This window comes from Tamandua tetradactyla, chromosome 1 (assembly GCF_023851605.1).
Source record: "Tamandua tetradactyla isolate mTamTet1 chromosome 1, mTamTet1.pri, whole genome shotgun sequence".
Classification (NCBI taxonomy): Eukaryota; Metazoa; Chordata; class Mammalia; order Pilosa; family Myrmecophagidae; genus Tamandua; species Tamandua tetradactyla.
In genome coordinates this window covers 208,403,939-208,472,749 of record NC_135327.1, presented here as the reverse complement: position 1 = coordinate 208,472,749, position 68,811 = coordinate 208,403,939, and the positions used below count along the sequence as shown (strand labels likewise).

The 68,811-nt window shown below is 36.7% G+C and overlaps 1 long non-coding RNA gene and 2 pseudogenes across 2 annotated transcripts in view; all 3 read right to left on the bottom strand.

Moving 5' to 3' along the window:
• Nucleotides 1-16,222: 16,222 nt before the first annotated feature.
• On the bottom strand, nt 16,223-16,954 carry LOC143682576 (dynein light chain Tctex-type 1 pseudogene; annotated as a pseudogene).
• Nucleotides 16,955-58,585: 41,631 nt separating this feature from the next.
• On the bottom strand, nt 58,586-59,725 carry LOC143682565 (septin-11 pseudogene; annotated as a pseudogene).
• Nucleotides 59,726-63,121: 3,396 nt separating this feature from the next.
• The window catches only part of LOC143687939 (uncharacterized), a 14,415-nt gene continuing 8,725 nt past the window's right edge, over nt 63,122-68,811 (bottom strand). The window contains exons 2-4 of one of the 2 annotated variants that reach the window (XR_013177760.1): nt 66,818-66,883; nt 64,568-64,709; nt 63,122-63,250 (exon numbers count right to left, since the gene is read on the bottom strand). This is a non-coding gene — a long non-coding RNA (uncharacterized LOC143687939). The remainder of the gene's footprint in view (nt 63,251-64,567; nt 64,710-66,817; nt 66,884-68,811) is intronic. The other variant, XR_013177761.1, reaches the window with a different exon arrangement.

Sequence of the window (68,811 nt, the reverse complement as noted above, 5' to 3'; positions counted from 1 at the left end):
GTGTGAGACTAAAACAAAAAATGTTTATTTGGTACAAAATTTATGTTTTGACAAGTGCATTTCCTAATAAAACTTATGTAGATAGTTGATTGAACAACATAAGTACATGGAACGTTTGGTAGGACATGAGATTTTGTTGGATTGTCCAGATTGATGTCCTGATGAATCCCAGAGTGATTTGATCAGTGAGTGGAAATGTATTTACAAAATCCCCTTCAGGGAATGGTGAGAATGGGGGAAAATTCAATCTCCCCAAGTTGAATTCTTGATATTCTCACAAGTAGTGTGGATAACCAATGTTATAGGCTGAACCCCCAGTCTTGGGGTTTGTTTATATGAAACTTAACCCCACAAACGATAGGTCAAGCCTACTTAGAATTAGGCCTAAGAGTCACCCCCAAGAGAACCTCTTTTGCTGCTTAGATGTGGCCTCTCTCTCCAGACAACACAACAAGCAAACTCATCACCCTCCCCCTGTCTACATGGGACATGACTCCCAGAGTTCTGGACCTTCCTGTCAACATGGACAGAAATCCCAGAATGAGCTGAGACTGTGCATCAAAGGATTGAGAAAATCTCCAGAGTGAGCTGAGACCCAGCATTGAGGGATTGAGAAAAAATTCTCTACCAAAAGGGGGAAGAGTGAAATGAGACAAAGTGTCAATGGCTAAGAGATTCCAAACAGAGTTGAGAGGTTGTCCTGAAGGTTATTCTTACACATTATTTAGCTATCACCTTGTTATCCAAGATGTAATAGAGAGGCTGGAGGGAACTGCCTGAAAATGTAGAGCTGTGTTGCAGTAGCCACGTTTCTTGAGGATGATTGTATAATGATATAGCTTTCCCAATGAGACTGTGTGATTGCGAAAACCTTGTGTCCTATGCCCCTTTAATCTACCTTGTGAACAGATGAGTAGAACATATGGAATAAAAATGAATAATAGGGGGAACAAATGTTAAAATAAATTTAGTTTGAAATGCTAGTGATCAATGAAAGGGAAGGGTAAGGAGTATGGTATGTATAATGCTTTTTTTCTGTTTTCTTTTTATTTTTCTGTTGTCTTTTTATTTGATTTTCTGAATTGATGCAAATGTTCTAAGAAATGATCCTGAGGATGAATATGCAACTATGTGATGATATTGTGAATTACTGAATGTATGTAGAATGGAATGAGTAAATGTTAAGAATGTTTGCATTTCTTTTTTGTAATATTTTTTTAAAAATTAATAAAAATCTAAATAAAAAAGGAAAAAAGTGTTTAATTTAGAGGAGTTCCCATTTATTTATTTATTTCTTCAGTGCTCTTGCTTTGGGTGTAAGGTCTATAAAACCGCCTCCAATTATAAGATTTATAAGGTATGTCCCTACATTTTTCTCTAACTGTTTTATGGTCTATACCTAATGTGTAGATCTTTGATCCATTTTGAGTCAACTTTTGTCTAGGGTGTGAGATATGATTCCTCTTTCATTCTTTTGCATATGGATATCCAATTCCATAAGCCCCATTTATTGAAGAGACTGTTCTGTCCCAGGTGAGTTGGCTTGACTGCCTTATCAAAGATCAAATGTCCATAGATGTGAGCATCTATATCTGAACACTCTACTTGATTCCATTGGTCAATATATCTATCTTTATGCCAGTATCAGGCTGTTTTGATGACTGTAGCTTCATAGTATGCCTTAAACTCAGGCAGCAGAGACCTCAGGCTTTGTTTTTTTTCCTCAAGATACTTTTATCAATTTGGGGCACCCTGCCCTTCCAGATAAATTTACTTATTGGTTTTTCTATTTCTGAAAAGTAAGTTGTTAGGATTTTGATTGGTATTGCATTGAATCTGTAAATCAATTTAGGTAAGAATTGACATCTTAACTATATTTATTCTTCAAATCTATGAACACAGTATGCCCTTCCATCTATTTAGGTCTTTTGTGATTTCTTTTATCAGTTTCTTGTAGTTTTCTTTACATAGGTCTTTTGTCTCTTCAGTTAAATTTATTCCTAAGTATTTTATTCTTTTAGTTGCAATTGTACATGGAATTCTTTTCTTGATTGCCCCCTCAGATTGTTCATTACTAGTGTACAGAAACACCAAGAATTTTGAGTGTTGATCTTGTAACCTGCCACTTTGCTGTACTCATTTATTAGCTCTAGTAGTTTTGCTGTGTATTTTTCAGGGTTTTTGACACATAGTATCATATGCTCTGCAAACAGTGAGAGTTTTACTTCTTCCTTTCCAATTTTGATACCTTGTATTTCTTTTTCTTGTCTAATTGCTCTGGCTAGAACTTCCAACACAATGTTGTATAACGTTGGTGATAGTGGACATCCTTGTCTTGTTGCTGATCTTAGGGGGAAAGTTTTCAGTTTTTCCTCATTGAGGATGATAGTAGCTGTGGGTTTTTCATATATTCCCTTTATCATTTAAAGGAAGTTCCTGTATATTACTATCCTTTGAAGTGTTTTCAACAGGAAAGGATGTTGAATTTTGTCAAATGCCTTCTCTGCATCAATTGAGATGATCGTGTGATTTTTTTGGTTTGATTTTTTGATATGGTGTATTACATTCATTGATTTTCTTATGCTGAACCATCCTTGCATACCTGGGATGAATCCTACTTGGTCAGGATGTATAATTTTTTTAATGTGTTGTTGGATTCGATTTGCTAGAATTTTTTTGAGGATTTTTGCATCTGTATTCATTAGAGATATTGGTCTGCAGTCTTCTTTTTTTTGTAATATCTTGTCTGGTTTTGGTATGAGGGTGATGTTGGCTTCGTAGAATGAGTTGGGTAGCTTTCCCTCCTCTTCAATTTTTTGGAAGAGTTTGAGCAGGGTTGGTACTAATTCTTTCTGGAATGTTTGGTATAATTCACTTGAGAAGCCATCTGATCCCGGACTTTTCTTTTTGGGAAGCTTTTAAATGACTGATTCAATTCCTTTACTTGTGATTGGTTTATTGAGGTCATCTATTTCTTCTTGAGTCAAAGTTGGTTGTTCATAACTTTCTAGGAAGTTGTCCATTTCATCTACATTGTTGCATTTATTAGCATGAAGTTGTTCATAGTATCCTGTTATTACTGCCTTTATTTCTGTGGGGTCAGTGGTTATGGCTCCTCTTCCATTTCTGATCTTATTTATTTGCATCCTCTCTCTCCTTCTTTTTGTCAGTCTTGCTAAGGGCCCATCAGTCTTATTGATTTTCTCATAGAACCAACTTCTGGTCTTATTGATTTTCTCTATTGTTTTCCTGTTCTCAATTTCATTAATTTCTGCTCTAATCTTTGTTATTTCTTTCCTTTTGCTTGCTTTGGGGTTAGTTTGCTGTTCTTTCTCCAGTTCTTTCAAGTGGACAGTTAATTCCTTGATTTTTGCCCTTTCTTCTTTTTTGATATAGACATTTAGGGCAATAAATTTCACTCTTAGCACTGCCTTTGCTGCATCCCATAAGTTTTGATATGTTTTGTTTTCATTTTCATTTGCTTTGAGATATTTACTGATTTCTCTTGTAATTTTTTCCTTGACCCACTGGTTGTTTAAGAGTGTGTTGTTGAGCCTCCACATATTTGGGAATTTTCTGGTGCTCTGCCTATTATTGATTTCCAACTTCATTCCTTTATGATCTGAGAAAGTGTTTTGTATGATTTCAATCTTTTTAAATTTATTGAGACTTGCTTTGTGACCCAGCATATGGTCTATCTTTGAGAATGTTCCGTGAGCTCTTCACAAAAAGGTATATGCTGTTGCTGTGGGGTGTAATGCCATATAAATGTCTATTAAGTCTAACTCATTTATTGTAATATTCAAATTCTCTGTTTCTTTATTGATCCTCTGTCTAGATGTTCTGTCCATTGATGAGAGTGGGGAATTGAAGTTTCCAACTACTATGGTAGATGTGGCTATTTCCCTTTTCAGTATTTGCAGTGTTTGCCTCATGTATTTTGGGGTATTCTGGTTCAGTGCATAAATATTTATGATTTTTATGTCTTCATGTTTAATAGTTCCTTTTATTAGTGCATAGTATCCTTCTTTGTCTCTTTTAAACATTTTACATTTGAAGTTTAATTTGTTGGATATTAGTATAGCTGTTCCTGCTCTTTTCTGATTGTTATTTGCATGAAATATCTTTTCCCAACCTTTCACTTTCAACCTATGTTTATCTTGGGGTCTAAATTGTGTTTCCTGTAGACAGCATATAGAAAGATCCTGTTTTTTAATCCATTCTGCCAGCCTATGTCTTTTGATTGGGGAGCTCAAACCATTAACATTTAGTGTTATTACTGTTTGGGTAGTGCTTTCTTCTACCATTTTGCCTTTTGTATTTTATATGTCATATCTAATTTTCCTTCTTTCTACACTCTTCTCCAGACCTCTCACTCCGTCTTTTCATATCTGTCTCTAGTGCTCCCTTTAGTATTTCTTGCAGAGCCAGTCTCTTGGTCACAAATTCTCTCAGTGATTTTTTGTCTGAAAATGTTTTAATTTCCCCTCATTTTTAAAGGACAATTTTGGTGGGTATAGAATTCTTGGTTGACAGTTTTTCTCTTTTGGTAATTTAAAAACATCATCCCACTGTCTTCTTGCCTCCATGGTTTCTGCTGAGAAATCTACACATAGTCTTATTGGGTTTTCCTTGTATATGATGGATTGCTTTTCTCTTGCTGCTTTCAAGATCCTCTCTTTGTCTTTGACCTCTGACATTCTGACTAGTAAGTAAGTATCTTGGAGAATGTCTATTTGGATCTATTGTCTTTGGGGTGTGCTGCACTTCTTGGATCTGTAATTTTAGGAGTTTCATAACAGTTGGGAAATTCTCAGTGATAATTTCTTCCATTAGTTTCTCTCCTCCTTTTCCCATCTCTTCTCCTTCCAGGACACCCACAGCACATATATTTGTACACTTCATATTATCATTCAATTCCCTGAGTTCCTGCTCTTATTTTTCCATACAGTTTCTGTTTCTTGTTGGATTTCAGATGTTCCATCTTCCAGTTCACTAATCCTAACCTCTGTCTCTCGAAATCTACCATTGTTGGTTTCCTTTTTTTTTTTCATCTCTTCTACTGTACCTTTCATTCCCATAAGTTCTGTGAATTGTTTTTTCAGACTTTCCATTTCTTCTTTTTGTTCATCCTTTGCCTTTGCCTTCTCATATCCTGCCTCAATTCATTGATTTGGTTTTTGATGAGGTTTTCCATGTCTGTTCATATATTCTGAATGAATTGTTTCAGCTCCTGTATCTCATTTGAACTACGGGTTAGTTCCTTTGACTGGGCCATATCATCAATTTTCCTGCTGTGATTTGTTATTTTTTGCTGGTGTCTAGACATTTAATTACCTTAATTAGTTTATTCTGGAGATTACTTTCACTTATCTTACCTAGGGTTTTCTTGCTAGATGAGTTTGTTGTCTATCTGTTCTTTGACCTTCAGTTCAGCTTTTTCTGGACCTCTAGCTTAGGTTTTGTTTAACAGAGGATAATTTTTCGGTTCTTGTTTTCTTGTTTCTTGCCCTGCTTGTTTGGTACCTTTTCCCTCCCCACCGTTAGCAAGGTCTATGTAGGTATTATAGACTCCAGCCAAGTTTTCCTGGACTAAACTGGCCTCCTATCAGGGGGAAGGAGCCACCTGCATTGGTTTTCCCTGAGGGTGAGACCCAGCAGGTTAAAAGCCTTTCCTGTGAAGTCTCTGGGCTCTGTTTTTCTTATCCCGCCCAGTATGTGGTGCTTGTCTGCCTGTGGGTCCCACCACCAAAATGTGTCGTGGTACCTTTAACTTTGGCAGACGCTTTCTGCTGAGGGCATGGTGCAGGCAGAGAAGAGGTTGTAGGCTGGTTTTAATGGCCTCAAATTGCCAAGCCCTGATGTCTGAAATCCTTGAGGGAGGCAGTCCACCTGAGTTGGGCTTCACCCCTTCCCAGGGAAGGCACAGGTGTGAGATATCCCTGAAAGCAGTCCATTTCTGCCTATGCCTGGGGCAGTTGCAGCATGAGAAGTCTGGCCACTGAATCCAGAGGAAGTGAAGCCTCCATAGAAACAGCCTCAAAAACCTCTGTTCCTCCCCTTTCCTCTTTATCCATTAGCCCAATGAGCCACCTCCACCTTGGCCAGGTTCACCTGAGCTGGAGGCCTATTTTTATTAGTCAGAATTTGTTAATTAATTCCACAATAGGCATTTAATTGGGCTTCTGGGAAATTTCCTTTCCTTTTCCCTCTGGGAAGCAACCTGTGGGGGAGGGGCGATGATCGATGTGGCTTGGGGAACTCACAGTTCTGGGGAGACTCACAGCCAGTCCAGCTGTTCCAGACAGGGGTACACTGTGTGTCTGGTCACTGACATGGCTCTGGGAGCTGTTATGTACTGTTCTGGTTATTTAGTAGTTGTTCTGGAGGATGAACTAAAATGCGCATATGCTAAGCTGCCATCTTGGCCACACTCCTACTTATATTTTTAATATGTGTTATTCATCTGTCCATAAGGTAGATAAGAGAACCATCATTCAGAAGGTATTCACAATCACACAGTCACACTGCAAAAGCTATAGCATTATACCATCATCTTCAAGAAACATGGTTACTGGAACACAGCTCTACATTTTCAGGCAGTTCCCTCTTGCCTCTCTGTTACACCTTAACTAAAAATGTGATATCTATTTAATATATAAGAATAACCTCCAAGATAACCTCTCAACTCTGTTTGGAACCTGTCAACTATTGACACTTTATTTTGTCTCATTTCTCTCTTCCCCTTTTCTCAATCACTCTGTGCTGAGTCCCAGCTCATTCTAGCATTTTTGTCACATGTTGCCAAGAAGGTCCACACCCCTGGGAGTCATATCCCATGTAGAGAGGGAGAGGACAGTAAGTTTGCATGTCATGTTGGCTAAAAGAGAGAAGCCACATCTGAGCAACAAAAGAGGTTCTCTTGGAGGTGACTTTTAGGCCTAATTTTAAGTAGTCTTAGCCTATCATTTGCAGGGTTAAGTTTCATATGAACAAACCCCAAGATTGGGGGCTCAGCCTATTGCTTTGGATGTCACCACTGCTTATGAGAAAATCAAGAATTCTCCACTTGGGGAAGTTGAAATTTTCCTGTCTCACCATTCCCCCAAGCAGACTTTGCAGATACTTTTTATTCATGGCTCAAATCTCTCTGGGATTTATCAGGGCATCAATTTGGACAAATCTACAAAATGTCATGCCCTACTCAAGGGTCCATGTACTTATGGTGTTCAGTTATGCCATCCATATAAATTATCTTAGGAAATTAGGCATGGATTTTATTGGGACTTATGAAAAGGAGATTCTTTCTGATGGTGGTCTCTTGGAAAATGGAAGTCAGTGTTCCATAATGGATGGGGAGTGCAAAGGACAGTTTATAAGGATTTAAGGCAAGGATGTGACAACAGTGGTCAGCAGGATTTTGTGACACAGGAGACTGGAGGTTTGTTTTCAACAGTGATCAAGGGGTGGGGGAAGTTTTAATGCTTTGTGCATGATTCTATCTGCACAGTCTTCCTCCCTCCCCCTGAGGAGGTCTGATGACTGTTAATTTCTGTCCTGTACTGCATAAGATACATGCAGTAACTTATTCTCAATATGGAGGGGGACTACGGGCCCCAGTTCTCCACAACAGAAACAATTCAAAATGTCCATCAAATGAAGAAAGGGTAAACAAAATGTGGTATATCTACATAATGAAATATTAGCCATAAAATGGGATGAAATACTGAGTTGTGCTAAAATATGGATGAACCATGAAAATATACCAAGTGAAAGTAGCTAGTCACAAAGGGCCACATAATGTATGTTTCTATCTTTATGAAATCTGTAAAATAGATAAATCCATGGATATAGAAACTAGACTATTAGTTGCCAGGGCTAAGAGCAAAGAGGAATGGGTAGTGTCTGCTGTTAGGTATGAGGTTTTTTGATGGGGATGAAAATATTCTGAAATTCATAGTGATAGTATGCCAGTTTGAAAGGATGTGAGTACCCTAGAAAAGCCATGTTTTAATCCCAATCCCATTGTGTAAAGGCAGCCATTTCTTCCAATTCTTATTCAATACCATATGTTGGAAACTCTAGATTATCCCCATGGGGATATGCCTCACTCAAGTGTGGGTGTTAAACTGGATTGGGTGGAGACATGTCTCCAGGTGAGTCTTGATTACTTTACTGGACTCCTATAAAAGAGGGAACCTTTTGGATAAAGCTGTAGATTCAGAGAGAGCAGAGAAGAAGGACAGAGCTATGAGAAAGCCACAACAGAAAATACCATGGAACCATGAAGCAGAGTCCACCAGCCAGTGACTTTTGGAGATGAAGAAGGAAAATGCCTCCTTGGGAGCTGGAGAGGAAGCTAGCAGATGATGCCGTGTTCACCATGTACCTTTCCAGCTGAGAGAGAAATGCTGACCATATTTGCCTTGTGCTTTTTCACTCAAAAGAAAACCCTGAACTTCGTTGGCCTTCTAGAATCAAGGTATCTTTCCCTGGATGCCTTAGATTGAACATTTCTGTAGATTTGTTTTAACTAGGAAATTTCCATAGCCTAAAAATGGTTAACTTGTAACTTATTAAACCCCCTTTTTTAAAAGCTGTTCCAATTCTGGCATATTGCTTTCTGGTAGCTAAAAAGCTAGAACAGATAGTGACACCATTTTGGAAATCTGATAATAACAATTCATACCTTTAGATGTGAATTTTATGGAATGTGAATTATATCTCAATAAAGCTATTGTATTAGCTAGGGTTCTCTAGAGAAACAGAATCAGCAGGAGATATCCATAGATAAAAAATGTATAATAGTGTCTCACATAACCATGGGGATGTAAAGTCCAAAATCTATAAGGCAGGCTATGAAGCTGGCAACTCCAGTGAAGGGTCTGGATGACATCTACAGGATAGTCTCACCGGCCAAAGGATGACGAATGACTGTCTCTTATGAATCCTACGTAAAAGACTTCTGGTGATTAGATTAAGCATCACTCACTGCAGAAGACACTCCCCTTGGCTGATTACAAACAGAATTAGCCAAGGATGCAGCCAGCATAATCATGATCCCATTTCATGAAATGTCCTCATACGAACAAGACAGACCAGCGCTTGCCCGACCGGACGACCGGTCACCATCACCTGACCAAGTTGGCACGTGAACCTATGACAGCTATCATAAAATAATAATGAATATGGAGATGATTGATATGTTCATTATCTTGATTGTGGTGATGCTTTCACAAGTGTGTACATATATCAAAACTCATCAAATTGTGGACTTCATATATGTGCAGTTTAAAGTATGTCATTTGTGCTTCAACAATTATATTTCAATATACTTTAATTAATCTTCAATAAAGCTCAAAAAAACTAGCCCAGATGCACAAGAATTTTAAACTTTTTTCTTATTTAGGAGAATAAACAATACACTTAGAACCACCAAAAATAGATATCTTAGTGAGATTAACCATGGGCATATTTAAATAAGTATCCATATAATCATTGTAAAACCTGTTTTTGTACATTAAGTTTGATAAACCAATTTAAAACTAAGGAAACAAGGAAAAAATATACAAATTCAGATAGCAAAGTTCATTAAATTCTAAGTATTAAACATTAACTTAGATACCAGTTGATTGGCTGCCAAAACTGTGAATGTTCTCAAAATATCAAGTAGAAAGTTCTTACCCATATCTGCATTGCTATAGTAATGACCTATTTTACTACATATTTCCCTGATTTCAGGAAAATATGAAGATACAAATACTTTTACAATTAACCTATAGAAATCTTGACCACCTGAAATGGTATATTAGTCAGTTTATCCATAGGCATATAAAAAAAATCTAAGTAAACATCATAAAGCCTGTTTATATAATATGTTTCATAAATCAATTTAAAATGAAAGCAAGAGTAGCAGGTTACAAGATCAACATTCAAAAATCTGTAGCATTTCTATACACTAGTAATGAACAAGCTGAGGGGGAAATCAAGAAATGAATCCCATTTACAATTGCAACTAAAAGAATAAAATACCTAGGAATAAATTTAACCAAAGAGACAAAAAAACTGTATAAAGAAAACTACAAAAAACTGTTAAAAGAAATCACAGAAGACCTAAATAGATGGAAGGGCATACCGTGTTCATGAATTGGAAGACTAAATATAGTTAAGATGTCAATCCTACCTAAATTGATTTACAGATTCGATGCAATATCAATCAAAATCCCAACAACTTATTTTTCAGAAATAGAAAAACCAATAAGCAAATTTATCTGGAAGGGCAGGGTGCCCTGAATTGCTAAAAACATCTTGAGTAAAAAAAATGAAGCTGGGAGTCTCGCACTGCCTGACTTTAAGGCATATTATGAAGCCACAGTGGTCAAAACAGCATGGTATTGGCATAAAGATAGATACATCGACCAATGGAATCGAATAGAGTGCTCAGATATAGACCCTCTCATCTATGGACATTTGATCTTTGATAAGGCAGTCAAGTCAACTCACCTGGGACAGAACAGTCTCTTCAATAAATGGTGCCTAGAGAACTGGATATCCATATGCAAAAGAATGAAAGAAGACCCATATCTCACACCCTATACAAAAATTAACTCAAAATGGATCAAAGATCTAAACATTAGGTCTAAGACAATAAAACACTTAGAGGAAAATGTAGGGAGATATCTTATGAAATGTACAATTGGAGGTGGTTTTATGGACCTTAAACCTAAAGCCAGAGCACTGAAGAAGGAAATAAATAAATGGGAGCTCCTCAAAATTAAACACTTTTGTGCATCAAAGAACTTCATCAAGAAAGTAGAAAGACAGCCTACACAATGGGAGACAATATTTGGAAATGACATATCAGATAAAGGTCTAGTATCCAGAATTTATAAAGAGATTGTTCAACTCAACAACAAAAAGACAGCCAACCCAATTACAAAATGGGAAAAAGACTTGAACAGACACCTATCAGAAGAGGAAATACAAATGGCCAAAAGACACATGAAGAGATGCTCAATGTCCCTGGCCATTAGAGAAATGCAAATCAAAACCACAATGAGATACCATCTTATACCCACCAGAATGGCCATTATCAACAAAACAGAAAATGACAAGTGCTGGAGAGGATGCGGAGAAAGAGGCACACTTATCCACTGTTGATGGGAATGTCAAATGGTGCAACCACTGTGGAAGGCAGTTTGGCAGTTCCTCAAAAAGCTGAATATAGAATTGCCATATGACCCAGCAATACCATTGCTGGGTATCTACTCAAAGGACTTAAGGGCAAAGACACAAACGGACATTTGCTCACCAATGTTTATAGCAGTGTTATTTACAATTGCAAAGAGATGGAAACAGCCAAAACAAACTGTGGTATATACATATGATGGAATATTATGCAGCTTTAAGACAGGATAAAATTATGAAGCATGTAATAACATGGATGGACCTAGAGAACATTATGCTGAGTGAGTCTAGTCAAAAACTAAAGGACAAATACTGTATGGTCCCACTGATGTGAACCGACATTCGAGAATAAACTTGGAATATGACATTGGTAACAGAGTTCAGCAAGAGTTAGAAACAGGGTAAGATAATGGGTAATTGGAGCTGAAGGGATACAGACTGTGCAACAGGACTAGATACAAAAACTCAAAAATGGACAGCACAATAATACCTAATTGTAAACTAATCATGTTAAAACACTGAATGAAGCTGCATCTGAGCTATAGGGTTTTTTTTTTTGTCTGTCTGTTTGTTTGTCTTTTTTTTTTACTATTATTATTACTTTTATTTTTTTCTCTATATTAACATTCTATATCTTTTTCTGTTGTGTTGCTAGTTCTTCTAAACCGATGCAAATGTACTAAGAAATGATGATCATGCATCTATGTGATGGTGTTAAGAATTACTGATTGCATATGTAGAATGGTATGATTTCTAAATGTTGGGTTAATTTCTTTTTTCTGTTAATTAATAAAAAAAAGAAAATTAAAGTAAGGAAACAAAAATTCTAAAGATATCAGAATTTCTTCAATTCTAAAGTTTCAAACTATCTTAAATACCATTTAATTAACTATCAGAACTGTGACCAGCATTTCTTTTAAAAGAGCAAAAATAGTGTTCTTTGTTTTCTTTGAGCTATTTATTTTGTAAGGTTGTGGAAGGGATTGGTAAGATTACAGTGGGTTTGTGGTGGTTCTGGGATGTTGATTACCCTGGTTGGGGACATTTCATGTGTAATGTTGATTAAAGCTCTTTGGGCCTTATTTGTAAGGAGGGGGTCAAGTTTAGAATGCAGGAGAATTACTGCAACTCTAGGTGTCAGGATTAAGAGATGAGCTTCTGGATCAAGGGAGGGAATACTGAGTTTAGTGGACAATGGCTAATAGGATTCTTTTTAGTAAGTAATGCTCTTCTAGCTACACTTTGGAAAGACAAGTATGACCTTAAGATCCTCAGATAGTGAGACTACTACTGGGAAGAACATTAACATCTTTCCTTTGCCGAGCTGTTTCTGACACCCCTCACCGTCATCTTCCTGCCCATTTCATACGCACATACTTTTACCCGTGGACCACTCACACAGTCCAAATATGTCACTGTGTCTACTTCTACTGACACTGAGGATGATGATTCATCAGAGAAGGGCTTAAAAATGAACTGAGCTCTAAAATGGTTTTTAGTAAGCATTTATGAAATATCTTTAACCCCCCTCATTTTTCAGCCTGGATTATTAGAAGGATAGGCAAAGCTACAGGCAGGAGAATTACATTTTTTTTCTCTTGTCAGAATTGAAACAGGAATTAGACAAGAAAAAAATGTTTGAAGTTGAGAAAACTCAATGAGTAAGGGATCATGATTGCATTCCTCACTAATTATGTAAATTACCAGGATATTATAAGCAATTTTGCTGTAGGTTTGACTAAGCCCTAATGCACTTATAGAGGCTAACTTCTCCAAATTCCATGGAAAGGAGCAAGGTCACACAGACTTACAAAACTTTTTCAAAATACTGGCTTTGTAAAACTTAAGCTATCTGACTCAGTCAGCTTATTAAAGTAGAAGGTAAAAGTCAGCCAAGAGGTTGAAAATGAGGAAGAGCTATTAACATACTCTCAGAACAGCCTTACTCAGAGGGAGAAATCACAGGATTTTCCTCTCACCTCAGATCTCCTGGGAAGAGTTGGGAGCTTGAAGAGAGTGCTGGACTGCAGCCATTTCAAACCTTCCCCATAAGAGTCCATGTGGAGGCCAAGTGACCTCTAAGTGGGAGTGGGTTACCATATTCCAAATGACTGAGGGAGAGGTATATGATCAGATGGAGGAAAACCCCTCACTGTTGTCACAGAAAGTAGAACCAAATTTTTCTACCAGCAATCTTTTTCCTTTTTTTCTTTTAAATATTTTTATTGACAAATCTTCACACACATAGAGTTCATACATGGTTTACAATCAATGGATCACATCACCACACAACTGTATACCCATCACTACAATCATTTTTAGAACATATACATCACTCCAGAAAAAGCAATAAAAAGAAAAAAGGAAAATCTCATATATTCCAAAAAAACCCTTTACCCCTCACTCCTATTGACCACTTATATTTCAGTCTACCCAATTTATTTTACCCCTTTCCCCTTTATTATCTATTTATTTTTATCCATTTTTTTTACCCATCTGTCCATACCCTGGAGAAAAGGAACATTAGACACAAGGTTTTGACAATCACACAGTCACATTGTAAAAGCTTTATCATTACACAGTCATCTTTAAGATCCAGGCTACTGGCACACATCTCAACAATTTCAGTTACTTCCTTCCAGCCACTCCAATGCACATAAACTATAAAAGGATATCTATATAATGCATAAAAATAACCTCCAGTGTATCCTCTCAATTGTTCAAAATCTCTCAGCCACTGAAATTTTATTCTATCTCATTTCTCTCTTCCCCCTTTTGGTCAAGAAGGCTTTCTCAATCCCATGATGCCAGGTCCTGGTGAATCCTGGGTATTCTGTTCCACATTGCAAGGGAATTTTATGCTCTGGAAGTAAATGTTCCACCTAGTGGGGAGGGCAGTGAGTTCACCTGCTGAGTTGGCTTAGAGAGAGAGGCCACATCTGAGCAACAAAAGAGGTTCTCTCAGGGTGACTCTTACATACAATTTTAAGTAGGCTTAACTTCTCCTTTGCAGGAATAAGTTTCATAGGGATGAGCCCAATATCAAAGGCTCAGCTTATTGAGTTGGTTGTCCCCATTGCTTGAGATACCATCAGGAATTCCCCAGGTGGGGCAGCTGAATATTTCCTCTGTTCTCCTTGGACCCCTAGGGAGACTTTGCAAATACTTTTTTATTTCGTGCTCAAATTACTCTGGGGCATATCAGGGCATCATACTATCCTGTGCAAACCCACAAGATCTCCTTCCCTATTCAAGAGTCCATTTAATTATGGTGTTTGAATAAACTGACCATATGAATTAAATTAGATAATGCACTAACCAAAATACAACTTTTGCACCAAATAAACATCCCTTCCTTTTCTCACACTGATATTGATGTTTTAAAATACAGACTATACCACTGTTTACTCTGCATTCTAATTTACCTTAGTTCTATCCAGATCAACTTCATTCATATACCTAGTCAAAGTCTGAACACTTTTTCAACTGTTTTAACAGTTGCTGTATGGGTTAATGCTGACTTTCATAGCTTCAGAGCTCTAACTCAGTCTAGGTGTCACATAATTACCCAAAAAGAAATAGCTGTATTGTCTTAAATAGTGTTTTCATTTCCTGGCTGTTAAAACAAATACCATACAAAGAGTTGGCTTAAATAGCCTTAAAGGCTCATGGTTTTGAGGCTAGGAGAAGTCCAAAATTGAGGTGTCAGCAAGGTGATGCTTTCTTCCAGAAGACTATGGAATATTGGGGTTAGCTGCCAGCCATCCTTGGTCCTTGGCTTTTCTGATAGATGACAATGTAGATGGAAACACTTTCTAAGTACTTTTCCAAGTTCTGGTGACTTCCAGCTTCTGGCAGTTCCTTGTGGCTGCATTCTGTCTGACTTTCATTCTGTTTATCAAGGATTCCAATAATATAGATTAAATCTCAATCTGATTACTTGGGCCACAATTTAACTGAAGTAACATTTTGAAAATATCTTATTTACAATGAGCCCATATCCACTAGAATGCAGACCAAGACCAAGAACATGTCCAAACTGGGGCACACAATTCAATCCACATCACATAGTAAAATCAATGCCTGATGTAGCAGTGCCAGGCAAGCAAGATCTTTCCAGAATCTCCTCTCTCCTCTCTCCCCAAGTATAACTGTGGGACAGAAAATCAGCTAGCAAGCTTCAGAGTGAGAGAAGGACAAATAAAATAAAGTGAGGTTCTCTCTCTTCACTACCACTATATGCTGCCAGTGTAGTCCCAGGCTATAGGAAGGGAAGAACCTTAATGGAAGATTTGTGGTCTTGATCATTACTCTGGCTGGGACATAATTATTATTAACAAATTAAATTAATCTTGTGAATAGAGAGACCAGAAGTTTTTTATTATCTGGAGAAAAAAGTGAGGGGATTTGAACAAGACTTTATTGAAAAGCAGGGAAAAATCATTAAAGTTTATTTCACTTTGATCTCATTTCTTCAATAAACCATTTATGTAAGTTAAATCAGAGGATTTTTGGATGAGGTTGGTAGTAATCAGGTCTCTTCCTCTAACCAGTATTCTACTTAGGTCTCAGAGGACCCATGGATGGAAGGGACACAGGGGCCTCAAAATGTGTAATTCCACGTACTGAGACTTATTTACCTACTGCCATTTGCTGTTTACCAAATTTTCTCCAACAAGGAGCAATACTGAAGCCATGATTTGGCAATGTACTCTAGAAATCAGCAAGCTATCTGGTCTTGGGTTGACCACATTGAACCTCTGTCATCATGGAAGAACCAGCAATTTTTCTTGGAAGAATCAGCAATTTGTCCTCTGTGGGATGAACATTTATTCTTTTTTTTTTTTAATCTGAATAATTTATTCTAACAAAAGTACAAAGTATGGAAAATTAGTGTATTCGAATCATTTCAGAGCAGAGAAAATTTCACACAGGAGATATCAGTTTTTAGCACCCTTGAAAAGAAATATTCAGAGTTAAGACAAGTGGCAATACAAGCTTTTGACTACTTACGGTGAGTTACACATCTGACGCACGGATTACCATTCATGTAACAGTGCAATCATTTTGATTTTTTCTCTACAGTTTGAGAGTGCCACACACACAAAAAAAAAACTTAAAGAAAACAAGAAAGGTGTTCACAGAATTCAGACTTGGTGTCTAGAAGAGGGAATAGAAACACTGAAACAACAGGAGAAAATGCATAGGTTTGACAAGAAAGTCAAATGGAGAGTCCAAAGGCACTGACTATGCAGTACATGGTCTTGTTCTTCCATCTCACAGTGCAGCTCCCATCAGTAGAGCTGTCCCAGAAGCAAGAACTTGCTGTGTGTAACCCAGCTCCATTCTTCTGCGTGATGACACACGTCACAATGTATTTAAATGGTTTCCCCAGCTTAGTGAGTTGGCTTAAAGTTTGTTCTACAACATTTGTGGTCCACTGATTCACTTTGCTGTGTTGATAAGCATTGCCACCAACTGCACTTTCTATAGCCTCTTTTACAATGTTGCTCACTTCATCAACAACAAAAGCAGTCTCCTCAGTAGCCTGGGCCGTGAAGCCCGCTCTGCCTTGCTGGAGTTGCACCTGAACATTTATTCTTCCTTCCTGGGCCGTGAAGCCCGCTCCGCCTTGCTTCCTTCCTGGGCCATGAAGCCTGCTCCACCTTGCTGGAGTAGCACCTGAACATTTATTCTTGATTTGGATTTGCATTAACTTCCTGGGCCGTGAAGCCCGCTCCGCCTTGCTGGAGTAGCACCTGAACATTTATTCTTGATTTGGATTTGCATTACTTCCTATCATGATCCTCCAGGTACACCATATGTGAACATACTGAATGTTTACACAGAGAGATAGTATGAAGTACAACCTTGGATCTGATCAAGGAACTTACCTGGCTTAGAAGTAGGCAGCGCATTGATGCCCAGGACTTCATTGGTTTTATTATCTACCTCTTTTTCCTGAAGCAGCAGGCCTTAAACAATGGCTGATTGAAGTCATGATTGATTGGTCTCTTCAAATATCGCCTCTCTTCTGTTCTATCTGCCATTTGCTTCAAACAATATCAACCCTTACCATTCTATCATCTGTGTCTCAACCTCTCTTCATGGTTTTCAGTTCTTTGTCTCTCCCCACTGTATCTCATGTCATTTCTTCATAGCAGCCTTCTAGTCATTCATTTTCTATCTGTAGATGTGTTTAAACTGTTATTTAATCCATATTATGTGATTCTAATTTGAGTTATCTTTTTCATAACAAGAAGTTCTCTTTGGTTCTTCCCCCCCACTCCATCCCCCCAAATATCTGCTGAGTTTATATATATATATATATATATATATATATATATATATATATATATATATATATATATATATACATATGCTCATATTTTATTCTTCCCAAATTTTCTTTTCTTAAAACTTGAAACATGTTTACTTTAATTTTTCTGACAAAAATAACTCCTATATTTTGTAGCCCTGAATCTGAAAATTGGGCCGATATCATGAAAGATACAAATTCTCAGATTCAGAAAACAAAACAATTTTCAAACAAGTTTGAAGAAAAAACTGCATCTCTAGGAAAAAAATCATAGAGAATCTGTTCAGCCAGCATTTTCCAAAAATTAGTCCATAGAGGAGCCATAATTAAACAACAATCTCTTCACATCAGCAGCAGAAGCTCTGGACTAATATTGTCAAAATCCTAAGAAAGCAACTCTTGACCCAGAATTATATATTCTAAAAAACTACATATCATCAACAAGAGAAAAACAAAGATACTATTGAACTAATAAAAATTGAGAGAGTTTATTACTAAAGGAATAATTTGCTTACTATAGAAAATTTTGTAAGATTGACTTTAGGAACAAACCCAAAAAGCATGCACGAGAGAATGGTAAATGAAGAATATGAGAGACATATGGGTTTATGAATAGTCAATTGATTATATCATAAAATAATTAGGATACTTGTAGAATATTGAATTATGTTCCCAAGTAAAGACATGTTCTTAATCTTAATCCACACTGATATGGTTTTGAAGCTATTTGTAAATAGTTTCTTTAAATGTGGAAAGGTGATTCAGGGTGTGGACTCATCTGTGAATAAGATCTTTGAAGGTCTTATTTAGGCATAGCCTTAAAAAAGGAAGGTCACACCAGAAGAAGTAGGAAGCCACTGGAAACCTGAAAAGTAGATATATAAGAGAGAGATCACCAGTAACTGGAAGCAGAGATGAAGCCCAAAGAACCCTTAGGATTGCAACAAGCCAGCCCAGAATGCTATGGACTTTGGGGAGGAAGCATTGATTTGCTGACACCTTGATTTTGAATTCAAATATGAGTTAATAGATTTCTACTGTTAAGCTAACCCATTATGTGATATAGCAACCAGCACAACTAAGACAATACCTGATTTATTAAATAAAATACAGAGGGAATTAGAATAGTAGACATCAATAAGCCATAAGTCATTAGGAGAAGTTTGGTTAATGGAATAGATTTCTAGTATTCTGTACCATTAGGTTGTAGGATATGGATGTTAATTAACTTTAGATATTGTTAAGCTAAATATAAATGTTTAAATTTCTAGTGTAGTCACTATAAAAAAAGAAATGGAATGATGAGGTGGAGTGCAAGGGAATGACAACTGAAACAAAAAATGGCAAGAAAAGAAAAATATATATAAACAGAAAACAATAGTTTGACTGGATCACAAATATCAATAATAGCAATCAGTATAATAGAGTAAACTCACCAGTTTAAAACCAAAGATTGTGAGACTAGATTTAAAACATAAATAAAGAAAAATAATATACAGCACAGTGTGAGGTATAAGAAACACTCTTACAGCATAAGAACATGCAAAAGTTGAATGATTCCCTGGCATGAATATAAGGTAAAATTGAGAAATACTTTGAGTTGGAAAACCAAGTAAGACTCAGCTTAAGGGTCAACCTCAGAACAAAGATTAAGTCAGGGGTACCAGCATACCATTGGTTAAAAGCTCTGATTAGACTCTGGAAAAGAAATGAGTCCTAGGAAAGAGCCCAAGGATAAGGTCTAGGAAAGCTTGTAAGTTCAGAATACCTGTCATTAAGTTAGAGACACAAACAAATCTCAGAAAGAATTGCAGGAGACTTTTAACACAGAATGAGCAGAATCAAATTTACCTATTAAAAGAGCTGGTGGTGTATGGGCAGATGAGTAAAAAATTAAATAATTAATTAATTAATAGGGGGTATGGGACGTTTTAGGTGTTTTTACTTTTATTTTTATTCTTATTATTTTTGGAGTAATGTAAATGTTCAAAAATCAATTGTGATGATGAATGCACAACTATATGATACTGTGAACCACCACTGCTTGTATACTTTGGAAGATTATATGGTATGTGAATATTGATTGATATCAATATTCTCATTGATATCTGATGTAGACCACAAAAGCCTGGATTTTGAACCATGTCATTCATGAACCATGTTGTTCATGTGTCATGGTTAGGGACAGGTGTCAACTTGGCCAAGTTGTGGTACCTGTTCATCTGATTGGGCAAGCGCTGGCCTGTCTGTTGCAATGAGGACATTTTATAGGATTAGGTCATGATCACGTCAGCTACATCCACAGCTGATTCCATTTGTAATCAGCCAAAGGGGAGTGTCTTCTGCAATTAGTGATGCTAAATGCAATCATGGGAAGCCTTTTAAGGAGGACTCAGAGGAGACAGTTTCCATTCCTGCTTTGGCTGGTGAGCATCTCCTCTGGAGTTCATCCAGACCATCCATCGGAGTCATCGGCTTCGCAGCCTGCCCTGTGGATTTTGGTCTCTGCGTTCCTATGGTCACATGAGACACTTTCATAAATTTTATAGTTGCAAGTGTTCCCTGTTGATTCTGCTTCTCTAGAGAACCCTAACTAATACATCATGTTTTTCCCAAAACATGTCAGGCATGTTGGCTGACATGCTTTGGGAAAAGAAAAACGTATTTGTATGAAAAAGGGAAGTCAATATTTGTGACCAAGAGGGTGAGCTATACCCAAACTCTACTGTAAATATATAATTTGGTCAAAATTTTTCTTGGAGAGAAAAATCCTCTAGTTTGATTAAAATTCTCTGTCCCATTGACTTTGGGCTTGGCCAGTCTAACTTTCATTAGCAAATAGAATTTGGCTGGTAAGCAAGACAGCAACTTTTGACTGGGAGTTTTATGAGGTGTTTCATGTGGTCCATTTTCCTTTTTTTTTTCCAGATCATTTACTTCTTTTTTTTCAACTTCTATTGACAAACCAAAACAACATACAAACATGAACATTCTTAACATACAAACATTGCATATATGGTGTACAATCAGTGGCTCACAATATCATGACATACTAGTATATTCATCAGCATGATCATTTTTTAGAACATTTGCATCACTCCAGAAGAAGAAATAACCTTACAGTTGTGAAGGTTTTCTCAATCCCTTGATGCTGAGTCCCAGCTCTTTCTAGGATTTCTGTCCCACATTGCCAGGGAGGTTTACAAGCCTGGGAGTCATGTCCCACAGAGAAGGAGGGCAGTGAGTTTGCTTCCATGTTGGCTGAAAGGAAGATAGTTCATATCTGAGCAACAAAAGAAGTTGTCTGGCAGTGACTCTTGGCCTAATTTTAAGTAGCCTTAGCCTATCCTTTGCAGGGATAAATTTCATATGAACAAACCCTAAGATTGAGGGCTTGGCCTATTGAATTGGTTGTCCCCATCATCCATTCTCCTTTATTCACTCTTACCACAGAGAAAGCATGCTGCAGATGACTTCCATTACTTCAGTCTGGATCCCAGAATGAGAGACTCATGAAAAGTCTGAAACCAAACCACAAACCTGTAGTAGAGTCACCACAGACTTGTGAGTTATAAACAAATGTATATTGTAAGCTAATGAAATTGGGGGGGGTTGTTTATTAAGCAATGAGATTTGAGGGTCTGTTTATTAAGCAGTATCATTATAGCAATAGCAGATTAAAACAAAAACATAAAACAAGAAACAATAATTTTCAAATATAAGCACAATATAGACCATGCTCTAAAATTGGAATGCTATCAAGTTAGAAATCAATAAGAAAAAGATAATACAAAATTCTCACATGTTGGGAAAAAAAAACTTATCAAAACTGTTCATGGGTAAAGGAAGATATAACAAAAATTCATAAAAATGAAAACTACAAAGTAATGAAAATGGTACCTATTGAATCTGTGAAATGTGACTTTACTGGTACTTTAGCGGAAATTCATTGCTTAAAATGCTTATATTAGATAAGAAAAATCAAATGAAAGGTAATTAATCATCCACTATCTTAAAAAATTAAAAAAAAAAACCTTGCAAGGCCAAGGAAAGTAGATGGAAAGGAATAATAAACTAAGAAATTGATTAAATGGGACTCAAAGTTAAAATCAAGAAGGACTGGGGGCCCTAAAAACATAGGCTCTACAGAACAAAAACCTGTAAAATCTAGTGAATTCCAACACATTTTTATCAACATCAATTATGTGACTTTTTAAAGTACACACTAATGAATATTTGTGCATATTTGCATATTTGGAATCTAAACAATGCCTGACAGCAACTGCTAGAGGTTTATCTTTTATATTTGGCCTTCTGCTGAGAATATTTTCTGTCAGCTTTCTTATTTTCTCTTTAATTATGCTCAGTATTATTTTGACAAAGGTTTAGCAATATACAAAAAAACAGAAAAAATACTAACGAATTAAGCACTTTTTTTCATCCTCCTCAGAACACTGTGCCAAATGCCACACTTTCCCCCACTGCAGTCTCAGAAAACACTGCGCACAGGGACCGCCTGCTCTGCATTCAGCACACAAACCACTTTGACTACGATCACATGCATTTATCTTTATTTTGTAAACCTCCTCATTGTTGCCAATGGCATTTGAACATTATTATTACTAATCCAGCTACTCCTAATAATAGTATTTAAGTAACTTGTCATCTTGGGAACTTTATAGGCCATAGCTAATTAATTGTCAAGCATTTAACGTTATAGGATTCTAATCTCCAACCCCTGAAGTGGGGTATTTATTTGTTATAATGGTAAAACTTTTGTTTGAATTGCTTATTTATGCTTATTTATATATTCTCTACCACCTCAAAAAAAAAATCAAGAAGGACTGCAAAATAAAAATATGATTATTTTAAATGTCAGATATATTAACAAACTTCTTGAAAAACTGATGAAGAAAAGATATGATGTCAGAAATGATCAATTATAGGGAATAAAAACAATGGAGCAAACCTCATAGGCAACAGTAATTAAATATGTAATAGATTATCATAAACATTCTATTAAGCTGAAGTTATTTGAGGCATACCGGCAACTAAAAATACTGAATAGTATAGTAAAGAAAAAAGAGAGAAAAACTTTTTAAAGCTGGGTCCACAAACTTTCTCTGTAAAGGTCCAGATAGTAAATACATGTAAAATGCAGTCCATACAGTTTCCACATCAACTACTCAGCTCTGCCATTGCTCCACAAAAAACAGGTATAGGCAAACATTTGTTTACATATAACTGAAGGTTGCTTTTGTATTACAATGGAGGTGCTGAACAATGCCCAAGACCATCTGGCCTGCAAAGAAAAAAAATTGCTAGAGCCTGGTCTAAAGCACACCATGGAATCCTCCATGTTTTCTTTCTTTCTGTCTGACTGGAATGAAGCCATCTCTGGTGGCAGATCCACACAACAGAAGGAACCTCATCTCTGAATGATGGGATGAACAGAGCTCATGCCTCTACCCCACCCACCCTCCCAACCAAGCAATGGCATTGGACTGTGGTGTGGGGAAGCAATAAACTTTTGTTATGCCACTGAAATTATGGGGTTATTTGCTACAGCAGTTAGCTTCACCTGCCCAAATGAAACAGGACTAAATGAGATAGAAAAGATAAACCCTTAGAAGAGACATGTAACTGGTTGTCTGATTGTGAAGAGGAATTCCTGTGCTGGTTTTGTAACTAGGAAATCAGGATTTAAAGGGATGATTTTGATTACTGAATCATTTTATAAATGTTCCTTTTGCTTTTAGGATTTTGGAATGGATAAGAGAGGGTACCTGGAAGCCCTGAACTGTAAATAAGCTCTTAAAACATATGAAAGTATTGTAAAAGCCCTTATCTCTTTTCTGGTGCTTCTGTGACTGTCAGCTGTTATACCCTTTATCTGGTCATTTCCTTAGTAAGTGCTAATGGTAAGGAAAACAGTCATTAACTAGCCTCAGCCTCTTGTATTTGTAAACCATCTGCTAAGCTTTGCCATTGAAAGATAGATAGCTCTGCCTCCTTTCCTTTCAAATTATGTTAACTGATAACAATGCTTAACAATGTTTTCTTTTCAGTTTTGAACTCCTGCCTTGAATTTACTATCTGAAATGACCTCATCTTCCCTTGCTAGAATCCTTAAAAACTTTGAATCTCTTCTGTTCCAGGGGACAGATTTTTGGCTGTTAGGCTGTCTGCTTTCCCATTACATGTGTAGTAATAAACTCTTTCTGTCTTTGAAAACTTGGTGTCTCAGGAATTGGTTACTGAGCATGTTGGGCAGAATGATCTATGGCCTTTGTCTGGTAACAGTTTGGAACTGTTAGGTATCTCATAAAAGCTATGCTTCTCTTTTTTAAATTTCTATTTTTTTATTTATTTTTATTCAACATAGCAACAAGCAAGCACAAACATTTTTACCATACAATCATTCCATTCTTAATATATAATAAATAACTCACAATATCATCACATAGTTGTAGATTCATCATTATGATCATTTCTTATAACATTTACATCAATTCAGAAAAAGAAATAAGAAAACAAAAAAATTCATACATACCATACCCTGTACCCCTTCCTTTCACTGATCACTAGCATTTCAATCTACTAAATTTAAAAGCTGTGTTCTTTTAATCAGTCTTGTGGGGGAAGACCTATTGTGGGCTTGGAACTTTTGATTATTTTGTTTCCATGAAGATATGACCCCACCGATTCGAGATGAGTCTTAATACACTTACTGGAGTCCTTTAAGAGGAAGACATTTTGGCAAAAACACATACTAGGAAAAGAAAATATCCTGGGAGATGCTAAGCATAGAGATGAAATCTGGGTTTTGACACAGAGAAGCTAAGAGAGAATTCACAGACCCTAAGAGAGAGAAATGCCCCAAAGATGCTAAGAGAAGATCCACAGGAACATAGAGAGAACCACTGGAATCTGAAGCTGAAAGCAACAAACTGGGAGCATGGACCAGCAGATGTCAGCCACGTGCCTTCCCAGCTGACAGAAGTGATCCAGATACCAGCAGGCTTTTTTCAAGCCTAAGAATCATCTTGTTGGTACCTTAACTTTGACATTTTCAAGGCCTTAGAACTATAAATTTGTAAACAAATAGAACCCCCTTGTAAAAACCTATCTATTTCTGGTATACTGCATTCTGGCAACTTTAGCAAACTGAAACAATGCCATTCCTAATTCAGATTCCAGTAAAATTAGGATTAAAAAAATGAAATCAAGGAAGAAACAGTAATGCCTCTGAAAAGGTGAATGAGTAAAACAGAAGGTTGTCCCCTTCTTAAAACCTATTGCAGATAATTTTCTGAATAGCGTTAGGGTTTCACTTATGAAAGGAAAGTGAAGTAGTGTAGAGGAGGAGAAGGCTCAAAAAGAAGGAACGGATAGACATCAATGGATCAAGGAAGCTTTATTTGAGAGCTCAAGAGGGATGGCTTGAGGAGCAGTCAAGTCTGGAGGACCGACTGAACCAAGAGCCATGCTAAGGGGAGAGAGAATAACATATTCATAGAGCAGAGCTTGTTGAAATTGAGAAAGCTGAAAAGCAAAAGAACAATGTCTTTGTGGTTACACATCTGTGGTTAAATGTTTGGTATGCTTCAGAAATTGTTTGAAACAGGCAGGTGGGGCTCTCCTATTTGCCAGCGTGGGTGAAGGTCAATCAGCCATGAAAAGTTAGGTCAGTTTCAAATGGTCAGGTTAGTTTCCTGTTTTCTGTTAGTTCCATCATTACAGACTCTAGAGGTGCATAAGAAGGGAGCAGGATAACATCATTATTATATCTGGCTGCTTCCTACTGATGGGGGAGTATCATGGGGAGAGGTCCTTGGTGAGCCTAGAGGAGGAACATTGTTTTAGCATTATCTGAGTTGCAGCTTGGGAGATGGTGCTCATTTGTCCAGCAAAAAACTTTTGTAAGAGATTAATAAAGCAGGGAAGGAAAGAGAAAATTAATATAAGATGTATGAGAGGAGTTGTAAGGGGTATGAACCAAGAGGAGAGATTACTTAGGGCCATAAGGAGCTAAGTGAGGCTTGATCCCTGATTTTAGTAGCTAGGTCTCTAAGGCATCGGGCTCCATCTCTGACTAAGTGGGATTGGTTAGTATAAAAGCAGCACTGTTCTTGAAGTAATGTATACTTGCCTCCACATGCACCTGTTAGGAGGTCAAGCCCATGCCTCTTTTGTAAGACTCCTGCAGCTAAAGAGTCTATTTAGTCCTGTAGAGATATAAGCTGTTTTGAGATTTCCTGGAGGCTTGGAATCAGTTGTTGTGACAGGATGGTAAAGCTGTGTAATGACACACCTAGTCCTGCTGTTTCTGTACTTACCCCAGAGAGGACCCCAAGTGTGGCTGTAGGGGGATTAACTGGATGGCTCTTTTGATTTTTTCAGAGGTGTTTTGGACCAGGTTTGTGAGGATAGGGGTGTCAGGTGGAATTAGGTTTATTTGTGGTGATAGAAAGGCTAGTATGCATGCTCCAGTCCAATTCGTGGGGAGACACAGGAAGGCATTTGAATCACATACCCAGAAGAGTTCAGATGTGTAGACCAGGCAGGGTAACAGACTAATGCTGGAAACTGGGAAGAATTAACCTGCTCTTCAGTGTTTCATGTTTTCTCTGTTGTGCCAGAAGGAGATGGAATGTCAAAGGGCCATGGCTGTTAGGGGGCTGAAATTTTGTTAGGGCTGTAACATTTGCAGGGTGTGGTGGGGGTGCGGGGTTCTTGTTGCAACATTAAGCATTACATTTGACAAAGTACCAAAGGTTTTCACAAGTCAGGGGTCTCTGGCAAGTCTGGGGGGAATCTGGAGGGCATGTGCGAATTTGAGTTTCACCAAGGGTGGTCTTGAAGCCTAATATATCAGGGTGATGCTCCCCGCCTTGACAGTAATAGCTTCCAGGTTTGGTAGTTTCATTGAGTATGCTGGGGGAGGGGGGAAGGCATGATCTGGAGGTGTGGTTTTCCAGGAATTCCTTTGATCTGTACCAGGAGTTGGATGTGGAATGTGGGGGTGGAGAAGTATAGGGTGATATGACACTTGGAGGAAGCTAAATTTCCTGCTGGGGTTGATTCTGGGAAAAAGGGATGGAATATGCACAGTGTAGCCTGATAGGCAAGAATTACATGGGTTTGGACAGGGCCTAAGACAGGGCATTGTAAAATTTTCAGTTCAGTAAGTTTTTCTAGGAACTTGTTGATTGTGGCTCATTTGTGCCAAGCCTCAACATCACTTCACCAGTCTCCTTGCATGAGGTAGTATTCAGGTTGGTGGGTGACTGAAAAGTGAAGTCCTGTGAGTGTTGAGAGTCAGGTGGATAGAGGGGAAAGGAAGGCTTGGTTCACAGTTTGGGCAAGATGTAGACAGATCCAGACGAAGCTGAAGAGCAGCTTGATTCTTTGAGGAGGGTGTTAGTAATGTTAATGGGTTTTTGCAAGTATTTGGGCAAGATGGGGGAAAGAAGGGGGAGGGTTAGTTGAGGCTGGGATTGAAGAATGTGGAAGAGTAAAAAGTATCAAGGAGAGGAGTAGAGCTTGGCTGTTCATGTGTAAGAATGAGAAGAAGGATGAATGGAAAGAAAGAGATCTGGGTTGGGGTAAACTCCAGGTAGGTGCCTTGAACCCACAAACCTTCTAGGAGGTGAAGAAGATCGGAAGGAGTTCTGATGGAGTATGGGTACCAGCTTAAATCACTTGAGAGGGTGGAAAGGAAATAGTTGAAGGCAGTGGGGTTTAGGGACATAGGGAGGTGATGGGTGTTATTTGCTTTTCAGTGATTTGAGGCAGCTGGGTAATTCTCAGGGAGGTTGGTCTTGTGAGTGTAGAGTGGTAGGAAGGTTTTAGACTTTTTTTCGATTGGAGATATGGATCCAAGAGAGCTTTCCTTCCAGTTTTGTGGTTGTAGGAGTGGTTAGGATTACTTTGTATGGACCAGTCCATTTTGGGGTTAAGGAGAAGGAAGAGTCTGGCTGGGCTAGATATATAAGATCCCCTAGTGTTAGTGGGCTGGGTGTATGAGTGGTGGATTGTGGGCTAAAGTGCACCATTATATTTCCAAAGAGCTGTCCTGAGGTGAGAGAGGAGAGGGGGAAATAAAGGAGTGGGGAGGGAAGGTGGAGATATGGGAATTCCAGGAGGTAATAGCAGCCTTCTGAACAAAAGTTTGAATGGAGATGGGAGTAGGGTTTTTTTCGGGAGACAGCAAATTTTAGAAGCACAATGGGAAGTAGATTACCCCAAGTTTCCTGGGTTTCAGAAGGTAATTTGGTGAGGGTGTTTTTTAAGGTGCGGTTGGTTCTTTCTACCTTCCCAGAGAATTGGGGATGATATGAGATAGGTAATTTCCAAGGGATATTAAGATAGGAGGCTAGACTTGGGGTGTCTGCAGAGATGAATTCAGGGCTGTCATCAGATTGGAAGGATATGGGAAACCAAATCATGGAATTATTTCTCAGCTTAGAATGGAAGATATGGTGGAGACCTTTTGTTAGCTGTTGGAAAGGCTTCAAGCCATCCTGTGAAGGTGTCTACTAGAACTAAGAGATATTTGAGCCTTCAAATGTGGGGTTTAAGGTAATATATATAGCTGTCAAGTTGACAAGGGGTGGACTGTCATGGTTGGGTTCATGCGTCAACATGGCCGGGTGGTGGTGCCTGTTTGTCTGGTTGGGCAAGGGCTGGCCTGTCTGTGGCAATGAATTAAATCGTGATCACATCAGCTGCATCCATAGGTGATTGCATTTGTAATCAGCCAAGGGGAGTGTCTTCTGCAATGAGTGATGCTCAATCTAATCACTGGCAGCATTTTAAGGAGGATTCAGAAGAGACAGGCTCTCTTCCTACTTTGGCTGGTGAGCTTCTCTTGTGGAGTTATCCAGACTCTCCATTGGAATCATTGGCTTCACAGCCTCTGCTGCAGATTTTGGACTCTGCATTCCCATGGTCACATGAGACACTTCCATAAATTTTATATTTGCAAGAGTTCCCTGTTGATTCTGTTTCTCTAGAGAACCCTAACTAATGTAGGTGGGATGTGGATGGAAGCTCAAAGCTCATGGAGGATATCTCTTCCCATAAGGGGGACTGGGTAGGTGGGGATGATAATGAATGAGTGAGTGAATGTGAGATCTCTGAAGGAGCAGAAGAGGGAAGGGGTTTTGTGGGGATAGGTAATAGTTCCTGATACTCTTACTATGGCCTGGGTTCCTTTTATTGTGGGCCCCTTCCATGTATTCAGGAGAGAGAGAGTTGCCCCAGTGTTGAGCATGAAGGACACGATATGGCTGGCCACCGTCCCTACTGCCCTGGGCTCCTTGGGCTTTTCATCCTCTTCTAAGAGAGGGTGGCTTCAGGTCACTTTCTGGTGGCCATTTAGCTTATAGTGAGGTCAGAGGGTCACTTGGGTCCTGTGGAGCCAGGCATGAAAATAATAGAAAAGGAAGGGAGGATTTAAAGGGGAAGGATTTGAATGGAGGGGTAAAGAGCCAGGGACTGAGGGTCCCTGACATGGTCTCCTCTTGGGTTTCAGCATCAAAATGAAAGGAAAGTGAAGGAGTGCAGAGGAGGAGAATGCTCAAAATGAAGGAACGGATAGACCTCAACAGAAGAGGCAAGCTTTATTAGACAGCTTGAAAGGGATGGCCTGAGCTTGAAAGGGATGGCCAAGCCTGGAGGTCTGATTGAACCAAGAGCCATGCTAAGGGGAGGGAGAGTGGCATATTTATAGAGCAGCATTTGTTGAAATCAAGAAAAATAAAAAACAAAAGAAAAATGTCTTTGTGGTTACACGTCTGTGGTTAAATGTTTGGTATGCTTCAGAAATTGTTTGGAATAGGCAGGTGGGGCTCTCCAGTTTGCCAGGGTGGGTGAATTTCAATCAGCCATGAAAGGGTAGGTCAGTTGAGACAGGTGAGTTCAGTTGCCTGTTAGTTTCCTCAACTTATGTGATATAACTCAATTTGCTGAGCTTGATAAATATACATAATGTAAAAATATGACAATGTGCTTATTAGGTACAACTTATGTAACCCAACCCAAATATACATATATTTAACATTGTAAAGCACTGTGTTGCACAGTCTACTATAAGTGTTAGTATAGAAAGGAGATGTATACTAAAATTACATTAATGGCATATCAAGCACTGGAATTTGTTTTGCACTTTTTAAATACTTATTCACTTATTTCAGTCCTTTTCCAAAATTTCTAAATACCTAAAGATTTAAACGGGCATTCCAAGTTTTTCTTTCTAATAATAATTCTCTAGCAGTTTCTATGTGTATATCCAGTAGCAGCTTCCCTTTAGAGCCTCTCAAGTTTTGATAAGAGCACCTGGAGCTCTTAAACAGATTTGCAATCATTAGTTAAACTTTTTCACTCATTATTTGTAAGTATTCAATTGCTTTCAACATTCCTTCAGAGCAAGAGATTGAGCTTATGATGCCATCCAGTGAGAATTTTTCCTTTCAAGTGATGTTATCCAAATTAAGAACAATATCCCTATATCAAATTTGCCTCTTCTCCTTTGACTGATATGGCACTTCCCCAGAAGAAAGGAAGAACAGTAATTAAGAAACAGGGAAAAGCCATTTTAATGAGCCACTTCCCTACAGGGCAGGAAAAAGTGAAAATGTGAGCAAGGACATCTGCAGTAGAATGTGATAGCTATCATTTCTGTCTTTCTGGCCCTCTTTTCAATTCTTTTTCTTCTAGGAACCTTAACTCCTTTTCATTGGGGCTATTGAGCATGCCTGGCACTCAGACCCATAACAGCACCTTTCCCACCTGGAACATCCACAGTGACAATTCCTCTGGACAATTTCTGGTCCAAGAGATGGTCACATGGCCTAAGCCAGGGCAACAGAAGAGTTCAAGCATGGAAAGTTTTACTTTTATTGAGAGTGTGGTCTTTATTCCTTTTTATGAGAATTACAAGTCTATAGGACTGGGACTGTCCACAGCCATTTCTCTTGATGTATGGAGAGAACCTGCACAAGGAGACAAAGAACTTCAACACATGAAGAGGAGTAAAAAAAGCATGCATGTGAGACAAGATTCTTACAACACTTTTGTGATGCTGTGAGAAGAAACCTCAGTGTTCTTCCCAGCTCCCATTTTATGCTTAAATTAGTTGAATTGATTTGTTATTTAAATACAAAAAATCACCCTAACAATTTAATTCTAGGAAGTGTGGTGGTAAAAATGAGAGACCCCCACAAATGTGGAACCAGCTTGGCCAAGAAGTGTAGGGTGACAGGATTTGTATTTGTAATGTGGCAACAAAAATAATTGTTAGTGTTTGACCATGATTCTGCATCAACTAGTATAGATGTGATAGAAATACATCAGGATGTTAAAATAAGTTAGTTACTTCTTCTGGATTTTAGTGAAAATCTGCCAAAAAAATGTAAGCTTGAGTTCAAACTGCTTTACATGAAAGCATAAACAGAACAGTATATAGTTTTATAAATTAAAGCTTGTTCTGCCTAAGACCATAAGTTCAAATGACCGAGATGCACATAATCACATAACTTGCAAAAATGCAAAACCAGCCTATCTCTACCCAGTTAGTGATAGAAATACAATCCAAATGAGCTAAATCTTGGTCCAATTTAGAAAAATTCAAACTTGGAAAGACAACTGTCTGATATTCACAACTGTGAAAATTTCTAGCAGTCAAGTTTGAGAATGTAGCAGACAGTATTAGCCATTGCTCTTGTCAGCCCAGCAAACTATTTTTTGTTCTTTTTTTTATCATCACATCGTTGTGTATTCATCACCATGATCATTTTTAGAACATTTGCCTCACCCCAGGAAAGGAAATTTAAAAAAAAATGAACAAAAAAAACAACTCAAACAACCTATACCATTTACTCTTCCCTCTTATTGACCAACAGTATTTCAATCTATCCAATTTATTTTACCCCTTATCCACCCTATTATTTATTTATTATCCATGTTTTCTTACTTATCTGACCATATCCTGGCTAAAAGGAGCATCAACCAACAAGATTTTCACAATCATATTGTCAGTCACACTGTGAAATCATCCTCAAGAATAAAGGCTTCTGGAACACAGCTCAACAGGTTCAGTTACTTCCCTTCAGGCACTCCAATATACCATAAACTAAAAAGGGATATCTATATAATACATAAGAATAACCTCCACGATAACCTCTCGACTATGTTTGAAATCTCTCAGCCATTTTGTCTCATTTCTCTCTTCCCCCTCTTGATCAAGAAGGCTTTCTCAATCCCATGATGCAACATCACAGCTCATCCCAGGAGTTCTGTCCCATGCTGCCAGGGAGATTTGCACTCCTGGGAGGCATGTTCCACATGGGGTGGAAGGGAAGTGGCTTCACCAGCTGAATTTGCTTAGAGAGAGAGAGGACACATGAGAGTATCAACAGGTTCTCTGGGGGTGACTCTTAGGAATAACTTTAAGTAGGTTTAATTGAGCCTTTGCAGAAATAAGTTTCATTGGGGCAAACCCTAAGACTGAGCGCTCAGCCTATTGATTTGGTTATCTCCACAGCTTGTGAGAATATCAGAAATTCTCCAAATGGGAAGCTGAATATTTCCTTCTATTCCCCAGTCCTCCAAGAGGACTTTGAAAATACTTTTCATTCACTGCCCAAATTACTCTGTGATATATTGGGGTACCACACTAATCTGGACAAAGCAACAAGATCTCATGCCCTATACAAGACTGTACTTATGGTGTTCAATTAAACTGACCATACAAGTGAAATTAGGTAATGAGCTTCCCAAAATATAAATTTTTCACAAAATAAACACCTCTCCCTTTGGTCTCACACAGAAGTTGAAGTTTTAAAATATGGACCATATGATCCTTTACCCAGTTTTTTAAATTTACTTTGGCCCTATCCAGATCAGCTTCATTCATATGTCTAGTTGAAATCTGATCCTTTTTTCAAATTTTATTTTTATTTTTAACTTTTTAAATTGAATACTAGAACATAAATACAAAGAAAAGAAATATGGGCAACTGGTTTGTTTCCATCTTTTTGTGATTGTGAATAATGCTGCTATGAACACTGGTGTGCAAATGTCTGTTTGTGTCATTGCTTTCAGCTCTTCTGGGTATTTACCAAGTAGCAGTACTGCTTGGTCATAGGGTAACTCAATATTTAGTTTCCTAAGGAACTGTCAAACAGTCTTCCATAGTGGCTATACCATTATACACTCCCACCAGCATCGCATAAGTGTCCAAGTTTCTCCACATCCTCTCCAACATTTATAGTTTCCTGTTTGTTTAGTAGCAGCCATTCTTATAGGTGTCAGGTGGTATTTCATTGTAGTCTTGATCTGAAACATCCTTGCATTTTTGGTATAAACCCCACTTGGTCGTGGTGTATAATTCTTTTAATGTGTTGTTGGATTTAATTTGCTAATATTTTATTGGGAATTTTTGCATCTATGTTCATTAGGGAGATTGGCCTGTAGTTTTCCTTTATTATAGCATCTTTACCCATTCCTGGTATTAAAATGATGTTAGCTTCATAGAATGAGTTAGGTAGAGTTCCTTTTCCCTCAATTTTTTGGAAAAGTTTGAGAAGGATCAGTGTTAGTTCTTTCTGGAATATTTGACAAGATTCCTCTGGGAAGCCATTTGGCCCTGGGCTTTTCTTTGTAGGAAGCTTTTTGGTGACTGATTGAATCTCTTTACTTGTGATTGGTTTACTGAGATCTTCTATTTCTTCCTAAGTCAATGTAGGTTGTTTGTGTGTTTCCAGGAATTTATCCAATTCATCTAAGTGGTCTAGTGTGTTGTTGTATAGTTGTTCATAGTATCCTCTTATGATTTCTTTTATTTCTTCAAGGTCTGTGGTAACATACCCCTTCTCATTTCTGATTTTGTTTATTTGCATCCTCTCTCTTTTTTTCTTTGTCAGTCTTGCTTGTGGGTCATCAATTTTAATGATTTTCTAAAGAACCAATTTTTGGCTTTATTGATTCTTTCTATTGTTCTTTTGTTCTCCCATTTTTTTATTTCTGCTTCAATCTTTATTGTTTCTCTTCTATTTGTTTTGGGGCTAGTTTGCTATTCTTTCTCAAGTTCCTCCAGGTGTGCTATTAAGTACTCAATTTTTGTTCTTTCTTGTCTTTTAATATAGGTATTTAGGGCAATAAATCTCCCTCTCAGCACAACCTTCTCCACATTCCATAAGTTCTGATAAGTTGTATTCTCATTTTCATTCATCTCCAGATGGCTACTGATTTCTTCAAAGATATTTTTCTTTTATCCACTGGTTGTTTAAGAGTGTGTTATTTAATTTCAATATATTTGTAAATCTTCCCATTCTTAAGTAGTTATTGAGATCCAGCTTCATCCCACTGTGATCAGAAAAAGTGTTTTGAATAATTTCAATGTTTTTAAATTTATAAAGATGTGTTTTGTGCCCCAGAATATGATCTATCCTGGAGGATGTTCCAGGAGCAATAGAGAAGAATGTATATGCTTGTGCTTTGGGGTGCAATGACCTATATATGTCTGTTAGGTCTAATTCATTTATCAAGTTGTTTAACTTCTCTATTTCCTTGTTGATGTTCTGTCTTGTTGTTCTATCTATAGAAGAGAGTGGTGTATTGAAGTCCCCTACTATTATTGTTGAAACATCTATCACTCCCTTCATTTTTTTATTATTATTTTTTAATGCCAAAAAACACCCCTCCCTTCAGTTTTGACAATGTCTGTCTCACGTACTTTGCAAACATAAACATTTGTGATTGTTATATCTACTTTGTGAATTGATCCTTTAATTAGTATGTAGTGTCCTTCTTTATGTCTTATGATGTCTTTACATTTAAAGTCTATTTTGTCCAATATTAGTATTCCTGCTTTCTTTTGGTTACAACTTGCGTGGAAAATCTTTTTCCATCCTTTCGCTTTCAATCTATTTGTATCCTGTGTCTAAGATGGGTCTATTATAAACAGCATATACCTGGATTAAATTTCTTAATCCATTCTGCCAATTTGTATCATGTAATTAGTAAGTTTAGTCCATTAACATTAACATTCAAAGTTCAAAGCTATAATTGAAAAGCTGTTTCTATTTTTTTACATGGGCAGGGACCAGGAATCAGACCTAGGTCCTCTGGCATGACAGGCAAGCATTCTTGCCTGCTGAGCCACTGTGGCCCACCCGAAAAGGTGTTTCTTGAATCTACCATCTTATCTTTTTTATTTTATTTGTCAGATCTATATATTCTTTTCCCTCTTTCTCTTTGTATTCTTTAAATTACCTTTAGTGGTACTCTTCAATTCTGTGCCCTCCTCTAGAGCTTCCTCTCCTGTCTTTTTTTTTTTCAGCCAGCAGAACTCCTTTTAGTATTTCTTGTAGGGCCAGTCTCTTGCTGACAAATTCTTTCAGGACTTCTTTGCCCATGAAAACTTTAATCTCTTCCTCAGTTTTGAAGGACAATTTGGCTAGGTACAGAATTCTTGGCTGGAAGTCTTTCTCTTTCAGGATCTTGAATATTTCATATCACTGCTTTCTTGCCTCCAGGGTGCTAGTAAGAAGTCTGAACTCAGTCTTATTTGGTTTCCCTTATATGTAGTAGGTTGTTTTTCACTTGCTGCTTTCAGGATTTTCTGCTTCTCATCAACATTTGACAGACTGATTAGTATGTGTCTTGAGGAAGGCCTATTTGGGTTTATTCTATTTGGAGTTTGTTGGGCTTCTTTGACTTGTATATTTATGTTCTTTATGAGGATTGAGAAGTTTTCCCCCATTATATCCTCAATTACTCTTCCTAGCCCTTTACACTTCTCTTCCCCTTCCGGGACACCAATGATCCTTTTATTTGTGCACTTTGTTTTGTCTATCATTTCCCTGAGATAAAATTCAATTTTTTCCATCATTTTTGCCATTTGCTGTTATGAGTCTTTGAAGTCAGTTATCCTGTCCTCTATATCACTATTCTTTCTTCTGACTCTTCAATTCTGATGTTGTGTGCCTCTAGTATGTTCTTTATTTGGTCAACAGAGTCTTTAACCTCTGTAATTCCTGCTATTTTTCTATTTATTCTTTCAAATTCCTCTTTATGCTCTTCTACTGTCTTCTTGATCTCCTTTATGTCATTTGCTATCCCATTTATTTTATTGAGCAGAGTTGTATAAAACTCTTTGATTAGTTGTTCCAACATCCATGTCTCCTCTAGTGTTTTAACTTCATCATTAGGCAGGGCTGTATCTGTCTGCATTGTGATATGCTTGGTGACCTTCTGCTGTCTTCATGACATGTAAATATCTTGATTGATTTGCTTTGGGAGTTGATTTCTTTCAGTAGTCTAAAGCCTCGTGTTTGTAGGATGGTTGTACTGCAGGGAGCAGGGTACAGGGTGGGGCACCCAGTATGGTGATTTGTTTCAGGGCAGGTATAGGCCCAAGTTGGGGATGTTACATTAATGCTTGTGAACATGGGCACTCAGTGTCCAGGGAGGATGTAGCTGTGTAGGTGAACCAGTCTGAGGGGCGTAACCCTGGTGTATGCTGGTCTAAGGCATGGAGCCCTTTGTGTGCATGCATAGAGCTGTGGCAGTAGATTGGCACTATGCTTTCATGGATTGAGGGCAGATGTGTCCTGGCTGTGTAGGTCAGCACTTTCTCAGAGCTGGGAAGTATGGCTGAGGGCCATGCACATGTGCTGTTCTTGGACTGCTGTGAAGTGCAGTTCCCAGAACTGAATGATGTGATTAGGGGCCTGTGTGCATGCATGGGCCTAGGAGTACTTTAAACAGATGTGCAGAGCATGGGGGGGGGGCCAGGGCAAGATGACCCTATGGGCAGGGGGACAAGGGTAGCCTGGGTATGGAGGTTAGTGCTGCAGCCTTTATGCACTGGCAATAGCCTGCAGGGAATAAGGAGGGGGAGGTAGTGCTTGGGAGGGGTATAGGAGAGGTCGGTTGGGTTGCACTTGGGGAGGGGGTGGGAGGCAGGTACATGCACTTGGTGCTGGTGGGGTGGGGGCGCCCAGAGCACAGGGAATGGGAGCAACTGATCAGGTTCAGGTGTGTGGGATGTAGGGTGAGTCGCCAGTCATGGGGCTGCACTGGTGAGGGGAGAGCGCCCAAGGAACATGGCCTGGCTTACTTCCCAGTCCCTAGCTCCTGTTCATGCATTCCGTGGGGTCTGCAGTCTCTGTGCCTCCATGTGGGGCTCAGCTTTCTGTCTCTCAGTTCCTTTGCCTCTGCAACCAGGGTGCCCTATGAGGTGCATGAAGGCTCTCCCAGGTTAGCCGCATTCCAGAATCTTCATCTCAGTCACTCTCCTGTCCCTTCTCTAACTTTTCCAAGGAGCAGGGCTATTCTCAAGCTAGTCTATTTGGCTATCTTCCCAGAAGTTCATTTTTCAACTTTTTAAAACATTCCTGTATGGGATAGTGTGCCCAGCATACTCTTGCTTCATATTCTGGCAATAACATGTACTTACTTTTTGGAAACTCTTACCATCACCTTCACCATGTGCTCAAGGTGGAACTATTCATCAAGCGCTTGTCCGATCCCTGATTGCTATCCCCACACATTAGAGATACATACCTCCACATTACATGGTATGGTGATTTGAAGGTTTATGTATATCAGAAAAACATGTTCTTAAATTTAATCCATTAAATTTAATCCAAGCCACTGTAAATGGGACTTTTTGATGAGGTTACTTTCATTAAGGTATGGTCCGTCTCACTGATTACAAATTTGCCTTTCATCTATCAGAACACAAGTTGCCAAGTTCTCTGCCACTTTTTAACAAGGATCACCTTTCCTCCAGTTTCCAAGAAGACATTCATCATTTTCTTTTAAGACTTCACTGGTAGCATCTTTAATGTCTACCAACATTCCACTCATGACAATATATGCACTCTCTAAGCTGAATAAAATTTTCTCTAAAGCTCCATTCAGAGCAATCTAGCCTTTACCCATAATCCACTTCCAAAAGCACTTCCATGTTTTTAGGTATTCGTGATAAGCATCCTTTTCTCAGTACCAAAATCTGTATTAGTTAATTATCCAGAGAAAGAGAGCAGACAGGCTGTGTGTGTGTGTGTGTGTGTGTGTGTGTGTGTGTGTGTGTGTGTGAAGAGATTTATTATGAGATATTGCCTCATGCGACCATGTGGGCTGGAAAGTCTGAAACCCATAGGGCAAGCCATAAGGTGAAAATTCTGATAAAAGTAATTCTGAAGTCTTGCAAGTCCATATTCCCATATTCCAAAGGGAAGGTTGGATGGCTGAACTTTAGGCAGAAATACTTTCTGATTTCTGAAATCCTCAATTCTGGCTTTTAATACCTCCACCTATTAGATGAAGAGACTCTCCATGTTATAGAAGGTAATCTTCATTTGTTGTACATGTAATCAGCCATAGATGCAATCAACTGATTATAAATGTAAATACATTTACAAAATATCTTCACAGTAACAATACAAAGTACACTCACAGTAACAACCAGGCCAGTACTTGCTTGACCAAAAACTGGACACCATAACTTAGCCAAGTTGACACATGAACTTAACCATCACAACATCTTTTTCAATGTTATTTTTGGTGACTTCAATTCAAAGACTCAAGAAATTTTTATCTAAAATGGGTAAGAAATGGATTTCTACTTCCAGTCATAGTCAGACTAGATAATTCAGGTTAACCTTCCCATTGATAGATACAAAATTTGAATGAAGAGTTTATAAAATTTGTCTCATGATAATGAAGACCAATAAAATAGTGAAGAATTATCAAACCAAGATCCAGAGCAGAACTAAAAGCTTGAAAGATGGGTTTACCATAGGGATAGTATGTCTATTCCAAAAGAATTGTAACAAAGGCTTGAAAGCTATGGAGGGTACAGAATGGAGTCCAGATCTCATACTGAATTTCAATTTCCTTTTTTCTCCCTAGTGAATGCCGTTCACTTAGGTTTGAGTTCACAAAGGCCTAATAAACCACAGAAGTAAGGATAAATGAAGGTAGACTGGCGTATTTAGGGATTATTGCTTAGCTTAAATACCTGAAATTGGATTGAGGTTGTTCCAGATTACTCATGCTCCTAAATGAGTGATAGAAGCAAATGTAAATCCTCTCTGGAAATACATAACATCCCAGGCTCTAAGGGCTTTGTACAATATATCTGTCAAGTAATAAAAAAATAAGGATGCAGTCAAGGAGAAAAGAAACATCCAGATAAACAATTAAACCCAGAAAAAGCAGACAAAAGCCAAAAGTAAACAAAACCCAAAATACTGATCTAAGGGTTTCCAGATTGGAGTTATCAGACATAGCCTTTAAAATAATTGTCATTAATTTAGTTAATGAGGTGGAAGACAAGGTGTTTAGAAACTATATAAAAGAACTCAATGCATAGTTTAAAATGGAGAAATACTATACACCAAAATTAAGAACACGAAGGATGGATTTAGCAACAGATTAAGAAAAGCTGAAAAAACGAAGGAAAAAGTGCAAAATGATGCAAGGACACACAAAATGATAGATATTACAGAAGAAAGGTCAAGAGACGAGGATGATATATAAAGAAGATATGCCATATGTTGTGTCCACCAGCTGTTCATACACACACACACACACACACACACACACACACACATATATGTATTGTGTGTGTGTGTGCATGTATTTAACAAAATAGCATTTTCACAAATGGCATAAAACAAAAAGCATTTATTTCTCAAGTGTCTGTGACTGTGACTGTCTGGGGTAGGTATATAGATATTGGCCAAGCATGGTTGGGCGGATGCAAGTTGCAATTTGAGTTGTATTAGGTATATGTATATCTCATTCCAATTGAATGAGCAAATGGCCATGTCTTTTTTCTTTTAATTTTGAGTTTAGTAATTATTTGAATAAGTGCAACAAAAAATGTTTTCATCAGGGGGTGTATGGGTAGTTCAGTGGTTAGAATGCCTTCCTTCCATGTGGGAGACCCAGGTTTGAGTACTGGACAATGCACCACCACCCCCAAAGAAATGTTTTCATCAGGTAGTTATAAGAATTTAGTAAGTTCACTTTTAAAATGATACTTTTAATAGACACTAGAGTTTCTTTTTTAAATTTCCTTTCTCTTTTTTAATGCAACTTTATTGAAATATACTTACATACCATAGGATCATCCAATGTATACAATCAATAACTCACAGTATCATCATATAGTTGGCATTCATTGCCACAAAATCAGAAGAGTTTCATTACTCAAAAAAATAAAAATAAAAAACAACACCCTGGACAACTCATACCCTTTATTCCCCCCCAAAAATTATTTACTTTTTTTGCCTTTATTTTCTTATTTATCTGCCCATACACAGGATAAAGAGAGTGTCAGTTACAATGTTTTCATAACCACATGGTCATACTGTAAAATGTAGTTATATAATTGTCTTCAAGAATCAAGGCTAACAGATTAGGTTCAGTAGTTTCTGGTATTTCCTCCTAGCTATTTTAATACACTAGAAACTAAAACAGAATACCCATATAATGCATAAGAACAACCACGAAAATAACCTCTCACCTATACTTGAAATCTCTTAGCTACTGAAACTTTGGTTTCATTTCTTTTCCTCCTTTTTGTCAAGAAGGCTTTTAAATCCCATGATGCCAAGGCTAGACTCATCCCTGGGAGTCATGTCTGATGTTGTTAGTAGATTTACTTCCTTGGTGGCAATCTTCCACACAGTGGGAAGCGTAATGAGTTTATTGGCAGAGTTGGCTTAGAGAGAGAGGTCACATCTGAGCCACAAAAGAGGTTCTCTACAGGTGACTCTTAGTTATAATTATAAGTAGGCTTAGCTTCTTCTTTGGAAGAATAAGTTTCATAAGGGCAAACCCCAAGATCAAGGGCATGGCTTATTAAATTGGTAGTCCCTAATACTTGTGAAAATATTAGGAATTTCCGAGGTGGGGAAGTTTAATATTTCCATATTTTCCCCAAGTCCCTCAAGGTGAATTTGCAAATGCTTTTTAATTTTTCTGCCCAAATTACTCTGGGATGTATCAGGATACAAGTAATGTCCTTTAACTGTGATTGCAGTGCCAAAGGCAGATATTCTCAATTTTAAAAAGTATCTTAATTCCACTTGTTTTATATCTACTGATATCTCATTGGTTATACAAAGTCTTTGGCTGAGCTGAAGAAAAACAAAAGAGCAAATTTACCTGCCTACATGAACAACCAATTTTCAAGATATTTTCAATATCAGTCAATGAAGAAAAATGATCACTGAGATACAGGGAAACAAGGTGAGCTCTACGAATGCCCTAGTTTACTGCTTAGAGTTCCGAGGAAGTGTGCAGACAGAAAACACAGGTATAACTTGGGGTGCTCCCTGACCCAGAAGATACAGCCTAGAGTCTGGGGAGACCAAGGCAGTTAGAGTTCACAGAACAGACCATAAATGACAGTGCAAAAAAAAGAAATAACTCCAGAAATATGTAGCATCATTCCTTGAAAGGGAAAACTAAATTTGTAGAGTCTATTCTGCTCAACTGATGTGGCCATTAATGACTTCAGTAATAAGTTTGTAGAGTTGATTATACTCAACTGAGGTTACCATTACATGATCTTGCTAATAAATTGTTGTAGAATTTGTTTTGCTTAACTAAGGTGGCCATTACATGACCTTGGTAATAAATGGTTGAAATGTACACTCTAACTCAGAGGGCTGGCTATCCTCCTAGAAAGAGATGTATTTTGATAAAAAGAGTTATCTAGGTCCCAGGAAACTCCTCTCAGTTCTTAGCAAGTTCCCAGAGGACCACCTGTGCCCAATTACATAAGCTAACTGGAATTTGGCCACTGTTGTGTAAAGATACCATGTAAACTGCATGCAAGCAGTAAGATTAGAGAATGTCATGAATGAGAGAGAGAGAGAGAAAATGCTGTGCTCTGGATTTCTGCCAGTCAGATTCTGAATGCGCCTCCGAGATTCCCCAGCACTCCTCTTCAGCTGTTGAAGCTGCCCCATCTGGTGATGTAACTAGGTCTCATTTCTAATAATCCTTTAATTACTTTCCTAATAAATTTTGTTTTTATATCACTGAAGTCTGTGCTGTCCATGAATCTGAGCCTATAAATTAAGTGGCCACAAACATCATGCTGCCTTTCATGCAACATCCCTGAGGATCCGACAGAGTACCAATCAACACATGCATATGAGGAAACTACTGGAAGCTGGGGGTAAAAAACCTGAAGGAATAGAGGAAACAGAGCCCTGTAATCTCACAGAACCGTGAATGATGCCTATTGTCACAAGTCAGACCAGAAACTTCCTGACTCATGGGGCAATGGGAACAATACTCAGAAACATGTTGCCTTAGTAATGGAGAAAAACTGGCCCTAGTTACTAGTTACTAGTAATGTTCTAGTCATATCTAAGAAATCTTAAAATCAAGACCTGAGAAGATCAAACTCTCCAAGTAATTTAACTGCATCCCTGAACAAAACTCAAGAATATTTCTAGGTATACAAAATTATGCACCACTCTCTATGTTAAATTCACCATGTCTACAAACCAATAAAAATGACCAGGCATGAAAAGGCCCAAGAAAATCCTTGTAAAGCTACATATTTTCTTTGCCATTCCACTTGGGCCACATCCCGCAAGTTTTGTTATGTACCATCCTTATGGTTGTTCACTCCTAATAGTTTAACACTTCTATTTTAAATCTTTGACCACTGGATGAGTGTTTTTCAATTTATAATAGAATAAAATTTAGTTTTACCTTTGTTGTTAATCTCCTATATTATTACACTGTGTGGTGGGGGAATGTAACTAAATGATATAGTTATCAGTTATTAGAATTTATTGAGATTTACTTTTGAAGTATTCCATAGCTTTTGTGGCATACACATAATTAATATTATTGTTTTCTATTGACTTATATTTTATCTTTTTATTTGGCCTATGTATTATTTTTGAAAGAAGATAAATTCTCCCACCATGATTGTTGGTTTATTTTTTACATTTTATCTAGGCATGTAATAAAATACTTAACAGATAATTAATGATTCACTTGCATATTATTGCTTTCAATTATTATATTTTTATCAAATTACATTTAATATATAGTTTTATATTGATTTTTAGTTTGTAAAATATTAATATTGCCATCACAGCTTTATTTTCTATTCATATACTACAGATAGATCTTTTCCTTATCTTTATTTTCATTTTTGTTTCATTTTGAGTTTGCTTCTTTTTGTTAGCCTTTTAATTTTTGTGCAACCCAAGACTGTTTCTTTTTCCCTAACAGTTCTGTGCTACTGAAGTTCCTAAGGGTCTACATAAAATGTCTATTTATAAACTATATGTAATCCAGTATCAAGATTCTAGTTTTTTCATTCATATTCTTAGTTAATTTGATACCAATCCATAAAAGACAAATTTCATCACTATCCTTGGATTCTGAAGATGAGTGTGTATTTGTGCTTAACCTGCCAATATTTGAGGATGTCTTAACTCAAAGGAAACACAAACAACACATGTGCACATTCATGTATACCCACCCAATCAGCCACAATATCTAAAAGAAACTCAGGCCCTAAATTGAACTGCATGTTCTATATTCCAGATTTCAGAGACAGTATTTGGCAGTAAATTTCAATCTTTAGGAAAGGGGAGTGCATAAATTACTGTTTTCCTGTTACCCTCATTTTGTTTAAAGTTTGGTCATTTTTTACATTTTTATCACTGCATTCTTTGTGTAACTGATGACAAGATCATTGGAGCCAAATAAAGAATTGCCACTTGAATAAAAATACTGAAAAAGCTAAGGTGGAAGATGGTTCTTGTGTGTGTCAGAGATTTATTTCATTAACTCTTTTCCAAATAAAATCTGGCAAATTCATAGATGGAAATGTTGAGGAAATATATTTTCAAATGAGACATTTCAGACATATGATGTGTTTTTGTATGTAATTATTTCAAAATTTAGGAATTATGAAAACAAACCCTTTTATTGTGAGAAATTTCAGTGTACCAGATGTTGTGATAAGCTAGAGAGTCTGAAAATTCAAATCAATTAGGTTTTCCCTCCTCTCAACCTAGAAAGCATGGCAAGGAAAACATGCTGTGGTGATGGGCACTGGCTGAGCAAGTAGATGAAGGTCCAAATCCTAGATCTGTGTTTCCTGACTTGAATTACTTATTTTTAAATTTTCTCATTTATAAAATGTAGTAAAATAATACTACCTACCTCAAACTAATGTTGTAATTGAGAAAAATGAATATAAAGTATTTAGCACAACACCTGGTGTAATACATGCCCAAAGAAATTAGCTGTTGCTCTCGTTGATGTTTCAAAGTCAAGGATGAGGAAAGATGGGTGAACTATTTCCACAGATTTCACATTTTTACATAACTCTGTATTAAATCACATTCACTTTGGTAGAACAGTCACAATATGGCTTGACTGTTGTCTTATTTAATATGAAAGACTAACTCTTGAACCAGTAGAGATCAGAGGCTAAATATACTTTTCCAGGTGAATATATTATTCAGTTTAAATCTAATGAGTCACTAACTTCTCACTTGTTTTTTTTTTTTTTTTTTTTTTTTTGGGAGAGGGGGAGTTCACATAGAGTTGTTTAGTTAGGAAATCAGTCCCACTCCAACAGACAACTGCAAGGGAGTTAAAACATGAACACTGTACAAACTGGAATTTTGTCAGGGAATTTGGGATAATCATTTGTTAAGGAAATGTAGATTTAAGTTTCTTAATTACTCAAATTCTAGGGTCTAATCAAAGGTTTTGATGAGAAGACATAATTTGGCCTGAAATGAGATTTAAAAATTGTAAGATTATAGATTTTCTGACCATATGAAAAGGGAGAAAAGTTAAGAGTCTAAGCTTCATGGTCATTTGATAAATAATGCTGAGATCATGGGAATCATATAATGAACCTTCTTGGGAAACCACTAAAAGCCTGATTCAGAAGTTCCGTGAAAAAAATGCTGGCATGTTATTTACAGCAAAGAGACTCCTTTATAAATCAGGGAATTTTTGTGTCACAGGACTTGTGCATCACTTTTCATTAGCACTTGTCATGTTCCATGTTCTTATAATTTTCATTATGTAAATGTGATAATTTCACAAAATTACTAAGGGCAAGAATTTGACACCTCATTATGATAAATTTAGTGCTTAAAAAGTGTGTCATATACTGTGATCGTATAAATTCTTTGAAAAAAAAAAGAATGAACTGATTCCCACCAAAAAAAACTTTTCTCCATGATTAAATTAACACTGGATCGATTTTGTCACAGATTTCCACAAAGGACAAAATCCTTATGACCTGAATCTATCACAAGTCAATTGAATGGAATCTGGGGAGAATGGCTAATTTTTGCTTATGAGGAAAAACCCGACAGTGAATCCAGATCCCAAGAAACTCAAGGGCTACAGCTATGTTACTAGAGAAGAGCTGGGGAAGCTTTTGGAGGTAGGGCTGGGGAGAAGCCCGTGTGGCTTAGAAAAATGGCAGAGGTTTTCTGTTCAAATGGCAGAATCATTTACATGATGTGTTTCTTGTGCTGAGTCAGATAAAATATACAGACTGGTGCAATATGTGAAATACCCCAGTAATGTTTAAAGGACCTGACCCAAACCATAAGGTTTCTATACCTATTTCAGGTCAAAATGATGCATGTTATGATTTTGCCATTACAGAAATTTAGTTGTGAATTCCATTAATCACTTGTATTTAGCTTAAGAACCTAAAATACTGCTTCCCTTATTTCCCCACTCTGGGTCTTCAACATACCTCAATACTTTCCTTTTGTAGCCAGAGAGTTTGGGGTGGGCTGTTTCTCAGAAATTTGAGTTTCAAAATGACAAAGTTAGATAAAATAAATTCCTGAAATAAAGAATTTGAAAATATTTAGTGACTACTACTATACCAAAGATGATAGTTGTAATAACTTTCTACATGACATTTTAAGAATGCAGTTTTGATAGTTAATCAAATGGTGTTTAAGATACTGTTTAATATTTAGAATTCAAGTAACTCTGATATCTGTATCTAAAAATTTTTTCCCACCTGGCTTTAATTTTAAATTGGTTTATGAAATATATTGTACAAACAGGCTTTCTGATAATTACTTGGATTTTTTTTTAATATGCCTATGGCTAAGCTCACAAAGATATCCATTTTTGGAGGTTAGGCTTTCATGTGTTAATTGTAAAAATACTTGTATCTTCATCTTTTCCTGAAACAAGGAAAATATTTCATAACATAGATCATTATTATAGCAATGCAGATATTCATGTAAGAACTTTCTACTTGATATTTTGAGAACATTCAATTTTGACAGTTAATCTATGTTAATGTTTAATACTTAGAATTTAAGAACTTTGCTATCTGACTATGTAGATATTTTTTCTTGTTGCTTTAATTTTTTAGACTTTTTTCTTTTTGGCATGGCAGGCTTGAGGAATCAAACCTGGGTCTCTGGGATAGAAGGCAAGAGTTCTGCCACTGAGCCAATGTTGCACAGCTTTTTGTTGCCTTAATTTTAAATTGGCTTATGAAACTTTCTGAACAAACACAGGCTTTATAATGATTATATGGACACTTTATGAAAATATGCCTATGGTTAAGCTAACTAAGTCATCCATTGTTGATGGTTCTAAGTATATTGTTTGTTTTCTTAAAAGAAAAAAAAGAGAAATGAGAGAGTCCTTCTCCATCCTTATTTCTTTTCCACAAGTGACACTTCAGAATGTAAGAAGGGGATGAGCTGCTACCATGCTTCTGAGTAGAATGGACAAAATGGTGCTAAAGCAGTATCTAAAATGGCCTCTACCTGTCTCCCTGATACTTTCTTTTCTGAAATAAGGGGGAAGGCCAGAGAGGGGTCAGGAAGAAGAGATCCTTGGGGTACAACTCCATGGGAAGAGTGGTGAGTAAGATGAAGTCTGTGAAGTTCCTCTTTCTTTTTGCTTCTTAACCACCTCATTTTACCTTCCAAACTGCTAACTGGGGACTCGACATGGTGATCTGACAACTGCAGTGCCTATTCTAGAGTGTAGACACAAGCTCAAATGGTAGTTACCATTACTCTTCACATGGCCTCTCTGCCTTCAGTGTTGGACAAGTTCTCAAAGAATTTCCTCTTTTAGACATACATGCTACATGATGATTTACATGAAAAGGGAATGTTAGATTTAATTGGGTAAATAAATCTAAGGAAAATATTATTTTGCCATCCAATGAGTTAAACAAAATAATCATTATTGCTTCCTTTTTTTGTCTTTGTATTAGCCAGCACTTGACTTACCAAAAGATATATATGCCTATGAGAGTGCAAATATACCTTTAAAATTAGAATTGTTTACTTCTTTTCAATTCTTAGAAAAGAGTTGAAGATTTTTATTAAAATGCTATATAGCTACATATATTAATATAATAGTATCTGTTGTGGTTTCCTAGGTTACTAAAGGTAGATACCATGAATTGGGTTGGTTTAAACAATGGGAATTTATTAGTTTACAGTTTTGAGGCTGAGGAAATGCCCAAATCAAGTTATTATCAAGGTGATGCTTTTTTCCTTGCAGACTGGCTACCTCTGTCTCATGGCAAGGGACATGATAGTGTCTGCTGATCTCTCTCTTCCGGGTTTTGTTGCTTATCTGCTTCTTGCTTCCATGGCTTTTATTCTCTATATTCATTCTGTTTGTAAAGGACTCCAGTAAGAGAATTAAGACCTATCCTGAATGAGGTGGTTCACAACTTAATTGAAGTAAGCCTCATCAGCAGAATCTACTTACAATAGGTATGTTTATGCTCATAGGACTGGATTAAAGTTTAAGAACATGCTTCAAAACCACCACAGAATCCATTTCACAAGATCTATTAATTCATAATTTTTCTTGTGGAAAATGTTGTATCAGGAGGCTAGAAAAAGAGCTATTTAAATTGATTTTCTGATCAAAACATCACTCATGAGAAAATCACTTTATTTCAATGTGTTAAATTCTTTGCTATTTGTAAATGTATCAGGTCACTTTCCTGAAAGCAAATAAAAATTATATGAAACGTGCTTAATTCTTCTTCCAAGTTCTGCAGAGCCTTGCAGTTATTCCAATCATGAATTATCATGGCAGAGTTGTGAGACAGAGTTGACCCTGTCAGAGTGGTTGAATTCTGGCATTAGAGTTCAGGATCTCTTCTCTGTTCTTTTCCTTGTCTTGCTGCAATATTTAGACATAACTTACCCTGCCTACATAATTTACCCTGCCTAGAATTCACTGAAGAACATGTAAAGACATATGTCTTTAATAGTCTATCATTTCTACCTTTTCCAGGCCAATCCCAAACCTTTGTTTTTACACCAACAACATACTGTTAGAAATACAACACTACTTTGACTCATTTTACTTGGATGAAGAGACAATATCACAAATAGAAAGAAATGAAAGAGACATAATGGCATATTTAAAAAATTTTTTTTCTAGTTATACACAGCTCTCTCTCTTACACCAAATCCAAGGATGATAGAACAGATAAATTCAAATAAAATTAAATACAGGCATTCTCACAAAAAGGGGAATTCTGAGAAAAATGAAAGAATGAAGGAGGAGCTTTAAAACTATATAGCTGATACTTTTCCAGAAGGAAGGAAATCCTCAAATTAGAATGACCTACCCTGTATCAAGCAGAATGAGGGAACAAAATCTAAACAAATCTGCAGTGAAATTTACAACCTCAGGTACAAAGACAAAATCCTAGATTAAAAACCAGCAGATGTTAAAATACATATATGTATGTCTATAATATATCTATATCTGAGATAATGATACTTATAAAATTGAAAAGAGAAATAGTAACTTCACAGTGGAAAAATCTAAAGCCACCTTAAACAAGTGTCAAAAGTTATCCCTCCTATCAACTTATGTACCTCCTAACAAGATCCATTAAGAATACATTACCCAAAAAAAAAAAAAAAGAAAAAAAGCAGTATCACTTCTGTGGTCTTCCTACCAAAAAAAGAGAAAAAATTAAATGAAAAGTATAATTTGCTCTTTAGATATCACTGGAACAGTTTGTAAAAATCTGAATGAAGTTCCTAGATTTTATGGACAGTAGTACAATTTCAATGCTAATTTCTTTATTTAAAAAAATTGCAGTATGGGCATGTAAGAAAATGTTTTTTTTAATTTTGGAGTAAAAATATATTTCCCCCTGCTTTATGTCTTGGTACTGTTGCTATATGCATAGATTACCTGTCCACCCTCCCCACCTTAACAGATACCAAATTACCAAGCATTTGGTTGCTGAGGGATTATGTTGATACTTGAAAAAGTAATATGCTTCACATCAATATAATTATTTTCATTTTCTTAAAAAGACAAATGACTAACATGCAGCTTACATAAATAACAATTCTGCATTAACACTAAAAGTATATTGCACAATAGTCTCAGAAAACACAAATGACAATGATCTATAGCCACAGTTTAAGGCATATCAACATATTTTAAAATTAAGAAATAAAATTCCAATGCTGTTCACAGCTTAATTTTCAATGTTTTTTATTTAATAATTCCCTTTATACCTACATATAATCTAGACTGTTTGGGTCAAATTTCAATTAAAGAGTTATCATATACATGTTCTGCAAATGGAACCAGGACTTTTGGAAGCTGAGACTTATTTCAGATGGTCGCACATGTCAAAACAAAGGTATCTGAACAGACAGTTAAGGTACACAGAGAAGTATGATGTGGATTGGTGAACAGCTGAAAAATCTGATGGAACAGTTCATGTACAAAATACCTATGTATGTGTCAAGAAAGTGAGGAAACCAAGTTTCCTTGAGATGCACAAAATTTAGAGAATAAATGTTATTTAAGGCAGAAGAGATAAGTAACCTATGCTCAGTGTTACATTAAGTGATTCTTCCTGTCATAATGCCTTTTCTGGACAAAACCTTGACTAAGCTGGGAAAACTTAATCTCCTAACCACTAATAAATTCTCACAGGGCTTTTCCGTCACATCTGATAGCATTTACAATTGCAATGGGTATCTAAACTAAAGTCCCGAGGAAGCAAAACTGGTCATTATGGCTGAAAAATGAAGAGGAGAGGCCAGTTTGAGTGGTCTGGCACCTAAAAAAAAAAAAAAAAAGACCGCTACCAGCAGTTAGCATGAGGAAGGCCATGAAACTAAGATCATCAAAAATTAAGCAGTAAAGAAGATAGCCTTGCATAATTTTTTTCCTTTTGTTTTCTCTAGAAGAAGGTAGTAGTTTCTCATTCTTGTTTTATTAACAGTGTAAGAACCAAGGGCTCTCTGTAATATGTACTGATGACTATGAACACAGGCTGAGATATTAATCTCTGAACATCTACACTGCTAGTAATGGGGAACATGGATTTATGGAGTTCTTGAGAAAAAGATATAAACAAAGCAATTTAAAATACATTTATAGTTGTCATTCCCTCTGTGCTGGTTTGAAAGGATGTATGTCCCCTAGAAAAGCCATGTTTTAATCCAAATCCCATTTTGTAAAGGCAGAATAATCCCTATTCAATACTGTATGTTTGAACATGTAATTAGATCATCTCCCTGGAGATGTAACCCAATCAAGAGTGGTTAAGTTGGATTGGGAGAAATGTGACTCCACCCATTTGGGTGGGTCTTGATTAGTTTCTGGAATCCTATAAAAGAGGGAAAATTTTGGAGAATGAGAAAGACTCAAGAAAGCAGAGAATCCACGATCCAGCAACCTTTGGTGATAAAGAAGAAAAACGCCTCCCGGGGAGCTTCATGAAACAGGAAGCCAGGAGAGAAAGCTATCAGATGATGCCATGTTCCCATGTGCACTTCCAGCTGAGAGAGAAGCCCTGACTGTATTCGCCATGTGCCTTCTCACTTGAGAGAGAAATCCTGAATTTCATTGGCCTTTTTGACTCAAGGTATCTTTCCCTGGATGGATGCCTTTGATTGGACATTTCTGTAGACTTGTTTTAATTGGAACATTTTCTTGGCCTAAGAACTGCAAACTAGCAACTTATTAAATTCTCCTTTTTAAAAACCATTCTGTTTCTGGTATATTGCATTCCAGCAGCTAGCAAACTAGAATACCCTCCATACCCCACTCAAAAAAGAATAAAAGAAAAAAAATCTATCCTCTTTATTTTCTCTAATTTTAAAAAATCAGAAAGCTCTCCAAGATTTCTTACTACTGTGTTTACATGCAGAAGAGAAAGCACATCAAATTAGACTGTGCAAAGCGGAGAACTATTGTGAAAAATGCATAGATATAGAAAGAAAAAAGAAGAGTAGAAATAACAAACTAAACAGGGTTGGGGAGGAGTGGTAGAATAAAATTCAGAAAGAATACATTAGGGGAGATAATTGCTCTATATCTTTCTTTGGACTTTTTATTCTCTGACTCTCCATAATCTTTATCTTGAATATTTTAACGCAAACAAAACAAAACAAAACAATAATCTAAAAAAAAACCTTTAATCTGAGAATAAAAGTCATTATATTAATTGCTTACTCTAAGAAATTCAGTGTTTGAAAACATGTTTATAGGGTTTACTTCTGAAAATCAGGCTGAAAGAGTAGACACTCAATACATGTGAAATTCTTGAATGTTTTACATGATGGCATATTTAGTATTTTATATTGAATGCAATATTTATATCAATAAACCCCTTTAAAACTGTTTTTAATGGATTAAAATAAAAAAGAGGACCCATCTAATATGCTGTCTACGGGAAACACATCTTAGACAGGAAACACATCTTACACCCAAAGATAAACATAGGCTGAAAGTGCAAGGTTGGGAAAAGATATTTCATTCAAATAACAATCAGAAAAGAGCAGGAGTAGCTATACTAATATCCAACAAATTAGATTTCAAATGTAAAACAGTTTAGAGAGACAAAGAAAGACAATATATATTAATAAAAGGAACAATTCAACAAGAAGACATAACATCATAAATATTTATGCACTGAGCCAGAATGCTACAAAATACATGAGGCAAACACTGAAAACACTGAAAAGCAAAAAAGACACATCTACCATAATAGTTGGAGACTTCAATTCCACCCTCTCATCAATGGACAGAACATCTAGACAGAGGATCAATAAAGAAACAGAGAATTTGAATAATACAATAAATGAGCTAGACTTAACAGACATTTATAGAACATTACACCTCACAACAGAAAGATACACCTTTTTCTCAAGTGCTCATGGATGATTCTAAAGGATAGACCATACTCTGGGTCACAAAGCAAGTCTCAACAAATTTAAAAAGATTGAAATCATGCAAAACAATTTCTCAGATCATAAAGGAGTGAAGTCGCAAATCAATAATAGGCAGAGTGCAAGAAAATTCACAAACGTGTGGAGGATCAATAACACACTCTTAAACATCCAGTGGGTCAAGGAAGCTATTAAAAGAGAAATCAATAAATATCTCAAGGCAAATGAAAACAAAAACACAACATATCAAAACTTACAGGATGCAGCAAAGGCAGTGCTAAGAGGGAAATTTATTGCCCTAAATATCTATTTCAAAGAACAGGAAAGGACAAAAATCAAGGAATTAACTGTCCACTTGGAAGAAATACAGAAACAGCAAACTAAGCCCAAAGTAAGCAAAAGGAAAGAAATAATGAAGATCAGAGCAGAAATAAATGAAATTGAGAATATGAAAACAATTGAGAAAATCAACAAAACTGGAAGCTGGTTCTATGAGAAAATCAGTAAGACTGATGGACCTTAGCAAGATTGACAAAAAGAGGAAGAGAGAGGTTGCAAATAAATAAGATCAGAAATAGAAGAGGAGCCATAACCACTGACCCCACAGAAATGAAAGAGGTAATAACAGGATGCTATGAACAACTTTATGCTAATAAATACAACAATGCAGAGGAAAAGGACAACTTCCTAAAAAGGTATGAAAAACCAACTCTGACTGGAGAAGAAATAGATGATCTCAACAAACCAATCACAAATAAAGAAATCAAATCGGTCATTAAGGAGCTCCCCCAAAAGAAAAGTTCAGGACCAGATGGCTTCACAAGTGAATTCTACCAAACATTCCAGAAAGAATTAGTACCAATCCTGCTCGAGCTCTTACAAAAAATTGAAAGGAGGGAAAGCTACCTAAGTCATTTTATGAAGCCAAGAACATCCACATACCAAAGCCAGATAAAGATATTACAATCTCTCTAATGAATATAGACACAAAAATCCTCAACAAAATTCTAGCAAATCAAATCTAACAACACATTAAAAGAATTATACATCTTCACCAAGGAGGATTCATCCCAGTTATGCAAGGATGGTTCAACATAAGAAAATCAATGAATGTAATACACCATATCAACAAATCAAAGCAGAAAAACCACATGATCATCTCGATTGATGCAGAAAAGGCAGTTGAAAAAATTCAACATCACTTCTTGTTGAAAACACTTCAAAGGATAGGAATAGAAGGGAACTTTCTCAAAACGTTGGAGGAAATATATGAAAAACTCACAGCTAACATCATTCTCAATGGAGAAAAACTGAAAACATTTCCCCTAAGATCAGCAACAAGACAAGGATGTCCACTATCACCACTGTTATTTAACATTGTGTTATGAAGTTCTAGCCAGAGAAATTAGACAAGAAAAAGAAATACAAGGCATCAAAACTGGAAAGGAAGAAGTAAAACACTCACTGTTTGCAGATGATATGATACCATATGTTGAAAACCCTGAAAAATCCACAGCAAAACTACTAGAGCTAATAAATGAGTACAGCAAAGTGGCAGGTTACAAGATCAACACTCAAAAATCTGCAGTGTTTCTATATATTTGTAATGAACAATCTGAGGGGGAAATCTAGAAACGAATTCCATTTACATTTGCAACAAAAGAATAAAATATTAAGGAATAAATTTAACTAAAGAGACAAAAGACCTTACGAAGAAAACTACAAGAAATTGTTAAAAGAAGTTACAGAAGATCTAAATAGATGGAAGGGCATACCGTGTTCATGGATTGGAAGACTAAATACAGTTAAGATGTCAATTCTACCTAACTTGATTTACAGACTCAATGCAATATCAATCAAAATCCCAAAAACTTACTTTTCAGAAATAGAAAAACCAATAAGCAAATTCATCTGGAAGGGTAGGGTGCTCCGAATAGCTAAAAGTATCCTGAGGAAAAAAAATGAAGTTGGAGATCTCAGCTATCTGACTGTAAGGCACATTATGAAGCTACAGTGGTTCAAACAGCATGGTATTGGCAGAAAAATAGATATACTGACCAATGGAAAAGAACAGAGTGTTCAGAGATAGACCCTCTCATCTATGGACAATTGATCTTTGTTAAGGAAGTCAAGCCAAATCACCTGGGACAGAACAGTCTCTTCAATCAATGGTGCCTAGAGAACTGGATATCCATATGCAAAAGAATGAAAGAGGACACATATCTCACACCCTATACAAAAATTAACTCAAATTGGATTGAAGACCTAAAAATTAGATCTAAAACCATAAAACTGTTACAGAAAAATGTGGGGAAATATCTTGTAAATCTTATACTAGGAGGCAGTTTCCTAGACCTTACACCCACAGCAAGAGCTTTGAAGAAAGAAAGAAATCAATGGGAACTTCTCAAAATTAAACACTTTTGCACATCAAAGAACTTTGTCAAGAAAGTAAAAAGACAGCCTACACAATGGGACACAATATTTGGGAATGATATATTAGATAAAGGTCTAGTTTCCAGAATTTATAAAGAGATCATTTAACTCAACAACAGAAAGACAGCCAACCCAATTACAAAATGGGCAAAAGACTTGAACAGACACTTCTCACAAGAGGAAATGCAAATGGCCAAAAGGCACATGAAGAGATGCTCAACTTCCCTGGCTATTAGAGAAATCCAAATCAAAAACACAATGAGATATCTTCTTACACCCACCATAATGGCCATTATCAAAAAAACTGAAAATAACAAGTGTTGGGGAGGATGTGGAGAAAGAGGCACATTTATTCACTGTTGGTGGGAATGTCAAATTGTACAACCACTGTGGAAATCAGTTTGGTGGTTCCTCAAAAACCTAAATATATAATTACCATACAACCTGGTAATACCATTGCTAGGTATCTACTCAGAGGACATGAGGGCAAGGACATAAATGGACATTTGCACACCAATGTTCATATCAGCATTATTTACAATTGCGAAGGGATGGAAACAGACAAAGTATCCATTAACAGATGAGTGACTAAACAAGCTGTGATATATACATATGATGGAATATTATGCAGCTGTAAGACAGAATAAAGTTATGAAGTATGTAAGAACATGGATGGACCTTAAGGACATTATGCTGAGTGAGATTAGCCAAAAACAAAGGCCAAATACTGTATGGTCTCTCTGATAAGAACTGACATTAGTGAAAAAACGTGGAGAATTTCACTGGTAACAGAGACCATCAGGAGATAGAAATAGGGTAAGATATTGGGTAATTGTAGGTGAAGGGATACAGATTCTGCAACAGGACTGAATGTAAAAACTCAGAAATGGACAGCACAATACTACATAACCGTAATACAATTATGTAAAAAAACTGAATGAAGCTGAATGTGAGAATAATAGATGGAGGAGGGCTGGGGGCATAAATGAAATCAGAAAGAAAGACAGACAATAAAGACTGAGATGGTTAAATCTAGGAATGCCTAGAGTGTATAATGATAGTGACTAAATGTACAAATTTTAAAAATGTTTTTTGCATGAGGAAGAAAAAGGGAATGTCAATACTGCGGGGTGCTGAAAATAGATAGTAATTATTATTTTAAAATTTTACCTTACATGTGAGACTAAAGCAAAAAATGTTTATTTGGTACAAAATTTATATTTTGACTAGTGCATTTGCTAATATAACTTATGTAGACAGCTTAATTGAACACCATAAGTACATGGAACCTTGACTAAGATATGAGATTTTGTCGGTTTGTCCAGAGTAATGCCCCAATAAATCCCAGAGTGATTTGTACAGTGAATAAAAAGTATTTGCAAAGTCCCCTTCAGGGAATGATGAGAACAGGGGAAAATTCAACTACCCCAAGTTGAGTTCTTGATATTCTCACCGGCAGTGTGGACAAAGCTACAGGCTGAGCTTGGGGTTTGTTCATATGAAACTTAACCCTACAAAGGATAGGTCAACCCTACTTAAAATTAGGCCTAAGAGTCACCCCCAAGAGAACCTCTTTTGTTGCTCAGATGTGGCCTCTCTCTCCAGCCAACACAACATGCAAACTCACCACACTCCCCCTGTCTACATGGGATATGACTCCCAGGGGTGTGGGAGTTCCTGGCAACGTGAGACAGAAATCCTGGAATGAGCTGAGGCTCAGCATCAAGGGACTGAGAAAGCCCCTAGAATGAGCCAAGACTCAACATCAAGGGATTGAGAAAACCTTCTCAACCAAAAGGGGGAAGAGTGAAATGAGACAAATTAAGTGTCAATGGCTGAGAGATTCCAAACAGAGTCAAGAGGTTATCCTGGAGGTTATTCTTACTCGTTAAACAGATATCACTTTGTTAGTCAAGATATAATGGAGAGGTTGGAGGGAACTGCCTGAAAATGTGGAGCTGTGTTCCAGGAGCCATGTTTCTTGAAGATGATTGTATAATGATATAGTTTTCACAATGTGACTGTGTGATTGTGAAAATCATGTCTGATGCTCCTTCTATCTACCTTATCAACAGACGAGAAAAACATATGGAAAAAAGATGAATAATGGGGGAACAAACATTTAAATAAATTTAGAGTGAAATGCTGGGGATCAGTGAGGGGGAGAGGTGGGGGTAATGGTATTTTTAAATTTATTTCTGTTTTCTTTTTATTTCTTTTTCTGAATAGATGCAAATGTTCCAAGAAATGATCATGATGATGAATATGCAACTATGTGATGATATGAATTACTGATTATATATGTAGAATGAAATGATCAAAAGTTAAGAATGTTTGTGTTTGTTTGGTGTTTTTTGATATTTAAAAAAATAGTCATTGGGGGTGGGCCACAGTGCCTCAGCAGGCAGAATTCTCACATGCCAAGCCAGAGACCTGGGTTCGATTCTTGTTGCCTGCCCATGTTTAAAAAAAAAAGGCACTGGATACCTTTCACTGATAGGCTCATTTTAATAAGGTTTTAGTGAGGCAGAAACCATTTACAAGTGTATTTTCTGTCATATGGCACAAAAATGCTCAACACTGGTGGGAACAAGAACATGATGTGAGTATTCAGTTGATGGTTAGAATCAGCATCTCAGATTTGGCTGCTCCATAACAAGCCTCAGACTAAAATCATTCAAAAAAGCAGATATACAATAACACCTTGTCCAATAACTCCTAAAGCTGCCTTTATATCACTAATGCTAGCTTACTCTGAGATTCAACAACTATTTCCTTACTTGGCCTAATTAAGTCTAAATTCATGGAAGACCATTCCTTCTTTCTCTGAAGACTATAACTGAGGAGAAAAAGAAGAAAATAAATCCTCATTGCAATCTATGGAAGACATTAATTGAAAAAAAATGTGGGTGTGTGTGGTTGGGTTAGATTCCATCCTACTTACTTGATTCATAAATAATGATGGCCAAAAGGAAGTTGCAGGCATGAATTATTGGGTCTTGAGAAATATCCTTTCAAGTAAGAAAAAGGAGACTATAGAGTTAGAAAGCTGGGAGGATCTTTTTAATAGAGAAGGAACAGGTACAGAAAAGATTAAATAAATATGCCTTTTTCTATTCCACGTATGGTTAACCTCGTAGTATACAGGTTAGTTCTCCCCCTGAAATCGGAGGCTCTGAGGCACTACCTCAATGGGCCTTGGACAGAGAAGACAGGTAAAGATAATAATGGTGAGGAAAATTCCAAGAAAACTGGATTTGAGAAGCTAGCTGATCTATTTCTTCTTTCCTTTATTGCCAAATATTGAAGGATTAAGTATAGAAGCCATATGTAAACTTGCATTTCTACTTTCCTGACTCATGGGTTGTGTTGTGTTCTTCCCCGTTTTCCCCTCAAATTTGTGCTGCAGATGACAAAGTTTATTTCAAATTTCCTATTTGAAACATTTCTGGAAATTTTCTTCTCTTGGTTAGTTAAAAATTTTATTAGAAGTAGTACTGATATCCTGGAATTGATCATTATGTCCTCCCTACCCAACCTAGTGAGAACAAATTTTAGGCATGTTTATAAAGATTCCTTTTCTTAGGGGGAGTAAGTAGACTGAGGAAACATTGTCCTTTGTAGAACGTTGCATGGATCTCTGTGAAAGGATCAAGGTTACACTAGAAAAAGTGAATATAGTCATAAGTTTTCTTGTGACAGTCTTCCCACTCCACATTAGCCAAGATGTGAGAGACAGGGATTCAGATGTAGTTTTAAATTATTAAGAGAAAACAGTCTGAACCAGGCACACAAGCCCAAGCCAAATAATGTTACTGATTAAAATGAAAAAAACTCATACAGTACTTACTTGCCCACATTTCTGTCTATACCCAGATCTACCTTGATTTGGAGCAGGTATGGAGAAGAGACAGGGCGAGCTCAGGGATTTTGCAATCACTGAGATGAATAATCAAGAAAATGCAAGTTGTTGTGGTGGCTACCCTGGTTTTTAGATAAGCTGCTGAGGCAATGAGAAGTTTTCACATCAGACATACAAACAGCATTTCACCCTCCTTCCTCCAGTCCAAAGCAACATAGAAATAACAGGCATGGCTCCTGCTGCTGTTTTAAACAGACATAACAAACCATTTGCTTTCCAGGAACAAAGACCAGCTGCACATAGTTTTGCTGTCATTCCTTTGTTCTATTATTTCCCACTGCCCAAAAACATTTAGTAAAATAAATTAATAGTTATTGGTATTTAGAGAAGCGTAAACAAATAAAATGAAAGGACTCAGATGGCAAAGACACAGCATTACTGCAAAAAGTGGTGAATGCAGGAACATCCTCGGCTTGCCAGGCTTTATGTGAAGCTTGCATTCTTTTTATCCTTGCCTTTTTAGTTTCTGAGTCCCAGATTGCTGGGCCCAGGACTGTTGTTAATAAGATGCTTCTTTCTTCTGGAAATTTTATTCACCTCCTCCTCAATCTGCTTCTTCTTGTCTTCCACTTTCTTCTTTTCTACTTGGTGTGCCCATTTTAGGTCAAACTTCTTGTGAAGCTCTTTCTCTGTATCTTTGAGTTCAATTTTTTTTGAACAGACAGTGACATTTGTCTCATTTCTTCTTTCCTCTGTAGTCCTCCCAAGAATTCACTCTGTTGTCTTTCATTTGTCTGCTGAAGACTGAAGGGCTTGCTCTCAGGATCCATGTCTTTGAAGCCCACCTCCTTACACTTATGGTGCCAGTACAGTTCAGTGTGAGTCTGTTCTCACAAGTCTTCCATGTTCACTCAGATCCGTATCTCCCAGAGTTTCACAAAATTACAATGGCTTTCATTCTCAACCTGCACCGTACCCCAAAATTACTGCCTGGCCTTTGCCATTTTTTGCTGCTGACCACTGCAAATGGGAAACAGATACTCACTGTTGCATTAATCTCTGTCACTGTTTCTTCATCTTCAGGGAACTGGTGTATCTGGATGCCAGTGATGACTAGTTCACTCATGATCTTACTCTTGAATTTGTGTAATTCATTCTTGGCAATGGTGTCAGCTTTTGAAATTATTAGAATGATGTTCAACTTACTGTCCAGCTTTTTCATGGTGACCAGTTTCAGGGATTTCAGTGAATCTCCGTAGAGACAGGCATAGATCCTTCTATCCTTGTAGTTGAAGAAAGAATGTATGATCTCCAATTTCTCTTGCAGATACGCCTCAAACGGTGCATCAATATACTCCACTACTGGTTTATAGCTATCATCTTTACGTGTCTCCAAACCCCATGGTGTCAACAATGGTTAACTTCAGCTGTACACTGCTTTCCTGAAGCTCATAACTTCTGGCTTTTAACTGGACACCTATTTCATTGTTAGTAGCTGGGTCACCTTCAAATTTGGTGTTGGACAGTTTCCATTAGCACTGATTTCCTAATACCTGTCTCACCACACAGGATGTTGAAATAGAATACCTGAGAAGGAGACTTGCTGACCAGCTGGTCAGGGAGACTGTCAAATCCAATATGGCCAGAAAGGGACAAGTTTCAAAGCTCTTCACTTTTTCCAAAATAAGATTATTTTGCTTTCAGAATCATATTTCCCTTTTTCTTTTCTGGACAAACCAAAGAGAAATTGATGAAACACGGAATGTTCCTAACATCCTTTTATCTTTTTGAAACAGAGGGTCTTGCCACTGCCGCACCCAGAGGTTACAGCTCTGGCTCCGACTGCCAAGAAAATGTATTTTTAAAAGCACTACACACTCCAAGCACATTCAGGTAAAGGGGCATCATGTCTGCAGACAGTTCAGGAAAACATGCATAAATAGTAGAGACTTTTTTAAATTATAGAAGAACGGAACTCTTATCTATTGGATATGAACAGCACTGAAAAATGGACTAGAGAAAATATGATTAATAATGACTCTAGAGGAAGTAGAAAACTGAAATAATTACAACTAGGGGAGATGGTGAAGGGTTTGTCAAAACAGTTATTGCCACTAAAATTTTTTATCAAAGAGGTTAAGGGTAGAGGGAAACTTGTTTACCATGGAATAAGGATAGAAACATTGTGGAAATGTGGGTATAAAAGGCAAGGGAAAAAAGACAGAGGTACAGGAGTAAAAGTGTAGAAGAAAACAAATGATCAGAAGTACATTTTTAACTCTCAGGCACTACACAAGAATAATAAGAAATTTATATCTTGGTGGCAAAATTTTCATACTTATACTTACTCCCAGTTGAAGAAACCAACAGTCAGTTCTGTGGGCACCAAGAGTAGCAGACAGAATCCAATGATTGCCTGAGACACCACACCTATTTTGCTCTGGCAAAAGCCCAAGGACTAGGTTATCTTCCCTGAGACTTAAAAAATGCCTTCAATGGCCCACTCAGGCTGGTTTTATAATTGACTGAGCTTCACTATGTTTGAGTAATACAGGTTCTATACATGTGCTCCTTAATTTACTGCAGTCTAAATGATGAGATGTCTAAAACAAGCTCATTCCTCTTTCAAAGCAGTATCCTTAAATAAGAAATTAAATAATATACTACTTGTAGACAAAGAGCTTTATATTTCACTCCTTATTGATAATGCCTTTAGTTTTCTTTATCACCTTTTGGAGGCCTGAAATAACCTTTATATTTGCTTTAGTTCTCTTCTTGGTCTCAACCTCTCACTTGGACTTTTTCCAAGATATCAAATCTACATTAAACAGAACTTTATTACTTTATTCAACAGTTGCAAGCATATACTGCAGATGATTCTCCTGGTTAATGTTTCCTCAAAAATCAAAATCTCTTGGAATTTGAGAATGTCTTAATATAATTTTTTTTCAGTGTGTATGTATGTAAGAAAATTTACATCAAAAACCTTCAATAAGACTTTGTGTTTACATATATAACATAAAATTTGCCACTTCAAACACTTTTATTGTTTTTTCCACATGGGCAGGCACCAGGAAACAAACCTGGGTCTCCGACATGACAAGAATTCTACCTGCTGAGCCACCATCACATCACCCCACTTATAACGTTTTTAAGTGTACAATTTCAATGGCACTAATTTCTTTTACAATATTGTGCAACCATCACCACTTTTCACTACAAAACCTTTTTCATTATCCAAAACAGAAACTCTATGAAATAGTAATAACTCCCCATTCCCATTTCTAGACCCTGCAACCTCTAACCTTCTCTGGGAATCTGCTTATTCTAGAAATTCCATGTTTGTGGAATCATACAGTTTTTGTTCCTTCTGGCTTACTTTACTCAGCATAAAGTTTTCAAGGCTCATCCATATTGAAGCATGTATCGGTCTGAATTCATATCTCATTGTGGTTTTGATTTGCATTCCCCTACTGGCTAACAATATTGAGCATCTTTTTATGTGCTTTTGGTCATTTGAATATCTTCTTTGGAGGACTGTCTATTCAAGTCCTTTGCGCATTTTTAATTGGGTAATTATTGTCTTCTTGTTGCTGAGAGGTAAAAGTTCTTTATATGCTCATTAAACACTTATCAGATACATGACTTCCATTTATTTTCTCCCATTTGGTAAGTTTTCCTTCGATGAACAAAAGTTTTTAATTCTGATGAGTCCAATTTATCTACTTTTTCCTTTAGTTGCTCATGCTTCTGGTGTCATATTTAAGAGCCCATTCTTAATACAAGATTTCCCCTGTTTTTTTCTAACCATTTTATGATTTTAGCTCTTACATTTAGGTCCTTGGTTCATTTTGAATTAATTTTTGCACATGGTATAAGGCAGATGTACAATATGATATTTTTAACACAACCATCTACAGAAAAGGCTCAAGTTATATTCCAAAAAGAGAATGTCATACCCATATGTACTTTTAAAAGTAAACTAAGTGAAAGCAAAGAGGACTTTGATAACAGTTTCACATTACTGTGTACAAAGCAACAGTTAAGAACTGCAATGTGGTCAGAAAGTGATGTTTTAATGACTTATTTCACAATTTGCTACATTTTACTTTATTACAAGTACACTTGAGGAAACAGCTTGGAGGTTTTGGGTTAAAGTGTATCTCACAATTTTTCCCATTTAAATTGAATACAGGCTCCCAGGAGATTCTCAGGGGTTGAGGTTGAAGGTGTGTTTTGTATTTTCCTGAACACATGTAATTTTTAGCAATGGGCTACTAGAGCAAGACAAGACCAGATTTAATTGCTGTTTTCTATAAGCAAAATGAAAAATAAAATATTTAAAGTATATTTCTTTGAAAACAAAAAAATGTCATTTATTTCCTCCCTTTTCACTTGCCCAAGTCTGTAGTGTTACATAATTAAACCAAAAAATGAACTAAGTAAAGTACCTTCTCAAAGTTTTCTTCGGATAAAGTAATTGAAGACAGTTTCACAATGATACATTGTATAAAGGAATGGAAAATAATTTAAGAGAGTATTTGAAGCGCTGGTTTCTAATACATTCATAAATTTGCTCCCATGCCTACAAAGCATGGCCTCTGGTAGCCTTCGCCCCAAGTTCACAGTGGGCATATTTTTCACACACAAAAAAGGACTATATGTGTGTGGTAAAGCAAAGCTTCCCTTGGCCAAAGAAAATAAGGGTTTTCTCTATCAGAAGTGTCATCATATCAGTAAGTCTTTCCAGTTCTGCAACTCTGAAGCGATCAAAACACCATTGAACACAGAAATTGCTGTCTATTTAAAATATTTGAAATAGTATGTAGGAATAAAAATTTCTCACATCTGTATAGTTAAATAACCATGATTTCCAGCAAAGCAGCAAGTGCCTTACTTATTTTCATTGCCTTTTTCAGTTTATAGATCATTTCTTCAACTTTATGAAACCATATCAAACCAAAGCAAACAAACAAAAAAAAAAAAAAAAGAAAAAAAATCAGTTCAGTGAATTTCAATTCAAAAGGACACTTATCTTCTATCCTTTTTACCAGCTTTCCTCTTTCCAGAGAGTAAGTGTTTGGGCTTCATATCAAACACGTGTCTGTCTGCCTCCCCTTTCTTCCCCAACCGATTCATCTTCTTCTGAGCATTCTTCATCATGGTCTTGGCTTTCTTCATCATCTAAAAAGGGAGGGAAAAGACAACCATGAAGCACTTTAGTTACTGAAAAATCAATGTCCGTTGTGTATAATCACAGAACAGTCCATCCTAATGTCCTTAGTCTGCTAAGTTCTGTAGAGACCCAAATAGTCTTGTTCACTGCTGTTTTCCCTCAAACCCACCACAGAGCAATAGGAACTCAATGAGTATCTGCTAAAGAAGACTTAAAAAAAATCACATCTGGCACAAGTTTTATGCATATAAGGAATTGATAAATTTCAGACCTGGAAGATTAGAGTACATCTGTTCTTATGATCTCCTAAACAAATTATGGATGTGCAACTGCTACTCATGAAAATTTACTAATCACATCTGATTAGTAAGTGACAAAAACAATATTAAAATCCAGATTTCTAGATGAAAATGAGGCCATGACTTCAGGTAAGTTACTAGCTTCTAGTCAATGGTGATAATAATACTTATAATGGCTATTATGAAGATTAACTAGTAAGTGTAAATGCCTGAAATATCATACTTCCTCAAGAAAATGCCCTTCCTCCCACTTTCAGTTCAGTAAGTGCCCTTTCCATCATGGGCATCTTTCAGTCTAAAACTCACTTTAAAAAAAAAAAAAAGCTGCTTGCCAGCTTTATATGTAAACTTTTTCCTACAGGTGAATTTTGATTTTTTCAAAATGAAAAGAAGTTACAGCAAAAGAAATTTTACATTTAAAACTTCTTTCCCCAAAGCCCCTATAAATGATTATATTGTATGATACTAACCAAAGCTACCAACTTGAAAAAACCATCCCCAAATAGCTCACTCTGAGTTTTTTCCCTGGTAAGGGGCTAGTTGGAACTGAAGGCCCAGGGTCTTCAGATACTGGGTAGGTACCATATCCTAACACTTCCCTAAATTGCTGGAACCTAAGGTCAGACCACTTGGTGCCCGGTTGTATTTATTCCTATTTCATAAATCCATTCTTTGGTTCACCTCCAATCCCCACCCTCATCCCCAATAGAAAAGCATTAAGCAATGGTTCACCAGCTGAGCATTCCACTGTACCCTAGCCAAGCACACATTTCATGGGGAATACATAGCTTTTAAACCTCTGCCTGTCACTTCTCATCTGTTCCAAATGATAACTGCTGCTGTTTACCCTGAGCTTTAGTATAATAATAGAGGTTTGTTTTTTTTTTTATTTTTGCATGGGCAGGCACTGGGAATCAAACCTGGGTCTCCAGCATGGTAGGCAAGAACTCTGCCTGCTGAGCCACCATGGCCCACCCAATAATAGAGGTTTTCAAAATTACTATATTACATTTTACAGACACTAACCTTGACATCCCTAAGACCAGAAAAATAACGTGGCGTTCAAGAGCAGCTACGACTCTGAGCTATAGAAGAAAGTGGAACAGTCTTCCCGTTTTCTTTTCCTGGTAACACTCTGAGATCTTCTTACCTGGATTGCTTAGTGGGCCTGGGCATCATTAAAATAAAATCAAATAAACTAAGGATTTTAGAATACACACAATTAAATTCTGATTATTTACTGGTCAAATGTTCTTTCTCAGTTGACATAAGCTGCTTTAATGTTACAAAGGTGATTTAACTTCATTTTTAAAAATTTACTTAAGAGCTGACAATTTTAAAACTGCTCAACTTACAACCTAGAACTTTAGATTAGCACCACAGTTTATATTTCAGACATAATATATTATTTCTCTCTCATGCCTCCATTTTAGGGGCTATATGAACACAAAGTAATAAACATCCGACAGAAGGTTCAACCTTGGTATTAAGCACAGAAATGACACATTAGTAATTGAGAGGATAGATTCTGTAGTGAGACAGGCCAGGTCACGATTCTGCCTTTTGCTGACTGTGGAAATTTAAGTAAATCCCTTAACCCCACTAATGTTGCTAACTCATCTATAAACTAGAAATAATAAACTATCTCAAAAGATAAACAGTACCTGGGTCGATTCTCAGACCAGGCATTTCTCACCCTCCCAACCCCCCAAAAAAGAGGTAAACAGTGATTAAGCACAATACTTAATAAATAATGAAAATTCAGAAGCCATACAAGTACATAAGGATGTAGGCAAACAGATACTCTATGCTACTGATTAAAACCCAAATTATCTAATCCTTCTGGAATGGAATTTAATACAATTATCCCCCCTTTGAATTTGGTAATTCCACTTCTAGTAATCTGTTCTCAGAAACTAATTTGGAATACGAAAAAGTTCTTTTAACCAAAGACATAGTTCATAGTAGTAAAACAATAAGAATTCTAATTAATACTTGAGATGTCTTCTAATTTTTGGGTTCCCAGAGAAATGATGGGGTAGTGAAGACTTCTGGATTCTTCCAGTGAACTACTGAGAGCCTAAATCATTGTGTCTTGGGTAATATCTCATGTCTATTTGATAATTAATTGGATATTAATTAAACCATCAAGATTTTCATCAACAAGAAAGCTTAAAATCAGTCATGGTTCAAGTAAAGAAATTGTACATGACAAAGTTATCTATTTATTCTCTTTGACATTCTATTCCAATTTATTTTTCCTCAGCACCAATTTATTATTATTATTATTTTAGATGCATGGTCTGGGAATTAAACCCAGATGTCCCGCATGGAAGACGAGCATGTTACCACTGAACCACTCGTACACCTCCTGATGCCAATTTTACAGATTTACATGTTTCTTATAAACAACCTTAACTTCTCTAAAGAGACAGCAAATATGTTTTTAAACTGTAAGCAATCCAAAATGCTCAAAATGAAACTATATAGTTTATACTCAATTAAATATGAAAGGTAGATGTAATATGCACAAAGTATGTCCATAAATATACATTTTTGAAAGAAAATAGAAAAATAAAAAGTCCTATGCAGAGAAAAGCAAATTAAACACATTTAACCTAATTTATTTTTGTGTGACTTTTTGTTTTCCTTTTTGTTTTGGTATTTCTCCAAGTTTTCACTAACTTGGGAACAGAAGATAATGTATGCTGCACGTGTGTGTATGTGTGTCTGTGTGTGTAGAATAAATTGACAAATATGAAAAATAAAAAAGCATTGCAGTCAACTCACATGAATGGCAATGTTAATGAAAATGGAATATTCAACTAATGGATGGGAAACTTCCCTCAATCTCAGAGATGATTTTGTTAATTAAGCACTTGTGAATGCCCAAAGTTTTCCTAAAAGTTCTCACATATGGTGAACAATAACAAAACTGAGTTGTGAAAATATCATCCTTCTGCACCAATGGCACAGGATCCTTAAGTCTGCTTATACAAATGTCCTGAAATAGTCTCTGACAGGGAACAAGAACAAAGTAGCTAACATGATTTAAGCCACTATTTTCATTTAGTTAATGAAGTATGTATCAACTGAGCCCCTGCAATACAAAATTCCTTGCCAATAAATCTCAATAGAAATGTTGAAAGTTCTAATTTCTTTTCTCCCGTATTTTTCAAATCTACTTTTATTCCCACAGATACCAAAAATCTTGGCCTTCTTTAACAAAGTTGTATGCAACTATATAAATATCTGAAACCATCCCTACACACTTACATTGTCTTTGTCATCCATGTCAACACCAAGATTACGCATCTCATTCTCCAAAACTTTCCGCTGAACCTGAAAAAGAAACAATAGGGTAACTTTTTTTAAATTAGTCTGATGAAATATTTTTTAAAAATTCAAAGGAAAATATGCCTTTTATGATGATTTTTAATACTCTTTCTTTCTTTGGGGGGGGGAACATGGGCAGGCTCCGTGAATTGAACCTGGGTCTCTGGCAATGGCAGGCAAGAATTTTGCCACTGAGCCACCATCACACCACACTTTAATACACTTTTTAAAGAAACTGTATTTTTTATGTGGGATTGCTTTCAAGTTTATGAACACCTCAACCTGATTTGTTAAATCACAAGAAAATGAACACTTACTATGTATTTTATTGTGTGAAACATATTATGATGTTACGTTTATGTCTTTATGTTCTTCCCAAAAATGCTGGGTGTTAAATAATTGTTGTCTTCACTGTACGGACAAGATCACTGAAGCTGAGAGGTTAAGCAATGTGTCCAAAGACCTAAACCAAGGGCAGAGATGAAACTTGTGCTGTCACAGCCAAGGAAGGCCAAGAATTCCTTACCACTGACAGAAACTAGAACATGCAATCCTTCTAAACACTAAATACTGCTAAGAGGAATACAAAAACATCTAAGTCTGTCAATCCCAGTCATTTGCCATCATATGAAACGTCTTTTCAAATATATGAATATTCATTGGTAGATTTCTAGAATTTCAAGGTATTTTCTTTCCTTTTCCATTAGAAAATCAAGGTATTTCCTTTCCTTAACTTCCCAGCATCATTGTCCTCCTTTTAGGGAAACTGTTCCTCTTGACTGCCTGCCCCATATGGTTCAGGTATGCTGTCATGGGATCCTGCTCTGGTCACAAGGATAAGGATATGCCCTAACCCTGATATGACAGACTCCCACTTCCTGCCCCTGACACATCATAGAACTGAAGAGATGATGCTCTAACAAAGAAAGCTAAAAAATGGATAGAGTCCTGACATCATTTGATGCATCTGTGCCTGAAGTGTGATTTTTGCCTCATCAGTCAATAAACTGCCTTATGGGTTTAAATTAAGACTGGGTTAGGTTTCTGTAACTTGTAAATTATATTTCTGTAACTTGCAAAAAAAACAGTCCTAATTCAAACACAAATAAAAGAATAAGAACAGGTTAACTGATAGCTTTAAGCTTCTACAATTGACAAATTACAATCTTAATTTGTACAACTGCAAAGTGATTGAATCCAAAATTGCTGGCCTTGAAGCTTGAAAGACCAAGAAAACACACAATAATTAATCAAAATATAAAAGATCCAAAATCAATTTTGTAAGTTAACATATACTAACAAAATAAAATATGTAAAATCGTATGGCCATCTTAGTTTGCTTAACCATAGTCATATTTAAATAAAAGTATCCAAATAATCACTGTAAAACTTTTGTTTGCACAGTAAGATACCCATTAATTATGGTTCTAGGTGTTCTATTTGTTTTCTTAAATAAAAATATTTTAAAAAAGAATCTTATGGTCACATATGGGTTGAAAAGTTCGATTTAGTAATGATTACCCAGGAATCTACTTTGTGAAGAAATAGGCCATGCCTCTTTGCAAAGATACAAAACTTGTTTTTTTAGCAGTTTGAGCCATTCTGGGTCCCTGTGTATTCTTTTCTATGGACTGCAGAATTTTTTAGTTTCTTTTTTTCTCTAATTTGCTTTGCCAAGTGTCAGATTCCCACCATTTCCTCATCTTCACTCAGATTCACTGTCATATTCTCTAACAGCTGTTCTTAGTTCTTCTTCTTTTCCTAACTCTTTCAATTTCTTTAACAAAAAAAGTCAGAGTTAAACAAAATTAACAATAAAAAAACTCAAATAAATGAATGTAGTGACATTTATATGGGAACTAGGTTTTCCTTAAAACCTCTGAGGACACAAGGAACACAATTACACAAAGTCCAGAATCACAAGTGGGCCTTAT